Source organism: Eucalyptus grandis, chromosome 8 (assembly GCF_016545825.1).
Source record: "Eucalyptus grandis isolate ANBG69807.140 chromosome 8, ASM1654582v1, whole genome shotgun sequence".
NCBI lineage: Eukaryota > Viridiplantae > Streptophyta > Magnoliopsida > Myrtales > Myrtaceae > Eucalyptus > Eucalyptus grandis.
The window spans coordinates 33,141,684-33,213,772 of NC_052619.1; the positions used below are offsets into that span (position 1 = coordinate 33,141,684).

The 72,089-nt window shown below is 38.0% G+C and overlaps 3 protein-coding genes across 5 annotated transcripts; all 3 read right to left on the reverse strand.

Annotated features, from left to right (window-relative positions):
• Positions 1 to 6,692: 6,692 nt before the first annotated feature.
• LOC104416973 (E3 ubiquitin-protein ligase RGLG5) lies at positions 6,693 to 11,190 on the reverse strand. Of its 3 annotated transcripts, none has more exons than XM_039301150.1 (12): positions 10,599 to 11,190; positions 10,148 to 10,488; positions 9,376 to 9,460; positions 9,154 to 9,294; positions 8,952 to 9,065; positions 8,755 to 8,852; positions 8,426 to 8,505; positions 8,203 to 8,308; positions 7,963 to 8,090; positions 7,625 to 7,841; positions 7,376 to 7,432; positions 6,693 to 7,261 (listed from the first exon to the last, which is right to left on the reverse strand). In XM_039301150.1, the coding sequence occupies exons 2-12, from the start codon at positions 10,409 to 10,411 to the stop codon at positions 7,181 to 7,183; spliced, it is 1,371 nt and encodes a 456-aa protein (XP_039157084.1). In that variant the 5' UTR covers positions 10,412 to 10,488; positions 10,599 to 11,190; the 3' UTR covers positions 6,693 to 7,180. The 3 variants fall into 3 exon arrangements, with proteins under 3 accessions (XP_039157084.1, XP_039157083.1, XP_018717647.2); XM_039301149.1 differs by having other exon boundaries at positions 10,593 to 11,190; XM_018862102.2 differs by having other exon boundaries at positions 10,822 to 11,189.
• A 19,497-nt stretch (positions 11,191 to 30,687) lies between these two features.
• On the reverse strand, positions 30,688 to 45,156 carry LOC104416974 (F-box/FBD/LRR-repeat protein At1g13570). The gene is made up of 4 exons (XM_039299883.1): positions 44,347 to 45,156; positions 44,077 to 44,229; positions 43,271 to 43,537; positions 30,688 to 31,029 (listed from the first exon to the last, which is right to left on the reverse strand). Exons 1-4 carry the CDS (start codon positions 45,154 to 45,156, stop codon positions 30,688 to 30,690), a joined length of 1,572 nt encoding a protein of 523 aa, XP_039155817.1.
• Positions 45,157 to 52,681: 7,525 nt separating this feature from the next.
• On the reverse strand, positions 52,682 to 54,483 carry LOC104416976 (F-box/FBD/LRR-repeat protein At1g13570). The gene is made up of 3 exons (XM_018860347.2): positions 53,674 to 54,483; positions 53,412 to 53,567; positions 52,682 to 53,005 (listed from the first exon to the last, which is right to left on the reverse strand). The coding sequence occupies exons 1-3, from the start codon at positions 54,481 to 54,483 to the stop codon at positions 52,682 to 52,684; spliced, it is 1,290 nt and encodes a 429-aa protein (XP_018715892.2).
• Between the last annotated feature and the right edge of the window lie 17,606 nt (positions 54,484 to 72,089).

Consider the following 72,089-nt stretch of genomic DNA (forward strand, 5'->3'; position numbering starts at 1 on the left):
TATTTGCCAAAAACTATCATGATTGGTTAAAGTCCTTAGACAGGAAAATACAGAAGCATGATATATCTATGATCTTGATGGTGCAAATAAGCATGTGCAATACACCACACTGTTCATGTTGATAAAAGTAAAATGGACACATATTATACAGGAAAACGCATTATTGATGAGGCAACAATTGCACGAAAATAGGAATTCTATGGAGAATAGACTTCCAAGCTAACCTCCACGAGATGGATTTCTCCTCCTAACATAAGTTCCCATAATCTCCCAGGAGTTCCAACAACAATCTCAGGCCTTACTTCTAAAAGTCTCTCCTATTTTTCTGTTGACATCCCACCAACAATTGGAACTACTTTGATTCTAAAGTCCTTGACAAATTCCTTGAGATGGTCGGTGATCTGGAAAATAGACCATGATATGTACGATTATCAGAAGTATCAAAAAGTAAAAAGCCATCTAATCGAGAAATTCTCTTATTCGTTTTGACGCAGCCTTCATGCAACATGGAGTGTCCAGAAAAAAGAAAAAAACTCAAAATCCACAAGCAGATATTCCGTCTCAACAAATTCTAGCATGACATTTTTTGGCTAGCATGTCCTACATTTGTTTACTCTAATTCTTTGCTCCATGGATTCTCCACACACACACACACACACACACACACAGTATGCACATATTCATCTTCCACAACGACTTTGGATTAGCATGCTTCAAATTAAATATGACTTTATAACTAGAACCAGCCTGGCTGGGGGAGGCGGTGGCACATGCTCTTCCATCAATATTATTTGATCACGGATCAATAGACTGCTACTCATTTTAGTTCACACACAATACGATTACCTCTTCCCAAACTATCATTCCACAGTACGTAGTCTCTCCATTCTAAAAAATTAAGGATGTAAACTATATTATAGCAAATAAGTTTTTATTTATTATTCACTAGTAGTCTAGTTCTACTTTTTAAATTGATAAACATTCAACTATAGGGTTTGTTTCTTAAGTAAGCTTCCATTTTTCTTTTCTTTTGCTTATTGACAGAAGAGGTGAATTCCAATTCATCAATAAAGCAGATCTAACAGACTTAATAGCAGCTATGAGAGATTTGTCTGTTAGGCTTGGTTTTTTGGATACTCATAGTTGCGACATGAAAAGGTCATTCTCTATCATCTCACAGCATAAGTCTTAGAGGATGTTACCTCCATCTTAAACAAAAATTGCAGATGATGTTTTCTTGCATCATAAGGTAGAAATGTCAGTTTACTCTAAAGATGCATTTCCTAGAAACTTCCACGACATATTAGAGAAGGGTTGAAGTCAAAAACTTAAACATCCAAGGGAAGATGAGCATGGCAATGGTCCAAAAGTAAAAGTGTACATTCATCAACCTAATCGCTGTTAACTAAACTATAAAACTCCATGCTCTTGTTGTCGCATTATTCTAAGTAAGAAGAGTTATAGCCCACTATTCATTTTTTTTTTTTTGGTGACCCAAGGAACCCCGCACGGCCGGCAGCCGGAGATAAACCATTGGGGGCATTTATGTAGGGTAAGTCAAGAAACTTGTGTTGGAGGAAAACTAGAACCTCGATGGAAGTCGCACCTACTAAAGCTCACTATTCATTTATGTAGGCAAGAAAACAAAAAAGAAACGTACTAAAACTAATATGCCTCGTTGCTTCAAATGCTATGGCTTCATCTCAGGAAAAATGAATTGAGCAACACAGATGCGGCAAACTTCCGCCTGAAGTGCGAGTTCCCTAGTAGGTGTAATAATAAGGGCCCGTAAAACACCTTTTGGAGCATACTTTTCTGCTTCCTCTCCTTTTTCTTCATGCATCTTTGTTGATTTTTCTCTTCCCTCAAGAAGCCTTTGCAGAATCGGTAAGCTAAAAGCAAGTGTTTTCCCAGACCCTGTCTCTGCAGCACCTATAACATCCTACTAAATCGACAATAAAAGGAACACCTTAGGCTTAGTTTTGTGCCTAACATTTAACATAAAACTTTAAAATCTTTAAACTAACCTTTCCTCGATGAGCAGCAGCAAGAATGCAAGCTTTCTGTATTGGCGTTGGTTCCTTGAACCAAGTCTCTGTGTTGCTTTCATAATTAGAGGATGCAACCTCAAATCATTCCATGCATAGAACTCAGCATCATCAGCAAGTTCGATTTCAGCATCATCCACTTCATTGAGTAATAGTGTGATCAACATTTCAGACAATTGATCACATTTAGAAATACATCACAGCAATGAATAGATGGGCTCTCTCCTAGCTCACTAATACTGTTCAGACTAGTCTAATGGCCATTTTCATCAACCAGAAAGAATTAGACTGCCACATGCATTAATGGAAGCTAACCCCATTCAACCCAAAATGTAGAATAGAATACTAATAGAACACCAACCTGCAGGCGATTCATCAACTTTCTTGGTCCCTTTCTTTTGTTTCTTCTTCTTTTTCTAATTTCTTTCACTCATCACATTCTCCTGCTGCTGCTGCTCCTCCTCCAAATTGCTCGTAGTCTCAGCTCCAACCCCATGATCTACACTGCCTCGTTCATTACCATTCTTATTTTTCTTCAATTTGTTTGCTTTCCCCGATACTTGCTTCACAGCTTTTGGTATATCCAAACCGTACTCAGTTCATCAATCTCTTCGAGAGAAAGAAAGCCTGCAAATTTTCTTTTGCCCACACAAACCCATTATCCCACAGATGGAACCTCAGAACCCACATGCCGAAGGATGACTAAAGACTGAGAGCAATCGGAAGCCCTCAATTTCTCCTATCAGGAATTTACACACGACAACTTTGCATCGTCTCAGTGACCAAACTGACCCCCAAAACTAGGGAAAATTTCAAATAAAGACCCAAAATGCAATCATTTTTTCAAAGGAGGACCTAAAGTGAAGTTTGTCTCAAATAAGGACCCAAAGTGTCTTCATTTTCCCAAAAGAGGACCTGAAGTGAAGTATGTCTCAAATAAGAACCCAAAGTGATCATTTAGTCTCAAAGAATGACCTCATTTGCCGACCAGTGAATAGATGTATCTCCAATGCATATTCCGGTAGCCAGATCAGGGGTATTTTTGTCCAATCTTTTTTTTAATTTTCGATTGTCTTGTTTATTATTATTATTATTATTATTGGGTCAATGGTGGCACTATTCATCATCATCTTCATCCCCGTTAATCTTCTTCTCAAGAACATCATATTTAGGGAGGGTCGCGAGTGCACCATTGGTGAGAGCCGGTGAGGGTTGGATGTCCATCGCCAATTGTAGGCAAGGGCCACTAAGCCCTCGCCGGCCATGGGCGAGGGCTTGCACACCGACCCCGCCGATCCGGCGAGGGTGGCCTCGGCTACGGCCGGCGAAGGTCATTGAGCCCTCGCTGGCTACAGGCGAGGGCTTGCAGGCCCTTGCCAGCCCTTATTAGTAGTCGGTGAGGTGGGTGAGCCCTCACCCAGGGCCGGTGAGGGGCTACCTCGCTAATGGCTGTGAGGGGCGACCTCCCCCACCTCCGTCCACTGCTCCACCGACAACCTCGTCTTTTGCTAGGACTATGACTAGGACAATCGCGTTGCTTTCTTCATCCCTTCCTCCCATCACCGCTCCCAGATCGACAACTTTTTCAACTACCCCTTTTGCCCTCGAGGACCTTCTTGTAGGGCCTCGATTTAGACGGCCCCCTCCCCCATGGCCAATGAGGGCTCAATGGCCCTTGCCCGCTGTCAACGATGGGCGTCGAGCCCTCGCCGGCCCTTACCAGCGGCCAGTGCTCACTAGCCTTTCCCCAAGTCCGGTGTTCTTGATTTGGGCAAGAAGAAGTGAACATGGGACGAAGAAGACAATGAACAGGGCAACCAAAAAAGAATAAAAGAAATTAGACGAAAATACCCCAATCAAAATATACATCTAGATGCATCTATTCATCGGCCAATGAGTGAGATCCTTCGAGACTAAATGATAAGACAAACTTCACTTCATGTCCTCTTTTAAGAAAATGATGGCACTTTGGGTCCTTATTTGAGACAAATTTCACTTTATGTCCTATTTTGAGAAAATGATGGTATTTTAGGTCTTTATTTGAAATTTTCCCAAAAAAAAAAAGGGGACCCAAAAAACCAGTATCACGGATGACTAATTCCCTACAAAAAAATTCGTATCATCCTAAAACAGAACTAACACGAAGAGGAAAAAGAACCAACAGAATCATCAACTACAGCTCTTTCAAGGTCCCACAATTCTCCATCAAGCCAATAAGAACATGCCCACTTCCCAAAAAAAAAGGGCATAGCTTCTTCACCGACGGGGCATTATCCGGAGATGATGGAGCCCCCGGCGCTCATAACCGGCGACGACCTCGTAGGCCGTCCTCTGTCCCTCGGGGCTCCTCCAGCCCCCGACATGGTGCAGGGCATCATCGATCCCGACGGGGTTCTCAGCCCGGACCCTCCGGTACTCGCTGTCGTCCCCGAGCACGGCCCCGTGCATGGCGGCGGAGTCGATGACCGGGACGGTGAGGGTCCCGTCCATGTCAAGATGACGCCGCGCAGGCGGGCTTCCCGGGGGCGAGGCACATTTCAAATTCGTAGTGTAGTTACAAGGTGCTTTATACCACGAAAAATTCTACTTATATACTTAAGATAAATTTATCATAAACCATTGCAAACTAATATATTTATAATAAATTTCTCATCTATTACATTTTATTGTCACATTTTATTGTCAAATTGCTAAGTTAAATATATCAATTCAACATTTTATCCACTGTTTATGACAAGTGCATCGATTTATGATTTTCTACGATATTAATTTAACTCAACTGAAAGTAACGAAGGGTAAAATTATTACAAATATACTAATTTGGAATTTTTTGTGATTAAAAAATTAGTTTAGGCTAAATTTATCAAAAGTGTATTAGTTTTGAATTTTTTATAATCAAATAATTAAATTTGAATAAATTTGTGACAAGTGTATCAATTTGGAAAAACTTAAAATTATATCAATTTGGGAAAACTTAAAATTATTTTACTCCAACAAACACACCTTATGATCAATTCGAATCTATTTGTTCAATTAAGAGCTTATTTTGTTGTGGCTCGTGCAACATGACGGTTCATTTTAAGTATCCTCTTCATTCAACATAACAATTTTTTTTATACGTATTTTCACACGCCTTGATTGATTGCATTATGCATAAGAACGAGTGATCATGTCAACTTCATCTAAATTACTTGCCCAACTAATACCTTAGTTATCTTGGAAAAATTATGAAAATGTGTTGGACTTAGAAGAGTCCACTTGACAACGCATGATAGATTTCGATATTTTGTGTGCAGTTCGACATTATATCATGGAGATAATGCACAGCTTTTCTTCATAACTCCATGGTCTAGACTCGGATCCATCGACTTCAAAAATGTTGATTGCTCTATGATGATTAGATTGCGACATTTTGTTTCCATCTACATTGCATCTCTAGAGCTTAAAAGAGCTAGGTTTTTTGAATGTGTGCAAACTAGGAGAAGAAAGTGGGATGAGTGGTCATGAGAGGGAGATGGTAAAAAATGAATGAGTGATGATCACCTTTGTGCCTTACCTTCCACAAGAGCCATTTTGGGAAAATGAGAGGAGGATTATCGGGTTTGGAATAGGCAACACGAGAATTTAAGTATCCAGAATTGATAAAAGCATAACCAATATCATTTTTTTTTTGTTTCAGGGGTAACAACATTGGAAATTCACAAACTTAGGTGTAGCTTTTAAATCATGATTTAATATTATCATTCTGTCAATTGTCACGTGTAAATGCTAAGGCGAGCAACTTGCAATCAGTTTGCTCAAAAATCAAAATCGGTTCTTTTATTTATTGTCCAACCGAGTCTTCAAAATGTTGCGCCGGTTACCTAGTTCGTTGCATCAACCAAATTTGCTGACGTGGTGGAGTTAATGAATCAAAAATTTGAAGACCTGTTCCTTTTTTTGCCCTTTTTCATACAAAGATTGGCTCAAGTTGAAGAAGAAAAAGATGAAACCAATGAAACTAAATTGAACTAGAACCCTGATGAAGCAAAACTGAAAAAAAGGACAAGAATCCTTACTAAGCAGAATTGAAGAAGATCCCTGATAAGAAAATTTGCAATTTAGCCAGAAAAAAGAAAAGGGAAGCAAATGAAGCTCAACTTCTTCGGGCAAAAAGAAAGAAAAACAGATTCAACTTCAGGTGAAGAAAACCAGATTCGAGCGATCGAACCATCATGCGACCGCCACTCGTGGCCATGAGTTCCACATACGTACCAGCGGTACTAGTAACTTGAGCACAATCCTCTCTGCTCTTGCGTCCGGTTTTCACCGAGCGATCTTCTAAGCTACTGCTCGAAACTTGTATCAAGGTGATGAAGCTATGCAGAGGTTTCTCACGGGATGATACACGGGAGAAAGAAAGTCGCATGCAAGACACTCTGGACACCGGCTCTCGAAGCCAGGACTGATGGTCGATCGGGCTTGAGGAAAGATGGGACGTGTTATTCAAGGCATTGCTAATGAAAATCGCATGAATGATGGCTTGCTAGCAGCATCCGGACGAATTGTGGGTAAGCTGTTTGGTGGCCAAACCTGGTATGAATCGAAGACTGTCGGAAGCAGTTCAAACCAAAAAGGGAGACTGTCCCACTCCGGCACATATGCCATCTGATCCCTCCTTCCCACCCGAATTGCAGAAGTAGCAATTGCAACAAACTAGGCTTTATATGGAAAAACATCATAAGTACATGAGGCGAGGCATTAGATCTCTCTAGACAGAACAGAGCTAAGAGAAACAGAGTTTAGTATTTGGAAATGGACCTGAGAATGCGCCAAACAGGGGATGAAAAAAATGAAAGAATGATGGACCAGCATCTTCATATTTACATCTGCCTCACACGACTAATTCCCCTACGCAGGCGTTCTCAATCGCCCAAGCATTAACTTGAAGATAATCAAAAACCTAACAGCCCTTTGACGAACCTAGGTAAATAAACTGACGGTTCAAAATTTCTTCCCCCTACTGAGAAATAATCCCCTACTGAGAAATAATCAGCAGTCCCTTTCTTAATGAGGATGGGCCTGCCTTCCCTTAGGGGCACGTACTTGGACTAGAAAGTCTTGGTGACGTTGGTGAAGCTACCAAGCGCGCGTCAATAGAGCTTTATCCTGGTGTGAATAGAACTCCGGCAAATGGGGCACAGTTCAAGGCCGTCACCGCACTCACAACACGTCTGCACGATCAAGGAAATGACGGTGATCATGTAAACTACTAACCATGCCCAACCGATGCCCGATAGGGCCGAGATGGAATCACAAGGGAATCAAAAGGGGTTCCACTAAACTACCTGATGACCGCAGCCGAAAGCCATGTCCTTTGGATTAGTAAAACAAATTGGACAAGCCTGCAAAAGAAGGAGAGAAGGAACGACCATCATTTCATTTAGAGTTGACAAGTGAAAGCAAAGCGAAGCATTATCTACTTATGTTCCATTGCCAGTTATTTGCTAGAGATGACTACATGTTCTGATTTACCAAAAGCATTCCAGATTATCTTTGATATAAACGAATTCAAATAAGGGGAAAAGCTTGCTTACATGATTTTCGTTCCGATAGCTGGAAGTAGGCGCACTCGGGGTCTGGGTATAGCCACCATAAGTAGTGTCGGCACCTGGGGTCTGAATATAGCTGCCGTATGTAGTGTCTGGCTGAAAACTGCTTGAGCGGTAGTACGTCTTCGAGCTGCTCACCGGATGTGTAACATAAGCAGGTGGAGGAACAGGTATTCTCTCTGGAGCGTCCAGCATTTGGCACCTGTCGTGCCAAAGCCCAAAAAGGAAAGGGTAAATAAAAGCTTGCACAGCAAAAAGAAGGACATCACATACAAAGATATAAATAGAAGTGAAACACATGGACCACAAAAAAAAAAGTGTACCCTAGTAAGCCCAGCTCAAGAGTTGCCTTGTACTGAGAAGGTATCTCCATCAAGGCCGCTAAGGCAAACTCCGTCTGCTTTCTCCGTGGATCCACATTCTTCGACATGATCTCGGTGAAGTTGACAAACTAGCAATACATCAAGAAGTTTTTTTTCCCGTGATAAGTATGAGTTGAATGTGCGGCAATAGCTTGAACAGCGCAGATATAAAAAGCCACTTCACGATCAATGTCTCTCTACCTGGAAGTTATCGAAGGCACGGGAAGGAATGTTGTCATCGAATTCCCTCATCATATCCCATGGGCCATCTCCAACCCCGACTAGAATTATAGATAAAGGGAGCTCACTGCAAAGGATCAGCAAGCACATGCACATTACGTTCCAGGAGAGAGTCAATAAGAAGAGCGGATCAACGTATCTGAAATCAAGGACAAGCTTAAGAGCTAGGACTTCTTCTGTTTACCTTGCTCTAACTATTGCATCAACAGTCATTTGCTCTTGTGGACTGAGATGCCCATTCTGCGTGTCGACACTTCTTGTCACCTGGACAACCATGCATAAACATTAGCCAAACGCAAGCAAGAAATCTTTAGGAATCTTAAGCGATAGCTTGGTTGAAAAGCCTAAGCGGTATGCTGTCACTTGAATTCACATGATATATTTCTTAATAAACAGACAATAAAAGGATCGATAGCCATATAAGATAACCAAGCCAATCCTTCCTTCTGTCTAACATGATGTGGCTCAATTTGATCGAACCACAAAAAGCAGACGTTTGTGTGAAGCCCTTACCTGTCCATCAGCGATTATCAGCAAGACATGATATTGCCCGCCGCTTTGCTGGACAATTGTCATGGCCATCTCGATGACGGGTGCGAAAGATGTGGGTCCTATAGCAAAAACAGAAATAGAAAGCCATGAGCAAACTGGAGATCAATTGACCAATATATAAACGCATATCTGTTCTGTCATGGTAAACCAAAGAGCACCTGCAAGCTTAAGCTGGGGAACAACTTCTCTATACCGTGCCAGAACCTCTTCGAATCCATTGCAGAATCTATCATCTGGATAGAAACTGAATACGTCTTGATCGTGCGTCGACGCTGCAAGCATGGCAAGCTAAGTACATGCCAAAACATATTCAAGTACACACAGGAAAAACTAAGCACAAGCCCCGAAAAAAAAAAATACCATCTCCAAATCCATAGCAGGGGATCAAGTTGTCCTCATCGAAAGCAGATAGTGTCTGTCCAATGATCGATATCGCCTGTTCATAGGGGTTTCTACCACCTCCAATATGGTGCAAGCTCCGCCGGTGGAACGACCTGGCACCTGACGTTCGAAAGAAGGGTGTTAGCCCACCAGACTCGAAACTGATTAAAAATTTCAATTGGACTAAGCGGGAAAAAAGACCTGTCCATTCATTGCTCTTCGTGAAATCAATACCGACGATCAGATTAGAGGACTCAAGGCCAGCTTCAGAAAGGGCAGCAGTAACCTGTGATTGAACCATGATCAAATTAACATCACAACATCAGAGACTTGTAAAGCAAGGCATAGCTTGCACACGGAGTAATAAAGATTAACCAGCAGTTCAAATATCGGGCCTGAATGCTGCCACATGGATAATCCGCGAATATGAACTCCCGAATCCTCTCCACACAAAATATTAGCAAAAACATTGATGGCTGCAGTATAGTTAGCAAGAAACCTCTCATCCCATCCCGAGTTTGCAATCTCAAGTTCCTGGCAGAATACGGAAGCGACCCACTAGCCCTGTAACTTAAGGGCCTCCCTAGCAAAAAGATCTCGGAAAATATGACCTCTCTCGAAGATTTCTCTGCTATGGCCCTTTTCGTTGCTAATCAAAGTTCTTAGTTTCGTAAACTGCAAGCGTCATGCTTCCTAACACCAATTTCATCGTGAATTATATGCAGATTTTTTATTATTGACGATAGTTACGACCGAAAATAAACTGAATTTCAATGGCCGGTGTAGAAGCACCAAACAGAACATTCACCCCCAAAAAAAAAAAAAAAAAAAAAACTTTAACGCTTCACTCGACAATACAACGAGCACAGAAAACTTGTGCGCAGACCTCCACGAAAACAGAGCCCCAAAAGACGCACAAAACACAGTTCAAACGAGAGAGAGGGAGAGAATGCGGTGTGATTTAGACTCTAACCTCGTCCAAGGAGCGATAATTATCGGCGATCCTCGAATACTTCCGGTCCAGCCTCTTCTTCATCGGCTGCGGAGTCTGCGAACCATAGCCACCACCGTACGAAGGCGCTGGAGACGGCGCATAACGATGCTGAGGCGTGTAACACGGGCTCGGCTGAGCGTACGGCGGCGGCGCCTGGGAATGCCCGTACTGGCAGCACCGGGAGCTCGCCGACCCCCCGTAGTCACCGTAGTCCCTCCTCGACTTCGACCCTTTGCTTCCCATCTCTACTTTTGTCCTTGCTCAAAACTTGACCACAGCGACAGCTCTATATATCGCCGCTTCTGATGTACTTGAGGAATCTGGGGAGCAAGAAAGTTGTAATTTTGAATACGGAAGACGAAGATTCAAAAGGCTCCACTACCCAGAAACTTTAAGGGGAAAAAACAGATAGAGAGAGACACACACACACACAGCTCTATATATCACTGATTCTGAATCCAATCGAACAAGAAACGTCCAAGAAACTGCCTGAGGAATCTGGGGATCAAGGAAGTTCTAATTTTGAATACAGAATACGAAGATTCAACAGGGTAAACTACCCAGAAACTTTTAAGGGACGAAACGGGGAGGACGATAATTTCGACGAAAACGCGTATCAAGTTGGAGCTATCGAATGTGAAAGGATAATTGACCTAGCAAAGGCGCAACCCAAAAAAAACTGCGGCCTCGGGGAGGACCGAGACCGGTTCAAGAATTGATGACGAGGACGACTGGCATCGACTCCGCGAGATCGTGGACGAAGACGAAGAAGAGTAAACGGAAACCGGCCGCTCTGTTCGAGTTCCCGAAAAGGGAAGACTTGGCGAATGTCAGGAGGGCAGAGAGAGAGAGACAGGGACAGGGACAGGGACAGAGAGGGACAGAGGGACACGCTAGTGGGGGAAAATTCAAGATCCGGCAGATTCAAGAAAAGGATGGAAGAAGCAGAGAGAGCTCCGCACGTAACATGTTATAGCTAAGGCTAAGGAAGCGTTTTGCCCTACAGCGTCTCCAAAGTCAACTCCTACTCCCGAGTCTTCGCCCGTAATGCAACCCGACCTCGATAAAAATAAGGATTTTTCCTTATCGAATGAGTGGCGATTTGAATTGCAAAGAGGAGCTTAGACGATGATGAGGAGGATCATCATCACGGCCAGAGTCGCTGAAATCCACAGCGCTCTCTCTCTCTCTCTCTGGAATTAATGCTAGGTTTGTTTATTGGGTTTTCCCCAGCCCTCGAACGATAATGAACCTTAAAACCAGGGGCCAATAATCATTATCTTCTTCGTTTAATAATCCATCCCCCAAAAAATTATTTTATATTATAGGATTTGAACGAAATACGAAGACAGCTTATCTATACCTATCCAGAAGCATGCCACTAAATAATTTAAAAGGATTAAAGTAACTACACCGTCTATTCATGTGTATCTCAAGCATTCTCAAATTGAGTAAGGAGAATCTAAATTCATCTTCTAAGTTGTTAAATCACAATTTTCAATTCCGTTGTCGAATTTCATCGGATTGTCTACGAACGCATTCCGTATCATCTAGTGGTATACTATTTTTTCATGACTCTAGATAACCACTGAAGAAGATGATCATTCGGTCATGGGTATTTACTTATGAATTATATAAGACGCTTCCTATTTGATGTGAGATTTTCATTGATATGGATAGTTGCCTTATGGGAATTATATTCTATATAAATCAATAGTGATAAAAGTAGTTTATACAATAAATACCACGAGCAGGATTTTTAGATTTAGCTTGATTGAATGTATGCTTTAAGAAAAAAAAAGCAAATTTCTTTTTCTATGTAACCTTCGTAAATAGTAACTTTCACATAGCCATATGTTTAAAAAATATTTAATGTTCATGCGAGTGCGTGATTAGAACTTTTTCAAACTCATATATAGTTTCGAGAACTTTGACAATAAGATTGTGCAACTGCTGTGGTTGGACAAATGACATATTCTTTGGAGCCGAATACATTCTTTTGATCATAGATCTATTGCTTGGCACTGAAAAAAAAAATTCTTGTCAAATAATGAAATAAAAGAGAAGAAGAAGACGCGTCTAGTACTATAGCAATGATAAGCCTAGTTGACGCGTCCTTTCAGAGAGACGGCTCGGTTGAGGAAAGATTCAACCGGGATCTTGAATCATATTTTGACAATAAAAGCAATATAATTTACATTTTTTGGTGAAAAATAGGTAATTTAGAAAATAATTCCTTAAATATAATCACTCGAGATAATTAATCAATAAACTATGTTTTCATTATTGAAAAATAATTTATGTTTATTCATTTTCATAGATTATGAAAATATTTCCTTTTCATTCTTTTTTTATGTAAATGATATAATGAATCATTTTTAGGAAAGTATTTTCTAAATTAATTATTTTTCACGAAAAAAACAAATGCCAAGTTAGATATATATATTTCCATTAATGTTGTCGAGGAAGATGTTGTCGAAGGAAAGAAAAAAGAGCAATGTTGTCGAGGAAGATTATGCAATACACCAAAACAAGAATCTAAGGAAAGAAAAAAGAGCAATGTTGTCAAGGAAGATGATTTCCGTGTAAAAGGGGACAAATCAGGCAGTCATTTACTGAAGAGATCAGAGACTTTTTGAGTCTCCCATGTGATTGTTCCCTGCTCAATAGAAGTTTCGAAATTTAGATGTAACGTTTGAAAAAGGAAAAACCGAGTCTTTGATATATAGAAGATAGGCCGTGGTCCCCAAGAAAATAAGCTGGTGAAAGTCTTTTCAATTAAAAATTAGATAAAATAGAATAATAATCTAAGAGGGTGAGATTCCAAAAGTGATCTCTCCCTTGATGGTAGTTGTAGGTAATATGCACAGCCTACGTAACCTTTTTGACCCCTATTTTCAAACGTAACCCCTACAATTTTTAGGCCTAATTTCGTAAAAAGACCTTTAAAAATTTAATTTTAATTTTACTCCGGATTTTTTCTCTAAAATATTGCAAACTTGTATCTAATCCCAAATATGTCTAAGCATCCAAAAATTATCATCAATTTCTTCAAAGTTATCAACATAAAAACTGTAACTATTAGACATGAATGTAAGGTTTAGATGAAGATGCGCCTAATTTTGACAATTTTGGTAAAATTAATAACGATTTTTGGATATCTAAACATGTTCTTGATTAGAATAAAAGTTGAGGTTCTTTTTAGATTTGAAGAAAGTTTCGGATAAAATTTTAGAGTCGAATTTAAAGATAGGGTTCTTTTAGGGTATTCTACACTAAGGGCGCGTTTGGTTGTGTTTTCTGTTTAAAAATTGTTCCGAACAGAAATAGAAAAAGTGTTTCTGTTCCGAGGAACAATTTTGAACAAAATACGCGTTTGGTAAACTTGTTCCGGGAATAAAAAATAAACAGAAACATGTTTGGTAAATTTGGATAATTTTTTTATTTCTTTTATTTTTTATATTTTTTCTTATTTTTCCTTTTTTTTCTTTTTTTCTTTTTCATTTTTTTCTTCTTTTGGCCGGTCGCCGGCCAAGGCCTTGGCCGGCGACCGGCCGGCGAGGGCCGAGCTCGCCCGGCGGCGGGCGGCGCGGCCTCGCCGGCCACCGCCCGGCGAGGCCGAGGCTCGCCGGGCCACCGCCGGCCCGAGGCCGAGGCTCGCGGCCACCGCCCGGCCCGAGGCCGAGGCTCGCCGGCCGTTGGGCGAGCTCGGCCTCGCCGGCCCGGGCGAGCTCGAGGCCGGATCCGGGCGAGATCGAGCTCGCCCGGCCGGCGCAAGGTCGGCCTCGCCTTGATCCGGCGAGGCCGAGCTCGCCCGGCGGCGGGCGAGGCCCGGCCTCGCCGGATCGGGGCGAGCTCGAGCTCGCCCGGGCGGCGCGAGGTCGGCCTCGCCATGGCCGGGCGAGCTCGAGCTCGCCAGATCCGGCGAGGCCGACCTCGCCCGCGGCGGCGAGCCTCGGCCTCGCCGAGCCACCGCACGTCGCCCGGCGGTGGCTCGGCGAGGCCGAGGCTCGCCGGCCGCCGGGCGAGGTCGGCCTCGCTGGATCCGGGCGAGCTCGAGCTCGCCCAGCCACAGCGAGGCCGACCCTCGCCCGGCCTACGGCGAGCGTCGGCCTCGCCGGGGGCCGCGAGCCTCGCCGTGGCCGGGCGAGGCCGCCCGGCCCTCGTCGGCCGGTCGCCGGCCATGGCCGAGGCCGCGACCGGCCAAAAGAAAGAAGAACAAGAAAATAAGAGAAAAAAGAAAAAGAAAAAAAAAAAGTATTTCTCATTTGTGTTAGAAACGAGAAACACAAAATTGGTGTTTCTCGTTTCTTTTTTTTTGTTCCAGGAACAAAAGAACAAAAAGGAACGAAACGCACAAACGCGTTTTCTTGCCTTTTTGTTCTCGAGGAACAAAAAAGAAATTTCTCATTTCTGGGAACAGAAATAGGGTGCAACCATGCGGGCCCTAAAAGGCTTTTTCTCTTCAATCACTAAACACCGACAAAAAAGTCAGAAGTCAGGGGTTATCTCGTCTCCGTCAGACGAAAAGTTGCGTCCCTTTGACAACATTAATGCTCAGTCGTGCCAGCCGGGTTGCCTTGTTTCTGGGTACGACAAACATAGTGGTTGGCGCGTGGAATTTGAAGGTGTGAATGCAGCTTTTTTATATTTGTCCTCGGGAGCGAGTGCGAGGATGTAACGTGTGTAACACATGCAAAGATTTAAGGATTTTTGGTTAGGTGTGGAAGGGATTCCTATCTCCATCGTCCTTGTCACATCATGCATGACTGACTATTCATCTAGACAGATGACCGGACAATGGTTAATGAATAAATAATTAGAGGAAAAGAGAGATTTGATCATGTATGTCAATTGACCTGGGGCTCGACCTTGCCCCTCAAGCATGGCCAAAGAAATAGGTCTTCCTTTAGGCATGATATTTGGTGAATATTTGTGCATGGAATATTGCAAATTCGGTCGTGAATCTGTTACAAAGAGTGAATCTGTTACAAAGACTTAAATTTAGTTTGAAACCTTTTTGGTGGATCGAAGTAGCCTTAGATATTTTAGTGAAAATGCAATTTTTACAAAGAGTCAACTATTTCGTGTGAGCCAAAGGAAAGAAAGAAAAGAAAGGTAAGCGGAAAAAAAGGTTTGGTGGTAGTCCACTAACATTATCGCCAATTCACCCAAACATGTAGAATGGTTTGCTCACTAGGAAGATTCAATTACAACTCAAAGATTTAGAATTAAATTGATTTAATTAAAAGGTTTATGAGTGAATTTAAATCTATAAAATAAGTTTAGGGTTAAGAATGCATCCTCGATTTGTTTGGTATGTTTGGTCTAGAAATCTTAGATGGCTTATCTAAAAAGAGTTTAGGTACTCCCAACCTATATCAACCCACTTTACATAAACCGTCAAATTATATGACATCGTGATAATGAGTCATCAAATATAACATGAGTCTAGCTAGTTTATGATTGAATTATTTTGTTATTGTCGAAGTATTGTATGTTCACTCGATACCATAATAAAATGGGGTTCTGCACATTTAATGCATTTAGATTTCATGAGAGGAGCCTTCCTTTTCGAATGAAAATTTAACAGTTTCGTAATTTAACAGACTTTTGCACATTTAATGCATTTAATTTTCATGATAGTAGCCTCTTTTGTCGAATTATAATTCAAGAATTTTGTAATTTAAGATAGGTTGATTTGTTTACATAATTCTTGTAGAAAAAGATAATTTAAACTCAGAAGAAAATTTTTCAAAATATAAATTTAAATAAAAATAACTAATTATAATTTTTATATGTAGTACACTTGATTGCAGCAGGAGGGAATATTCAAAATTTTGAAACGTGTCGTGATTCATAATATATATATATATATATATAGTAAATTTAACTTAGGTATAATACCAATTATTATTTTTATACAAGTTGAACGTGTGAGAATATAAATTCGTAATTAAACAATATCTTGAAAAACATTTTATTTTTATGAAGAATATGAAATATGAGTAATCGCATTAATTATATATGTATAAACTTGATCATCCTCATTAAATAGGTTAGTTAATTGTGAATTCTAAAGTCTATCATAGTATTATCTAGTTCTTTACAAGGATCCAAATCTATTCAAATCTAATCTAATCAAATCTGATATTATGTATATGAACTTGACTCCTTTTCAATTAATTACGTGTTCTAAAATCTATTTGTGCTACCATTTGTTTCTCTTACAAATATCCAAAATGTAATATGTTATAATTATAAAGTACACTCCCAACATTAAATTATCCGTTTCCAAAATAGCTTGCTCTGAATTCCGAGGGGACCCGTGCCGGCTCAAGAAACAAGGAATGGAAATAATATTAAATGTGCTACAAAGTACAGAAATTGTCTTTTTTTTTTCGACAAAAAAAAAACATCCAAAAAGCTCTTACTGCATGAAAATTCATTAGACATCAGATGAAGTGCGAAGTTCCTGAGGAGGGTCTGATATTCTATTATTTATTCCATACATGTTCAAACATCAAATGAATGTCCCTGCGCACTCCGCTTTTGACTTTTGCACATCTTCAATCATCATCATGGTGACGTGTCGATAGACTCGATACATTCTAAAGGGTTTTGAATAAAATCCCCAATACCATTTAATTTACCATCTTAAATACGTTTGGTAGATTTAAATAATCATTTATAACATCTATAAAAATAAATAAATGAAAAATATATTATTGTCCCTAAAAAAAAAAAAAATTAGATATAAACCGTTATTGGTAATGATAACATTTTTATTGACAAATTATTTTAAATGATTTTTAGAGAAATAATTTTCAAGTCATTTATTTTTTGCAAAACAAACAAAATAAAGAAAAAATGATGCTAACTGTGCAACTTAGTAATTGATTGGACATTTAACTAGAAAAAAATATCAATTTTTTTCATGCTACACGTAAGGTAAAGTTTAAAAAGAAAAAAAGAACTAAAAGCCATTTGAAACCAATTTTTTTATGCTGGACACGGGTTGGTTTGCCAAACTTTCCACAAGCTCTCAATGGACTCCAAAGTGACGTATTAAATAAATCCACGTTCACACTTGCGATTTCATGTGCTGACCACTCTCCTATCTTTCCCAGAAACAAACAACAAACTGGCATAAATAAATGTTTATGTGAGCAACTTTTCCTCTGGGGGGACGGTGAAAACATCAGGGTTGGACCTTTTGTTTATTGAATGAATTATACTCTTATCACGCCAATGGCTCTAGGTTCCTCGAGTGTTGAAAGGTTGCTTGGTTTTCTTTGACAATAAAAGGAGTAAAAAAGGTGTTTTTAGAGAGAGAGAGAGAGAGAGAGAGAGAGAGAGAAAGAGTGCTAATTTAAGAGTTGTTAATCTTCATAATTTATTGAGGGATATGAAAGAGTGCTTCTATCTCCAATTCACTGTTTTCTATATATATATATATGAGGAAGACAAAGATATTATCTCCATCCTGATTTTTGCTAAACTCTTGATGATGCATAAGCTGAGCAAAGGAGTGGGGGGTTCTTGCTCTGTGTTCAATTTGGAGAGATTAGGTTTGTTTCAGGGAAAATCCATATGGTTTCTTAATGACAAAACATTCTAAATGTACTAACATATGCAGTTGAGTGTGTAGAAGATGTCACCTCTACATACGAAGTCTCATATGTGATTGTTGTTAGAAAGGGGACGTCTAGAGTGTTGAACGACCTTTGCTCTATAAGAGGTGAACAAGCTATTGGACATGAGTTTTATTGATGATTGGATGGACCTTACAAAAGGTGGATAAGTTTTAGAACAAGGAATATGTCGAGACTGGAAGGACCTTGTGGATGTTAAACTAGAATATATGTAATTGTTAACAAGGTCGGGATAGACTAATAGAAGGGGAATGAACTGGAGGACATGAAGACACCAATAAGCTTGGATGGACCTTGTGGATGACGAACAATCTGGAGCACTTGTACTCATCAAAGAGTTTGGATGGACTGAACAATCAACAAAATACAAGGTCATCAACATGCTTAGAGGTACCTAAATGTAGAGGGAGAACAAGCTCGGGTGTGTACAAGCTTAAATGGACCTAACTGCATATGGTGTTCTCACTACTACAAGCCTCTACGATTTTGGAGGGAAGACCCACACTCTTTATGAATTTGATTTGAATTCAAATGGGTGTTTTATAGCTAGTCTTTGGCATTGGAATCACAAAAAGCAAATTGGAGAAGATCATAACAGTTTACCAGATCATACAAGCAACAGAGGATGATACACCAATGCATAGTCATTTGAGACTGCATGGCTAATTCAACCCAAGCGAAGTAGTAGAGTTGGGGGGAAACGAAAAAAAAAATAGTCTATACTCTAGGCATTCATCTTCCAATTGTTCTTGTAAGCAATATGTAAATCATATTGTATTTCTTCGTAGAATTCTAAGTGTTTGCAATCAAAAGAGAGTGTCGAGTGTAATAAATAGCAGAGTTATGAGTAGAAAGAAGTATCATCAAACACTGTAACATCTCGAAAATTATTTAATCAATTCTAGCTTTGATTTGAGATGTTGAAGCTAGGAGAGTGGAATAGGCTCAATGAATAAGATAATTACTGTTAATATGCTTCATATTTCTTCTATCCCTTAAGATATTTTATGTTCTGTTGATAACTAACTTTGTAGACGCATGATTGTTTCACAAAACCAGTGCCGCTCCACGTGCTATCCAACACTTTATGTGCAAAAGATTCAAGTTCCACATTCAAGTGAAGCTCATAATACAATTTATTTTTATGCTCTTTTTTTTCATAATACTAGCCATACTGTCAATATATCTCCTATATTTTAGTGACAATAGTGCATGGTCATCTTTTACCTTTGGTAGGAATTAATAAAATTGGATGGACCTTTGGTTCGACCCTTGGCACCCCCGAGGACCCCTGAACAGTTTTCTCACGGATGCGTACATCTATCGTTCGGGACTTTCCAGGCAGGCTACCGTTGTGGACCTTTTCTTTCTTCCGGACCAAGCCACTAAGGCCATCCTGGAGTCGTGAACGCATACTCTTCCGGTACTCTCGCATTACCCGAACCATTTTTATTGTCTGGAGCACCCCTCTAGGTCCTTTTTGATTGCCTCTGCTTGGGAAGCAATTAGACCGAAGAGAAGCATCATCCCATGGTTCTCCTTCGTCTGGAACACTACGCACTCCCCTAGGTACCGATTTCACCTATGGCTCATCACCAGAAATCAGTTACCCACTCAAGTTTTTTAACTATCCTATGGTAGGATTGCAGATGGGTCTTGTGCTTTTTGCAATTTAAGACTTGATTCTATTGATCATCTATTTTTTGGATGCAATATTACTATTGGCCTGGCTTTGTCTTGGGCTACGAAATGCAACCTCCCTTGGCAAAATAGATCATGGATGGAAAACCTGCTTTGGGCCATCAAATTTCTTTCCAGCAATGAATTCTCTTAGTGCATTGCTCGGTTTGCATTTGGAGCCCTTACAAGGAATAACATTCTCTTCCAGAGCCAGGTCATGTTTGTGCATGCTTTGAAAAAACACCTACTCAAAGTCGTCAAGTACTAGGCTACAACTTTCAGCAATGCTGCGTACACGCCAAGGAATAGGAGGATTCAATGTAGTTGGGGACTTGATCCCTCTATATTCTCTTCCTAGGTGTTTGGTTTTCTCTGTACTGTTTGCTCGAGGGTTGCCGTTGTTTTGGCTTCCCCTCTTTTTCCTTTTACTCTCGGCACCCTTCCACTCGTATTGACATTGTTGTTTCTATGAGTGAAAGTTTTGTTGGTGCCGAGACTTAATTGCTGTAGAGCTCTTTTGGTTAAAAGTCAATACATACCTTACCTTACCAAAAAAAAAAAAATAAATAAATAAATAAAATTGTTAGTTATTAAAAATCAAGAAGCAGAAGAAGAAGAAGAAGAAGAAGCAGGCGTTAAGATAAACCATTTGTCATTTCTTCTGTTAATGTTGGCTGAGGACAGAAACTTGGGCCTTGAGTGATTTTAGGGCTTACTACCCAGTGCAACGAGAAACGATCCTCCACAGGCATCATGCATATAACTTGTCACACGTGCCAATAGAACGCAAGTTTGAAGCAAATTGCTAAACAATGTGCGATTAAATGTGTCAGTCAAATAGCACTTTTAGGCAATACGAGAAAAGACTGCCTCAGTGGCAATACGAGAAAAGACTGCCTTAGTAATGGACCCTGATTCGATCTGAAATACGTGATGATGGATGGGTTAGGGAAAGGAATTAAGCCTGGGATCAAGGCCTAAATTGATGCCGGTTGAGGTTCAGCCTTTAACTCTATGGTTATGGGTTCTTCACAAAAAGAAGCACCAACTTTCGTATGGGGGCCTATAGTTACCTTAATCTGTATGTGATGCATGAAAAGGGACTAACTTTCACAGAGGAAATATCTCGACTCAACTTTTCATCTAGGATGCAATTTCCACTCAAATTTTCAAGGGTCTCGTGAGAAGGCACGAACTTTTATGCGAGAGACAACTTTGGCCAGCATTGGAATTTCTATCAAAAGGTGCAGACGTGGCATATGAGGCGATGAAGGGATATTGACATGGCGAGTTGAGTGCCACTGTGCCATGTTAGTCGAGTGGCTTCAATAAAGAATTAAAAGGATGTTGTCTTTCGCATGTTATAGAAAACAACATAGTTTTCAACTAAATTGAGGATAACTTGGAGTCGTATGAAAAGATATTATTCTCACAAAACAAGATAAAATGATGTTGTTTTGAGCCAATTAATGGAATTTCAAATGGAAGGGAGGGAGGTAGCGCACAAATTAGGGTTTAGGGTTAGTGTTCTTCACAAAATAAGATTGTAGGTGGGAAATTGGGGTACATTTGATGAATGTGCACTTGTGAAAAATACCAAGCCCCAACTCGAGTATCTCATTCTCTTTCTCAATCAATCTATTTTTAAGCCCAAACATTCGACTCAGAAAATACAGCGTTTCAATTTACTATGGAAGCAATATTTGATGACATGGCATTCGTCATTCGCTAAGTCATTGTTCCTTTTCCATTAAAGAAGTGGCTAAAATGGTCTCTCGGGTAATGGTACAATTTATGTACTCATGAAAGTTTGAGCCACATTTGCCCCAAAGGTGAAAATTAGGATATTCTATGACAGTTGAAGGTTTGAACCAAATTTGTCCATCAAGTGCAAGCCGGTGCCTTTTTTTTTAGAAAACTCCCTCTAGTTAGTAGCCAATGATCGCCTCTAGATTAAGTTGGGATGAAATCGAATTGAACTGGACAAAATTAGCTAAAAAGACCATGAAAGTATATCCTTTTGATTTATATAGGTCAAGCCTAGCATGTTATTGGAACTTGAACCTAATCGAGTTGAGGGGACTAGCTCAAGCCCAATCAGACCTCTAGACGAGCTTTGGGCAAATCGAATTCGATTCCCTAGAAAATCATTTCCAAAAGTCCCCGGGCCTCCCTCAACTATCTGTTGGATCAGACTACTAAATCTCAACCTATGATGAGATAAAATCAAACTGTCCATCGATATAAACTTCAGTACACTAGCCATCACACAATCATTATTTCTAAAATTTCTTAATTCTACACACAGCACGATTCAGTGTTTCTCGCAAGAAATTTCCAATCTTGCCATGATCACATGGTGGAATTCATTCGAATCGCCAGTTTATCTAGCAATTTGAAACGCTAGGTCTTTAGAGGTAGTCGCAAATCGTGTTGATGTAACTTTTGTCCAAAATTGAAAATTGTCATCCACATTTTTTTAGTAAAATTGGTAATGTGATTTTAAAAATGGTTCATTGCTTGTCCCTAGGTTGTCCCAGTGGCAGAATTCGTTGATAAGAACTTAACCACGTCATAAAGTTGTAAACTAAGTTTTTCATCTCAAGCAACCCCCTCTCTCCCTTCCTCTAGATGTCCCGATTTTCTAATATTCCTGATATAACACAAAGTTGTTATCCAAGTCAGCATTTTGACCGGCACATAAGAAATTTAATCGAATCACAACTTGACATGTGTCTTCCCACATCTAACTCATCATTCCAGCTTACCAAAATAACAAAAGGGACTACGATGGACTATTTAAAAAACTATAGAGGCCATTATGCAGAAAAGCAGAAGTAGAGAGATCGATTTTCAATTTTTGAAAGGATTACAGAGCCATCGATGGCATTTTCCCTCGAAAAAATATTGCAGAGAAGTTTTTGTTGGATACAAATTGCGTAATCCCAAGATCTCCATAACCAGAACAAGAACATGCATAATTGAGTAGAAAGATTAACGCACATGTTTTGGGATCTATCGAACATAAAGCGGAAGCAGAAAAAGGATTACCCACATATATTAAGGGGATCCACGCATCAAGTCATTCTCCTTTATTGCCCTCCGTATCACTAGCTCAATGAGGCGGCCCCCCTCACGTTTAACGTTAGGTAAACGCCCCTTAGGTGAGGATACATGTGAGAATTTGGGTTAGAGGAGAGACTTGAGCACTATTTATAGAGTTTCCAGCCAGTCCCACTCATTACGGGCCAGGCTCAACTTGGCCCACACTAGCCAGCCCATATTAGACTAATTAAGAAACCTTCTATCTCTCTTAAGACCAACCATGTTTTACGATAAACGTAAAAACAATAAATTACAATATCAATTAATTTAGTCAACATTAGGAAAACTCTTACATTCTCCCACTTGGACTATATTAATTGAAATCGTACTGTATGTGTGTACATTTGGTCTAGAGATAATTCTTAATAGTCAATCTTATCCCATAAAGTCTTAAACACCAAATCATGGCGGTAACTGCATGTATACACACAAAGCCTTCCATGGTCACAAATGTTCTCAACTTTATTGATATGGATTCAATATGGTAGTGTGTCAAATGGATAATATCTCTCATAGAGAGATCCAATTTGTCAGTCACCATTCTCTTACATTAGGTGTCACAAAACTTGTGCTACTAAAGAATGTTTTATGGTTCCAATGAACCCACATATGTCTTGTCCTTATGGTTAACATTTCTTTATGTATCACAAGACATATGCACAAGGCTAATAACCGGATGCCCGGATGCCTCTAGCCTTCACTCAAGGTTTATACAATCCCTTGAGACTTTATCAATATGTATTCAACATAATAACAATACATTCAAAATATTTTATTGAATGCAAAAGTTGATACATATCAAACCGTTACAAAGTGTAACGAATACAGATGAAATCTTTATCAGAGTAAAGCCAAAATAGCTTTCACTAAACAACAATATCCGAAGATACTCCTAGGCCCATGCTAATGACATGTCACTCAAATACACATAGGCGTAGGCCTTTAGTTAGTGGATCTGTAACCACATCATCTGTGAAAATATGTTATATTATAAGTCACATTTTTGTACAATTTCTTTATGGTAAAAAATATTTGACCATCATATATTTAGACCTCTTGAGACATCTGTAGTAAATAAATAATACTACAAATTTGTTATCTCAATACAACCGTATGGGTCTATCCATAAAGTTAAAACAATCAACTCCTTTCATGAGGTTCTGGAGCCTAAAAGCCCAAGTAACAGCCTAAAAGAATGTTACTAACACTGCTTACATAGTAGAAGATGACATAAAGCTTTATTTACTGCACTTACTGCTAACATAAATATGTATTCTGTTATTGATTGCATGTCAACAGAACATCTAGCAAAGTTTACATCTAAATACCCTACTAACTGCAAGAATTGAACATGTCTATAAATTAACATATAATCTCTTGTCTTCTTTAAGTACCTTTAAATCTTCTTGGCAGCAACCTAGTGATCATGTCCTGGATTTGACCGATATCTACCTAAAAGTCCCATCGCAAAGGTGATATTTAATCTAGTGCAAAATCAAAGCATATATTAACACAAGGTACATTTAATTAGATTTTCTCAATATCTAAATAAGGACAATGTGATAGATTCAATCAATCACCCTTAACAACAGGAGCAATTCCTGGCTTGCAATGATGTATATTGAATATTTCCAATATACAATCAGCAAATGTCCTCCGAGAAAATCTAATATAATATGGCAAAAACAATTCTTACAGACCTTAGTGCAAAAGATGCCTCAAGGTCACTTCTTGTAAACAAAAAATCATGTACATAGAGTATGAGAAAAAATAAATTTCCTCCCACTGACTTTGCAGTATATTGAATTACTTTGTTCCCAATTGAACAAAATAACAACACTATGAAACTTTAATAATATTGTCTGGAAACTTGCTTAAGACTATAAATAAGACTTTTCAGTCTACACACAAGTTTACTTGAAACGTCTATTGCAAAATCATTCAGTTGCACTTATAGATTTTGTATCTATTTAACGTAACTCCAAATAAAAAAGAGTTATTAATGCCACATTCACTCTGAAAGAATCTTTTAAAGAAATAATTATTTCTTCACTATAAACTATACACCCTTCTTTCAGAGTGAAAACTTTAGCTACAAGTTTAATTTTAAACTTCACAATTTTCCTTTGAAGTCCTTTTAGTTTTGTATGCCAATTTGCAACTAATGAACTTATGATCTTTAGACAAGTCAGTAAGTTTCCAAACATGTTTCATAGATTGTATATAGCCTTTTATGGCATCTAATCACATACTTAATTGAGGATAAGAAACAACATTTATTTATATCGATAAATCAACCATGTAGTGGATATTGTGATCATGCTCTCAGGAATAGACTATATAGTCTAATGGAATAACTGATCGTCTTTTCCTAACAAATCTCCTGAGTAAAGCTATAACCACTGCATTCTATACTTGAGAGGTTTGAAAAAAATTTCATCATAAACTATATCAAGAAGTACCTTGAACCTCATCAAGTTTAGTCTATGGTACATGAGATTACAATTATCTATTTAGGCAAAGACAAAGACACAATAATTTTCCATCGTACTATTATCCTTAATAGTCTGAGAGCAGCTATCCTCGTCAAACTGTAGAAACTTTACAGTATGTGATACCATAATTCTTGTATCTTCTTTAGTGTCATAAAATCAAACCCTTTTGAACAATTTAGGTAATATACAAAATAATTTCGAATGAATCTTTTGTCAAGATTTTCAGGCATAGTAATTAAGTTACCACCCCAGAATCTACCAAGTATTTGACAAATGACCCTTTAAGCTATTTCGCATTGTCATACTTGCCAAAATACTCACGGCCACTGTTAAACCTGACAACATTTTAAGACTAATTGTAATTGTTTTATTCTTTATCTCAATCATTTTCCTTAAATAGAAAACTTTCGGAAACAACCTTTTAATCATATACGAGATGTATATGTCATTAGGATTTAAACACAATCTTTGCAGATGTGTCCTAATTTCAATATCAGACAAGACATAATTTCAAGCAATTAAGGCTTCCATCATCTTATAGCAGTGCAGTCCGCAGGCAAACCTCTTTTCAAGTGTTCCAGAATTGAACGCTTCATGGACAGTAAGCAAATTCAATTGCTCTTTTCTCAAGCAACAAATTATATGTCCACAACTTAAAATTTGAAGCAGTAAAAAACCTCAATAATAATGAAATTATTAATTACAGAAAAAATGATTGAAAACCAAGCAATATATATAATTAGCATCATGTGAGCACTGTGTAACTTGACGTACAAGTACACATCCAGAGAGTTACACGCATAATCATATAATCACATTTGGGCAGAATACATGACATGCAGTTGTACACTTCCCACATGATAGCGGTTATGAGAATATATTCCAATTCTTCGTGAATTCATCACTTTTGGGCATATGAATCACTAGAATCAGTTACTCCTCCACCACACTATCATGTATCCCTCCATGAATTAATACACAATCACCTCCTTTGGGAGTATGATTACGCATTAGACCATGAGACATCCCAATCATCATATGAGACCGAAATTTCTCAAACCCAATCAAGCGTGCCACTTTGGCGGTCACTACTCAATTGAATCATTGAAATTTTCTCATACTAGGGATATAAACTTTACTCCTCACATACATCATATATATGTGATTTTAACTTTAGTGATAGGGGCAACATATCACCAAAATCACATATCATGCTAATTACTTTGCTTTATAAAAAATTAATCATATATATATAGCGAATCTGAAAGACAGATTCCAATGAGATCATTGATCACAGTAACACAAGAAACTTCTCATAACAGAAAATAAAACATCTCTTATGCACCCCAATTACATATTACCAGAATAACGTAAAAAGAATGATGATCTATAATATCTCTCACAAATTAATATCAATAGTAATACAGGGTACACCAAATCAACAAGCTTGATAACTAATCAACTATTGCTCATGAGTTTCATACGGCAAAACATGACTCCAAGGCCAACATCTGATTTATTAGCCAATTTTAAGCAACAAATTATCATTGTAATCAACCAAAGGCCTATTAATTGAGTCAAACCAGAGAACCAAATATCTAAAATTTAACAGTAGATATTATTGCTCTGTGTAAATATTGCCATACTCATTTACCATAAAAATATTCAACTTAATAGACATTAACAAGTGACCAGATGAGTTCATGTACAATATGCAGTAATTTAATTGATATGCATTACCCACATACAGTAGATATGTTAATTAGTACAATCAGTTTGGTCACGAGTTCTTAAGACGTCTATCATTCAAAGATTACCAGCGTCTAAAAGAGTATGCATAAGCAATAAAAATTTCATGACTTTTACTGTTTCTCATTATCTCAAGATATATTCAATTATTATCTCATAAAGATTGAATCCCATTAAGCCAGCTTCAGTTCACAATAAAGTTTGATTTTTATTGATGAAGCACACCTTTATAATGAATATGTGATAATATACCTATAACCCAACACTTATATTTCCAAAATTACAGAAAATATAAGAAAAATACGCAAAAATACACGTATTTAGGGTTCCGTATGTATTTTCACATCCATAAAATCATCAAACATATAAAATAAATATACCACGAGATAGGAAATCACCATACGAGTCCAACGCCGCCAGCCACGCGCCGAACGGAGCCTCCACGCGCCGCCTGAGTGCGAGGCGCGTGGCCGCGCGTGGGGGCGCGTGCGGCCTCCTCCGGTGACGCGCCGCCCACGATTTTCTTCGTCTCGTCGAGCCCAGTCCGAATATATAATTTAATTTAATTTTTATTGAACGAAAAGTCTCGAAAATCGCAAATTAGGCAAGATCCGCACTAATTAGAGCTAATCCATACAAATTAAGGCAAAATCAATTGCGTTCAAGTTCTAAGGTTATGGAGGCTCGATACCACATGTTGGATGCAAATTGCGTAATCCCAAGATCTCCATAACCAGAGCAAGAACATGCATAATTGAGTAGAAAGATTAACGCACCTGTTTTGGGATCTATCGAACATAAAGCGGAAGTAGAAAAATGATTACCATCCAGGCAATCCCCCTCAATATGGGTCAGGCTCAACTCGGCCCACACTAGCTAGCCCATATTAGACTAATTAAGAAACATTCTATCTCTCTTAAGACCAACCATGTTTTACGATAACCATAAAAATAGTAAATTACAATATCAATTAATTTAGTCCACATTAGGAAAACTCTTACAGTCTTCAGATGACCCAAAAAAGAAAACTGCTTTTAATGTCTCATCTTTCTCTCCAACTTCAATTTTCATATCTGAGAATGCGAAAGATGTGGTAGATGGTTATGTTTTGACCCAGCCCTATGCATTACATTCCTCAGACCGGAAGACTCATACGATGAAGGTCCCTGCAAACGCCAGAGGGCCAATCATGGCCATTAGAAAAGCAACCATTTTGCTTCCAAATGATGATGGAAGTTGGAAACTGTTAGAACATATTTATAATGAGAAACTCCTTACAAGAGACTAGCACAAGATGAACGAAAGAGTTTCTTTGAGAAGTACGTAAACCGTGTGACGGTTTCTTCAAGTTCCACGCACCGTAGTAAAACAATTGCAGTGACTTCTAAAGCCACGTGATCCGATTTTTGTGGGTTGGGTTCCAGATCGACGGGTCAGAGAATGATCGCTCGCTCAAGCTCGACAGAAGGGTAGCAACTCCTTGCGCAACTTGTCTTTGACTTCTGCACTCTTAACGCCGACCCGGATCTTCATCTTTTGTAGGTTCCGCAAACTAGTGAGCAGAAACTTCATGAGTTCCAACTCTAGCTCAGTGCCATTGATGTTGCCCATCGACAAAACTTGTACTCGTTCCAAGCAACACGAGTGGTAGTCTTTCCAGGAAGTCAGCCATTGTCCAGATCCAGGTAGTCTCTTGATTCTTTGGACGATTCTGTTTTTTAACAATCAAAGAACCTGCTTGCGATGGGACGGATACGACTTCCCGTTCTTGCTTTGGGTGGCGTAGCATAAGTTCCCCCTTTTATTAATCCATTTCTTTAGTCTTTAGGGAGCTTGACTTTACTAAAAAAAATCAGGCTTGCGCGGGGGCCGTATTTTGGCTGAGCCATATCTTGCGGGGTGGGACCGAGAGAAAGAAAGGACGGAGGGCAACCATGCATGGTGCTTCTTGACCGTGTCTCTGAGGGGCGGTTCAACGAACGACTCATGAATGCTGCCAGGTTGGACGAGCCAATAACTCGAATGCGTTCGGTCTTTTATTTTTGAGGAAGAATCACAGCGTTACCTTACCTTCACCATGATACGGACTCCAAGTTCTTATGCCAGAGCGCGAGGAGATTTATGTCAACATGACGATGGGAATGGAAACCAGATCTGATCGAGATTGGCAGAGAGATTGATTTGTCTCTTCCCTTCACAAATTATGATCCCGGAATTATAATATATTTTTTCTTTGGCTAAAAATGATTACTATACCCTTTGTTCATTGCGTAATCCAATCACTATAAAGTACAAATTAGCTTTGTTGTTCATCAAATTCAATGATTAAAAGCACCAAGGTAACATGGTAATCACCGAAAATCAAATCAAATTATATTATATCGGCCATGCATTCCAGTACTTGATATAGAGGAAGCATCACTTTTCAAATACTTCTTTATCTTTCTTTAAATGATGAAAAATTTTGCTCAGTAGAACAGGTTACTCAATTTGTTTTGTTTTATAATGATATGTTGTAGAATACAACTTACTAAGTAAAATCCACATACACTGCATTGATAAATTTTAGTTCATCATGTTTGTTGCAATGTGGGGAAAATCACACCATTAATAAGATCTTTTTATCATACTTTCGAAAAAAAACTAAATTAGTCCACTAATCTCGGTAATCATACTCACCACACACTCTTAACTTTTTCAACTGAGGAGAGCTTCTCGTCAGGCACATAACAGTGAAAATCTGCTCCTTCCTATTAAAGTCTATGCAAGTGGAGAGGTATTTGAGATTAACAAGTGCATGAGACAGTGTGTGTGGAACATTTCCCAGTGCCAAATACTGCACAAAGAAGCCAAAATCAAATATCAAAGACAAAAGAAAAAAGTGTCGATAGATTCCCCCGATTTAGAAGTAGAAAGACATATTTTCATCCAAGAATATTAGTCAACAAAATCCTAACAAATTTCATAATCTATGTGCTTAACATGTACCCTCAATGAGTAATTTTTGACATCAAGAATCTGAATACTGTGAATATTTTGGAAGAACTTGTTGCGATGGGGCGAGCGATCGAACAATATATAGACGGAAGAAGAAAATAAATCGGACACCAGATTTACATGGTTCAATCGTAAAGATCTATATCCACGGGGAGAGCAGCAGCGAATTTCACTATAGATCAAGCGATACAAGGAGATTACACACTCGAGTCACTCAAACACTCTCTCGGTGTTTCCCAAACCCCAATTACACCCAATACACCAATCTTGCTTGGATGTAAATCACGAATAAACTTTGTTGCACGAGAAACACGAAGACCTGCTATCAAGCACCCAGCACCTACGGATGTTTCTCACAAATAGAGAACACCCGCGGCACTCAGAGTAAACGGCGCTTCAATATGTGGCTTCGCTCAACGATCGTGTACAGCTACGTAGGATGTGCGGCAGCAACTCACCGAAAAGAAGAAACCCTCTAGCAACCACACCCACTCTTACGGCAAAAAGAGAACATATATATATGATATAATATGCATGGCAGCCAACTTCAAATCAGAATAGGAAAGTTGGACGCATCGGTCAACAAGTCCAACTTGGACTTTCCTCTTTTTCTTGTTATCTTGAACGTGTAGTATATACGAAATTTGATTTCCGTAATATATAAATTCATGGCTTGGTCTCTACAAATCAGCAACTTGAAGTCCAAATATCAACTTACATTTAATTTATCTTGGGTTCGGTTTCGTTCACGGACTCAAACTCGAGACATATTATAACAGAACTTGTGCACATTGCTCGAGTTGGCATTGCCGGACCCCCTGTGGAAATCTATTACGACCTACTTCAAACGGTTCACAACAACGAAGGCGACATCCAGAAAAGCTCCTCCAATGTCAAGCGACTCAAGCTTGCGAGCTGCTTCGAGGTTAACTCGTGTGATCCCCTTTAAATCCTTCAAAGTCAAACATTTTAGCGGCGGACAGCGACATACCAGAACCTCTGGTCCGCAAGGGGACACCTCAACACGGTGAAGATACGAAGTATACAATTTCTTGAATCCTTCGAACGAAGGTGGCATTTTCACCGAGCATCCGCAGAGTTTCAAAATGGTCAAGTCCTGGCAATTGAAGAAGTAGATAGGAATCTTGTAGTTCTGCCTCTTATGGGTGTAGAGTGCAATCTGTTCGATGGAGACTCACGATAGATGAAGAATCCAGCGGTCAATGTTGCGCGTGGCGAAAAATCCCTTGTGGTTGAGCACGAACGCCTGTATTGGGCCAGTATGAAGCAAGAGGACCTCGTCAACTATTGTTGGTTAACTTGGATTCCCAAAAACCGGATTCGACACTAAATCAAACCCCTAAAACGAATGCGGAAGACAAGCCCGGGAAATTCACATGTATCACTGATCCTAAAGCACACCACGGAATCAAGCGTACCTTGTTAGCCACAGATTAAACAACGACGCCGATATGAGGAAGAGAAACCGATCCCGTTCGATCCGATGACGTCAATTGGTCTTGAAGGGAAGATGGCGTCGCCTTATTGCGTTTGTTTTTTTTCTTTTGGAGGGAGAGAAGAAGGAGGAACGTACGTAAATGCCAAAAGGTGTGTTCCTCTCTCTCTCTTTCTCCTTTTATACGTCCCTCCAACAGAAAGGAACGTACCCCTTCATCCATGGGCCCTAATATTGTGGGCCGGGCTTTTAGGCCCAACATGGGCGGACGGGCCAACTTAGGCATATTACCTAAAACCATCATCTCCCACTCGTACATGGTGGGCTGGACATGATTCTCTTTACCTCTCTTCAACATTCATACTGGTGAATAATTCGTGCGACCAGCATACTTTGAGAGCTCGTTGACATACATCTGTTAGGAATATATAGCAGCTCATAATGGATATCACACTCTGAGTAGATTTAGTATGCAGTACCCTAGATCGATCGATCGCATTTATATCTCTCTTGATCTCTTTTAAACAATAATATATATATATATATATATATATATTGTATTCACAATTATGATTATCCCAAAGATAGTCATAATTGGTTAAACAGTGAATACAAAACTATAATGTGATTCTCCAAATTCGATCTTCCTCTTCCCTTCAAACTCTCAATTTCAATTCAGTTTGCTTTTCTAGAAATGTCCTAATAGATCGAATCAACTCATGACCATTGTCAACATCCTAAAATAGCAAACACTAAATAGAAATCTTGAGAATAAGTCAAAGTCATGAGGGCACTAAAATTGAGGAACTCTTTTCCTCAAGAGTCTCACACGGCATAAAAGTTGAGATCAAACTTTTGCTACTCTTATTGGTCGTCTCATGCATACGTAATATGAAATACGTATTATGGTATTAACTCATTTCTCATGGAGTGTATGTCTTTTCCTTCAATACCGTATAGATAATAGTTCAGACATATCCAATGTCTAACTTGAGTTCATGTATCTACCCATTCACAAAATTCATCAGAACTCACATCTGGCATCATAAACAGATAAAGTAAAATATGTTGGTTATTTTACTTTCGGACATAGTAAATATTATGTCATCATCTTAACACTTAGTTTAAGCGACATATATATTTTAAGCTTGAGCTCTCAATTATCACCTAGATAACAAGTTTAAAAATAGTCTCATCTCTATTTATCACACAGTAAATAGAGGCGATTACCCGTGTGAGTGGGCTAATCTTTTATCTGTCCGACATACTTTCTCAACTTAAAATAATGCACTAAGTACTAAGATGCATAAAGATCAAACAAAGATTCATAGGCATTAATGATGAAAAACACAAATTCATCAAATGTGAACACTCAGGGAAATTACAATCCAATACATCAAACTCTACGCAATCCTAGAGATTTCATATGGCCACAAAACACATCTCTAGGTATTGGCTTTGTCATAGGATCTGCTACCATTCTATGCGTAATATGTACTGTAAGTTCACATCTTTTTGTGCAATCATATCTTTGACAAATTATACTTGGTATCTATATGTTTGGTCTTGTCATGATATTTTGGATCTTTGGTGTACGCTTTTGCTGCTTGGCTATCACAGTTAACCAACAATGAATCTGCAGCACTTCCAATAACACCTAAATGATCCAATAATCTCTTAAGCCAAACATCTTCTTATATTGCTGTTGATAATGCCACGAACTCAGTTTCCATCGTGGACAAGGCTATACACTTTTGTTTCTTACTGCTCCAACATATGGTGCCATTATTCGATAAGAAAACAAACCCAGAGGTAGATTTTCTTTCATCTAAATCTCCTCCCCAATCAACATCAGAATAGCCTTAGAGTCGCAGATCCTTTCCTTAATAACTCAGCGTATAATCAGCAGTCCCCTTTAGATACCTCAGTATTCTCTTAACGGCCTTCCAATGTGCTGGACCTGGGTTGGATTGGTATCTACTCACCATTCCAACTGCAAAACATATGTCAAGTCTTGTACATATCATAACGTACATCAAGCTCCCAACAGCACTATCATAAGGAACATGTTTCATTTGTTCATTCTCTTGTGGAGTCCTTGGACACAATCTGTGACTCAATCCTTCACCTTTTGCAATAGGAGTATCAATGGGTTTACAATCTTGCATACGAAATCGTTCAAAAACCTTATTTATATATGTTTCTTACGAAAGAGATAACGATCTCTTCGAACGATCTCTTGAAATCTTAACTCCAAGAATGTATGCAGCCTCACTCATATCCTTCATCTCAAAATTGGAAGACAACAAACTCTTGACAGTATTAACAAACTCCATATTGCTTCCGGCAATTTATATCATCAACATATAATGATATGATCACAAATTGATCTTTTGATTTTTTGATATATACACAATGATACTCATCTATCATTGTAAAATCATATGTCATTATGGCATTATGAAAACGTATATACCATTGTCTTTGACGACTGCTTAAGGCCACATATCGACCTTAAAAGTCGACATACCTTTTCTTCTTGGCCTTCTTTAATGAAACCAGTAGGTTGTTCCATATATATTTCTTCCTCTAATTCTCCATTGAGGAAAGCAGTCTTTTAATTTTATTTGATGTAACTCAAGATCCCTACTAGCTACTATTGCCAGAATTATGCGAATCGAGGTAAATCTCACTACATGAGAAAATGTTTCTTCATAATCAATTCATTCCTGTTGATTATACCCATTCGCCACAAGGCGAGCCTTATGCCTTTATATCGAGCCATCAGCTTTACGCTTTATTTTGAGAACCCACTTGTTCCCAATAGCTTTGCGTCCTTTTGGAAGATCAACCAGTTCCAAACTTGGTTTGACTTCATTGACTCAATCTCCTTTTTCATTGCATAAATCCATTTTTCCTTACTAGGGCAATTTAGAGCCTCATTAATATTTCTTGGCTCATCCTCATCTTACAGAGCAATCATAAAAGTTTCCCCTTCAATGTCAAAACGTCAACGGGGAATACTTTAGCGACTTGTTTGCCGTATGGGAGATTGTACACTTTACACATCATTCCCCATTATGCTCCCACTAGGATTAGATAATGATAACGTTGTCTCATCATGTGGTTGCAATTGAGAATGAGTTGAATTCAATTCATCTCTTCTCATATTACTCCCACTTGAACGAACTCCACTAATATCATTATCTTGATCCAAGATTTCAAATAGGGGTAATCTTCCCCTATTTCGCCATTCTTAGGAAATTCATCCTCTAAGAATGTGACATCCTGTGATTCAAATTAAGTTATATTCCCATTTTCCTGCTCACCTATGAACACATACCATTTCGAGTGTTCGGAGTATCTCATTAAAATACTCTTCTTTCCTTTAGGACCCAATTTCCCAAACTTATGAGAAGACTCATAAGTATAGGCAGCACAAACCCATGGCTTAAGAAAACTTAAGTCCGATTTTCTACCTGTCCATAACTCATATGGAGTGGAAGTAACTGATTTGGAAGGTACCTGGTTAAGTATACAGGCAGCAGTTAACAACACATCACTCCAAAAAGTGATAGGTAAGTTAGCTTGTGCCATCATGGACCTAACTATTTCCAGTAGGGTTTTGTTTCTTCTTTCCGCAACACCATTTTGTTGAGGAGTATATGGAATAGACAATTGTATTTCTATTCCTTTTTCATCACATAATTTTCTGAACTCATCAGATAAATATTCTCGACCTCGATCGGATCTTAATACTTTTATTTTCTTGTCTAATTGATTTTCTTCCAAGTTCATAAACCTTTTGAAACAACTTAATGCTTCAGATTTATGAGAAATCAAATAGATATATCCGAATCGAGTATAATCATCTATAAAAGTGATGAAATAAACAGCCCAATACCTTCCTTTCACATTCATTACACCACAGACGTCGGAATGGATTAAATACAGAGGAAATTCAACTCTTTTACATTTTTCAAATGGTTTCCTTATCGTTTTCCCTACTATGCAATGCTCACATATTGGCAAATCGCCTTTTTCAATGTTGCCCAACAAGCCCTCTTGGGCCAGTCTATTCATACGTTGTTGGCCAATATGACCAAGTCTAGCATGCCACACATTCACATCATTATCAAATGAATTAGGAGATGTGAGAAGGGAATAACAAACATTTGCATTAACATAGTCAATAACTAATACAATGAAACCATCCAAAAAATAACCACAAGCATAGTAGTTTGTATCCAAATATAAATCTACACCTCTATTATGGAAGTTCATATTAAAATCAAGCTTAACCAACACCAAAACAGTCACTTAATTTCGACGAATCTCCGGAGCATATAGAACATCATGTAGGAGCAAGGTGCGTCCACCACGCATGTTCAATTGGCAGGTGCCAATCCCTTTAACTTCAGCTTTGGAGTTATTTCCCACATAGATCCACTTAGTTCCAATTGGTACTCGTCGGAATTCCACGAAGGATTCTCTATCTTTCGCTACATGGTCTGTCGCTCTTGAATCTACAGTCCACAGAGGATTGGATTCAGCCAATAATGCAGAACTTGACACATAAGCAAAGTTCTAAAATGTACAAGAGGTGTTTACCTTTTTCGGCTCACAACAGTTGCGAGCATAGTGACATTTCTTGTCACAATTGTAACACCTCACCCTTGACATTTTCTTCATTTGAGGACGTTTTCCTCTCTTGTGTTGGTTAACTCTTGATTTCTTGCAATAAAGACTTGATCATTTGCATTCCCACATATTGAACGAATCAATACACTTGCGCTTAGAGCTCAAAGCCCTTTTTGAGCTAGAATCAGCATTGCAAATATCTATTTTCGGCTCAAATGCCGTTAGGCGGTCCTCTACTAGCTCAAGGTGGCGCATGGCATTCTCAAGATCTTCCATAACATGGTCAAGAGCTTCTAATGCTTCTTGCTTTTCCAGCACATATTGAATCTTGATATTCAATATTTCACAATTGTTGCTTTGTTCATCTCAGCAATTACGTTTTTAGTTGCTTTGAAACCATCGATCCAACACATCGGACATATATGCATGAATAATTAATGCCTATCATTTATGCATCCACTTTGCACAGACCCATCATATCAATGAACAATTTCAAGTAAAGTTTCAGAATCAAAAGGTCACTATGTTTCCAATCATCCTCCAAAATCATAACTTAAAACTATTATTAATATAATTGTCTTATGCAAAATAAATTTTATGAAGTTACAAAAACTTCTATGAACTACCCACAACGGTCAATAATAACATAAAGCAAATAATATTTGACATCCAATAGAATAATAATGCTTTCACATAATACATTTATCCACTACACTAAGTAATATACACAGAGGAAAATATCAACATAGAAAGAAATATTTACACACAAAACATCTCAAACTAATCTAAGAAATAAATAGGGAATGTCCCTTCTAATCTATCAGTCAAAATATCTAAGAAATTTGAAGGCACATTTGCCAACCATGGAAAAACTTTTGGAGAGCTTTCATGTCGCCTCTAAGGCGCATTCACTCTGCGCCATGTGGCGCTCCACTAAGGGTTGAAGTTTTGGTTAACTCAATCCTATAGTACTCTCTTACAAAAGCTACCACTAGCCTCCTATAACCCGGGACCACGTTGACCTCCCATAGGCGATCTAACACTACTTGTCATTCAGATGGAAGAGTGTTCATCAAAGCCGGCACATTCTCAAAATTCGGTATAAGATAACCATTCCAAATGATTTCCTGTATCATCTGATTGACCCTGATCACGTGTAATACTAAATCACCGTCATGCCACTGATAATCAGCTAACTTTGTCATCAGCCTTTTAAGTCTTACTCTTCCTTCGTCTGTTCTCGGGAATGCAGGTATCCGTGCATAACGCATCATAGTTCCTGCAACAAATGCAAAACTAAAATCACTTATAATCCATAATAAACATAATGGAAAATACATAATTTTCCATAATTCATGCAACAAATGCAAAATAAAAAATGGATTACCTATAACCCACACAGACATAATTGAAAAAGAAACAAATTTTTTTTTTGTCAAGGTCAACAGTCAACGGTGGTCAACGGTCAACAGTCGTCGGTCAACGGTGGTCAACAGTCCACGGTCAACGGTCAACGGTGGTAAACAGTCAACGGTCGACGAGTCGAACCGGGTCGGACGAACCGACCCGGCATGTGCCTCACACGCGCGAGCAACCGACCCGGAACGTGCCTCGCACGCGCGAGCGACCAGTCACATCTCAGGTCACATCTCGAGTCGGGTCGATTCGCCGGTTGGGTCGGGTCGCCGACGATAACATCATCGATGACGTCATCCTAGCGGTTACCGACCGTTGGGTGACGTCATCACGCGTCAGTTCGCCGACCGGCGTCGTCGCGCACGTGCCGGTTCACCGACTGGCGTGTGTGGTGCACGCGCTGGCTGTGCCAGCACTTCAGGCGCGTGGCGTCCACGCGCAACGGCTTCTGGCCATGCGTGTGGGCGCGTCCGGCGTCTCCCGGCGACGTTCGACCCATCAACAGACTCGTCTCGATGAGCTCTTTCACCCTATGCCATCAGAAATTGATTTCAACTTACAGAAACTCGAAAAAATGGATGAACAGTGCTCGGGTGTCAGGATTTTTCGCCCTGATCCATGTCGGCCGATTATTTTCATGAAAAATCAATCAAAAATCATTCATAAACATGAAAGGGGTCAGGAAAACATGAACTAGGGTTCTGATACCAATATTCGTTAACTCAGATTCCCAAAAACCGGATTCGACACTAAATCGAACCCCTAAAACGAATGCGGAAGACGAGCCCGGGAAATTCACATGTATCACCGATCCTAAAGCACACCGCGGAATCGAGCGTACCTTGTTAGCCACAGATTAAACACCGACGCTGATATGAGGAAGAGAAACCGATCCCGTTCGATCCGATGACATCAATTGGCCTTAAAGGGAAGATGACGTCGCCTTATTGCATTTGTTTTTTCTTTTGGAGGGAGAGAGGATGGAGGAACGTAAGTAAATTCCAAAAGGTGTGTTCCTCCCTCTCTCTGTCTCCTTTTATACATCCCTCCAACAGAAAGGAACGTACCCCTTCATCCATGGGCCCTAATCTTGTGGGCTGAGCTTTTAGGCCCAACGTGGGCGGACAGGCCAACTTAGGCCTATCACCTAAAACCATCAACTATCTTCACCAAGTTCTGGGAAGGTAGTCTCGGAACATTGGTACTGATACACCGGTCATCAAACGCGAGCTGTGGAAGCAGGGAACATTGGTACCGCCATTGTCTCGACAAAATACTAGTCCTCACTGCCTCCCCGATAGGCAACCGTGATAGGATTTTGTCTGTTATATGCCGCAGTAACCGGCTGATCCTGTCCGGCTCTTGGATCATTCTCTTCTCCAACAATGGCGACACGGGAGAAACGGGCGAACTCGAGCAAGTAGAAAGAACACTAAAGAGAATATAAAGTTAAAAATTGGAAATATATAAACTGGTAAGGAAATCTAACCTAGTGAATCTCAAATATTTTTATGTATAACTACTCATAACCGAAATAAATCATCTTTAAAATAAAAAAGATTAGGGAACAAATAAAAATTGAAATCTTCGAAAATGTTCTTTCCTCATCAAATAGTATTGAATCAAAGTTTCTTTCTTTTTGGGCAACTGGAATTCCCCAAAATCTCCGGTATGGCAACAATCGAGATTTTAGATAGCGAGGATCATGTACCGTCCAATTTAAAATATCTAACAAGAAAATCTAACGTACTAAATAGAATATCTAAATGGATAACAACTCAAAATCAAAACATATCAATTAATATCCTAATATAATTTCTAAATATAAAAGCTAAGGAATAAATAAAATTGTGATCTTTGAAAATGTATGCTTCGCATGTCAAATAGTGTGAGAAATCAATTTTTCTCTCTTTCGGCCATCAACGGCAATTCCCTAAAATGCCTGTTGGGGAGAAGGGAGGAGGGAGGGAGGGAAAGTTATAAGATTTTTGTCCATTCCAATTGAACTTTTAGGTGGTTTTATAGTCTGACTTAAGATTTTTGAAAATTTGACCATATCTGAAAGGTCAGAGTATATCTAAGCGAAGTGGTAGAGTTGAGAGGAAACAAAGAAAACTAGTCTATGCTCTGAGCGTTCATCTTCTTGTTGTTTTTATGTGTAGAAGTTGTATAAATCATATTGTATATCTCTGTAGAATTGTAATTGTTTGTAATCAGAAAAGAGAGAAGGATTACATAATAAATTCCAACCTTGATTTGAGCTGTCAGAGCTTAGGTGGAATAGGCTAAGTGAATAAGCCAACCACTGTTAGTATGCTTCACATTTCTTCTATCCCTTAAGATCCTTTATATTTTGTCGACAACTGTTTCTATATACGGGCGTTTGTTTCACAAAATCCGTGCACGTTCCTCACACTATCCAGCACTTCATGCGAAAAAGGTCAAGTTTCCTTTGGACAACAAATTTATCCTTTAAGTTTTTATAACTAATCCATTTATCCATATGTAAATGTATGGATTACTCTACATGTTATTTTTCTTTTGGAAAATTTGGTAAGCTAAAGGTTGTAGTCTATTTTAAAGTTCCACATTCAAGTGAAGCTCATAATCCTATTCATTTTCACACTTTTTTCATAATACTAGCCATACAGTCAATATAACTCCAATATTTTAGTGATGATGATGCATGCTCATTTTTCTGTCTTTGGTAGGAAATTGATAAAATTTTTTGTTAAATAAATTTCAATTAATATCAAGCAAATTTTTGTTTCTTCTTAGGACGCTTAAATTGTTAAATTTCAGTGCTCAAACTTTCGGCACTTACTTTTGAGTTTTATAAAACAAACCATAAGTAAATTTTTAACTCACTTGAGCCTATCAACTAGATGCTGGTTAAGATTGTTAAACAAGCTGAATATCATTAAATTTTCATTTTTCGACACTTGATTAGATGTAACCATTTGTCATTCGTTGTGTTTATGGTGGTTAGGGACAGAAACTTGGGCCTTGAGTGGCATTTGGGCTTGCAACCCAGTGCAACGAGGAAGGATCCTTCATAGGCATCATACGTGTAACTTGTCCCATGTGCGAAGAGAAACGCAAGTATCAAGCAAAATTGGTAAACACTATGTGATTAAATGTGTCATTTGGACCCGCTCTGGTCAAATGGGTTGAAAGAGCACTTTTGGCAAATATGAGAAAAGACTACCTTAGTTATGGAGCCTGATTCGATTCAAATATTTGATGATGGACGAGTCAGGGAAACGAATTAAGCTTGGGATCAAGGCCACCATTGATGCCAGCTGAGGTTCGACCTTTAACTATGTGATCTATTGTTACCCTAATATGTATGTGACGCATGAAAAGGGACCAACTTTCATTGGGAGACAAATTGGACCTAAACTTTCTTTAGGGATACAAATCTAATTTAAACTTTCAAGAATCGCGTGAAAAGTCACAAATTTGATGTGAAGGACAATTTTGGCCACCATTGGAAATTTCTATCAAAATGTGTAGACGTGGCATGTGAGCTGACAAAGGGATACTGCCATGGCAAGGTGAGCCATGTCGGTCGAGTGGCTTTCGGAAACAATTAAAAGGGCGGTGTCTTTCGCATATGATAGAACGCAACATTGTTTCCAACTGAAATGAGGATAACCGAGCCGTATGAAATAATATTATTCTCACTAAACAAAGTAAGACGATGTCATTTTGAATCAATTAATGGTGTTTCAAATGAGAGGAGAGAGGGAGCACAGGCTACGTGAATTAGGATTTGGGGTCAGTGTTCTTCACAAAATAAGATTGTAAGTGGGAAATTGGGATACAATTGGTCAATGTGCACCAACTTTGTGAAAAATCCCAAACCCCAGTTCCCATATCCCCCTCTTATCTTTCTCAGTCAATCTAATTTAAAGCCCCAACATTTGGCTAGAAAAAGATGTCATTTTGATTGGTTATGGAAGCAATATTTGATGACATGGCACTCTTCATTTGCCAAGTCAGTGCTCGTTTTCCATTTAAGTAGTTGCCAAAATGGTCCCCCGAGTATAGATTTTATGTGCTCTTGAAAGTTGGAGTCTCTTGAAAGTTAGTGCATTCTATGACACTTGAAAGTTAGAACCAAATTCATCTATCAAGTGAAACTCAGTGCCTTTTTTTTTTTTTTTTTTGGTAGAAAAACTCTATAGTTAGTAGCCAAAGATCATCTCTAGATTAAGTTGAGATGAAATCGAATTGAATTGGATAGAATTAGCTAAAAAGACCATGCACGTATATCCTTTTGAACTATATAATCGACCAAAAAAAAAAAAAGAACTATATAGGTCGAGCCTTATGTGTTATCAAAGTCCGAACCTAATCGAGTTGGGGGGATTGGCTCAAGCCCAATTGGGCCTTCGAATGAGATTTGGGCAAATCAGATTTGATTCCCATAGTTCCAAAAGCTCCTAGGACCTCCTCCCACCTATCAGTTGGATCATACTACTAAACCTAACCAATGACGTGGCAAAATCAGATGGTCTATCCAATGAACTTCAATACATTAGCCATCACACGATCATTATTTTTTCTATTTCTTAATTCCACACAACACATAAATGAGTATGACCATTTGTTAGGCTTGCTTCTTCCTTCTTCACAACACTATTCAACGTCTCTTGCAAGAAATTTCCAATTCTGCCGTGAGCACTTGATGAAATTCACTCAAATCGCTAATTTATCTCATAGTTCGAAAGCCTAGGTCTTCGGAGAGATTTGCATTGATCTGGTTGAGTAATTATTGTCCGAAATTGAAAATTGTCCATCCACATTTTTTTTCCAAAATTGTTCATGTGCTTATTAAAATGGTTCATTATTTGTCCTTAGGTTGTGCCAATGGCAGAATTTTTTTGATAAGGATTTAAAAAAAAAATCTATCATACTTTAACTTTTAACTCACTTTTAGACTTTTGTATCACTTTTTTTTGTAGAGTGTGGGAGTCAAACCTTCTACAAAAAAAAAAATGATACAAAAGTTTGAAAATGAGTTAAAAATAAATCCCTGTTTCTAAAACTAAATGTCCCCACCTCAACTGTTTTGAAAATGTGTGAAATTGAACTCTCCACCTCTCCCTTCCCATGGAAAGGTAGCCGCTAAGACATCCCCAATGATTTTTTTTATAAAGACTTGATTACATCAAAAAGTTGAAAACTAAGTTTTTTCTTTACTCTCTCCCTCCATCTTGACGTTCCGATTTTCTAATTCGTTTTATATTCCTAATGCACCGCATGCTTGTCCTCCAGCTTGGCATTTCGGCCCGCACGTAAGAAATTTGAGCAAATCATAACTCGACACGGTGTGTTGCCACATCTAACTCATCATTCCAGCCGACCAAAATAACAAAAGGGACTAACCGTGGACTATTTTAAAAAAAAAAAACTATAGAGACCGTTATGCAGAAAAGCAAAATAGACGGTGTCATTTTCGAATAAGTAATGCAGAGAAGTCATCAAATGAAGGGAAAAAAAAAACTACTTTTCATGGCTCATCTTTCTCTCCAAATTCATTTTTCAAATTTGTGAATGCGAAAGATGTAGTACGCGAATACGTTCCGACCCAACCCAGAATAAATTCTCTGAATAACATTACTCAGTGCGAAGACTCATACAATGAAGGTCCCTGCAAATGCCAGAGGGCCTATCAGGGCGCCCATTTTGCTTCCAAATGATGATGAAAGTTGCAAACCGCTAAAAAAAAACATGTAGAATGAGAAACTCCTTACAAGAGACTAACTCAAGATGAACGAAAGAGTATTCTCATTTCTCTGAGTAATGCACGAACTATATAACGATTGCAGGGACCGGTAAATCCCATGCGTGATCCGATTTTCATGGGTTGGCTTCTGGGCCGGGGTCAAAGAATGGTCACCTGCGCTTGCGCTGACACTCGCCGGGACTGCAGCAACTCCCTGAGCAACTTGCCTTCTGCAATCCCCGCGCTAGGCTGGATCACCATCTTTTGCAGGTTCGGTGAACTAGTAAGTAGAAACTTCATGAATTCCAGTTCTGGTTCAATGCCAAAAATATTTCTCATCGATACGACTTGTACTTGTTCCAGGCAACACGAGTGGCAGGGGAGTTTCCAAAACTCGGCCACTGTCGTTCTTGCAGTCGGTTGATTCTTGGGATCCTGCGCCTTCAACGATCAAAGAGCGATTTTACTATAAAGATGCGTAGAGAGTGAGCTTAATCTGGTGATTTGAACAAGATTGGCTGAAAGCCTGATTTGTCCCTTCCCTTTATGAATTATGATCCCTACATTATTACAATTTCTTTTTTTTTTTCTTTTTTTGGCTAAAACAGGACGGACGTTCATTCCGAAAATGCATAATTTAGTCACTATAAAGTATAGATTAGCCCTCTTTTTCATCAAATTCAATGATTAAAAGCTAGTAATCACCGAATATCAAATCGAATCAAATTATATCAAACATATATTCTAAAACTTGATCCAAAAAAGCATCACTCTTCTTATACCCATTTATCTTTCTTTAGAAAAAAAATTCTCTAGATAGAAAAGGATACTCAATTTGTTTCATTATGACATGTTATAAAATACAACTTAGTAAGTAAAATCCATATCTAATAATAATAAAAAAAGGTGAGAAAAATCACACCAGTTAATAAATAAGACTTGTGATAATAGTTTTAAAAAATTCTAAATTTCATACTCACCTGAAACTCTATTTTTTTCAATTGAGGAGAGCTTTTGATCAGGCATATAACAGTCGCAATCTGCTTCACACTAGTGAAGTCTACGCATGCGGAGAGATGCTTCAAATGAACAAGCGCATGAGGCAATGTCCAAGGAATTCCTTGAGCCAAATACTGCACAAGTAAGCCAAAAACAGTTGTCAATAGATTCCGACTTAGAGATAGAAAGACTTATTTTCATCCGAAAGTAATAATCAATAAGCTCCTACAAATTTCAGAATCTATAAGCACCTTCAATGAGTAGTTCTCGATCTTGAGAATCTGAATATTATGAACATTTCGGAAGAATTTGTGAAAATTGCCTGAGTTAGCATTGCCTGATGCTTGTCTGTTTTCAATAATATCAATCGTGACAGACCTCAAACGGTTTGTAACACCGAAGACGTCCTGAAAAGCACCTCTTACATCGAGCTCCATGAGGTTGCGAGCTGCTTCAAGGTTAAGTCGCGTAATCCCCGGTAAATACTTCAAAACCAAATGAGTTAGCAGGGGACAGCGAGATATGAGAACCTCAAGTTCGTAGGGAGACAACTCAACATGCTGAAGATACAAACTCTGCAAGTTCTTGAATCCTTCAAAGGAAATTGGAATTTTTATTGAACATCCGTAGAGCTTCAAACGAATCAAGTGCTGGCAATTGAAGAAGAAAGTGGGCATCTTGTATTTCTCCAGGGTGCAGACACAGAGATAGATCCCTTTGACAGGGACTTTGGATAGATGAAGCATCCAGTGGTCGATGTCGCGGATGTTGGAAAATTCCGTGTGAGCGAGTATGAACGACTGTATTGGGCCACTATGAAGCATAAGGACCCTGTCGATTATCTTCACCAGGTTTTGCGAAGTTTGTCCATGACCATTGCTCCAGGTACATCGGTTATCAAACCAGAGGTGTGGAAGAGAGCGCCATCTGTACCTCCACTTTGTCGACAAAACACTAGTTCTCCCAGCCTCCTTTATTGGCAAGCGCCACAGGATTTCGTCCAATATATGCCCTGGCAACAGGCTGATCCTGTCCGACTCTTGCGCCATTCTCTTCTCCATCTGCAATGCTCAGGAATTTCAGGGAACGGCGATGCGGTAGAAACGGGTAAAACTCAAGCGAATAGAAAGAACGCTAAAGAAATTCTAAAGTTAAAACGGGATATATATGAACTAACGAGGAAATCTAACCTAGTGAATCTTGTTATGGATAACTACTCAAAACTGAGAGAAACCATCTTTAAAATAGCAAGATAAGGGAACAAATAAAATTTGAAATCTTCGACAATGCTTTCTTCTCATTTGGATTTCTAAGCTAGGACTGGACATGATATAAAATCCAAGGATTTTGCTATATCCTATTGATTGTTTCATGATTATAGTAATAAAAACGGATATATTCATATCATATCATGTGCATTGTTTGATATATAACATATTAATATAAATGAACAAAAAAAAAACTATTGTGACACTCTTGTCTACTTTATTTTTATTTGCTTTTTTTTTATTCCTCTCTTTTTTCGTTAATTTCTTTTTTATTTATTTTTCCCCTTCCATCATTATAAATAGTAAACAATACCTAAAATACTAAAATGCCTAAAATATGTAATTAATATATTTTTATTCATATATTGAAATTGTACTATAAAATAGAATTAAATTCGAATACATAAATAAAATAAGATTAAATTAAGATAACTAAATAGTTATTTTTTATTTTGAATTTTTATATTAGAATTCAAATATTATTTATATTGAATATAATTTTAATATTGTTAATTTAAGAAGTTTATTATTCTAGAAAAATAATTTTCCTATTATAAACGTTATAAAGTCTATCCACATTTATTCCACCTCAATTGGGATAATTTTATCCAATATATATTCTTTTCATATCCAACTTTATCCTATCTTAAACCGGCATCAATACAAGATAGAAATTTTTTTATTCCAATCTAAATTTTATCCAGATTGTCAAATGTAAACTAAAATTTGCGGCAACAACTAAGATTCTAGACTACAACTATCATGTACCATCCAATTTGAAGTATCCATAAGAAAATCTGACCTACTAAATCTAAAATATCTAAATGGATAACAACTTAAAATTGAAACATATCAACTAATATCCTAACATAATTTCTAAGATAAAACAGATAAGGAAATAAACAAAATTGTAATCTTTGAAGATGTATGCTCCGCAGTCCGCATGTCAAATATTGTGAGACATCAATTTTTCTCTCTTTCGGCCATCGATTGGAATTTCCCTAAAACTGCATGTTGACTTACTAAAGAATTAGCGTCATGATTGCCGGGGATGCATGTTCACCCCAAAATCTCAGTCCAAGGGTCTAAATTTTGCGAGTGCACATGCACGGAGTCCATTAGTTCGTGCGCTAAAAAACCCTTCACTACTACTTTCTAATTTTCTTGCCCTAGACCCGAGATGTTAAGAGTCTATATATATTACCTTTGCATTAATACCATGTAAACTTCGGCTCCAATCGTAAAAAGTGGGGGAAAAAGAAAACGTAAAGATATGCTGCCTTGATTACCGGTGGAATTGTTGAAGTGAATGTACTATTCTTGGCTTAACGATTTCAACTCACCTCTGCAACAAACTGCGTTTCTTTAACCTGAGAGAGAGATCTTGTCGATCACCATCACCCAGTTGAAGATGTTAGCTTACGAGGCAGAGGGACAAGCATTTACAAGAGATGAATGTTGCGGAACTGAGCATTGAACAATAAAATAGACAAAACAAAGAAAATAAATTAGACATTAGATTTAAGACCTATATCCACGGGAAGAGCGGTCACGAATTCACTATAGATCAAGTGATATAACATGGATTACACACTCGAGAGTCATTAAAAGTGTTTCCCAATTCACAATTACACCCAAAGTACGCAGTGTTTAATCTCAAAAATAATCTTTCAATCTCGTGAAGGAATCATACATGCAAATCTTACCACAAGATTTAATTGACTACAAACACAAATTTTTCTTGGTGTAATTGTACGAACGAAACCAACGAGATAACCCGGTCAAAACTCACTTAAAAACGATGCTTTAAGAAGCCTTCACATCAACAACGGAGGAACACCAAGCCCCACGCTGCGCTTCAAGACCTCTTCGTGATCAACTCATCTCCCAATCACAAGTCTAAGTGAGGCCCTTATTATTCTTTTCCCGACTTCTTATACGATTCTATTTCCTACCTTTCCTGACACACGATTCTATTTCCTACCTTGCCTGACACACGTTAATCCCAATCAAGGTGCAGGTCAAAGTCAACACTATACTTTCCCATTTGGTTGTTATCTTGAACGAACAATATACGGGAATTGATTTCCGCAATCTACAAATCCTCGACTTTCATTGGACTTATCATATCGGCAATTTAGGGTCCAAATATTCACTTTGGAACTCAACACCAAATAGGAAATCTTGTGCACATCCACAAATATTAAGCTTTCATATTTTTCCTTTAATTTATCCTGGATAGGATTTGACTCACGTGTTCAAACTCGAGAGATAAACAGTGTGATCTTGAAAAACACAAGGAAAGCAGAAGAGGAGTTTGGCTTCATAACACCAAAAAAAAAAAAAAAAAAAAAAAAAGAGCCAAGAGCCAATCAGATCTTTTGATCCTCTCGACAACTTAAAACTCCTCTGCCTAGAAACGTGTAAAAGCGGGTGCTCAACCCTTTTCTCAGCTCTATTGCCTTTTGAAATGCGTTACGATCAGTCGGGTGAATGGAGAACTTTTGAAACAGTGGAGACGGTTTTCATGTTCGAGAGAAAAACCCAAAAAAAGGAAAGGCATCACGATTGACATTATCTCTAAAGAAATTTTTCCTATCGTGTTTGCTCAGTCACATCAAGCTCAAGCGGCATTACGCTTCAATAAGATTATTGTATCTCTCAAAAAGCAGTTGACGTGATACCACATGCTACCTAAAATACCCAATTGACGCAAGGATTCTTATCTTGTAAAATATCGGTGTAATGTTTCGTTTACACAGGCAATTTCACATGTGTCAAGTGTAATTTGAAATTTATCTGTGATGTCAATGATATTGTTGGTATCTTTTTAAAATTTTGGAGCTAATCTCTTGCCATCGAGTTTCTTCAGAAATATATTCGTCTAGATTAGGAATTTGATTATATTTTTGTCCGTTTGAATTGATCTTCTAAGTAATTTTGTAGTCTAAATTAGGATTTCTGAAAATTTGATTGTATCTGACCAGATACCGTAATCTCGTTGAGATTCAATTAGAGGATACAATTGGAAATAGTATTTATCGATATTCTTTTGGAAAAAAAAAAAAAAATCCCAACTGGAGTAATAGAGTTGAGGGGAAAAAAGCTAGTCTATACTCCATTCAACTGGAGTAATAGAGTTGAGGGGGAAAAAGCTAGTCTATACTCCAAGCGTTCATCTTCTTATTGTTCTTACGTGTAGAAGTTGGTGTAAATTATATTGTATATCTTTGTAGAATTCTAACTGTTTGTAATCTAAAAAAAGAGAGTGTTAAGTGACATACCAAAAACGACGTTTTGAGTAGCCGCGTTGGTATTTAATTTATTTAAAACTTTTACTTAAAATATTTAAAAATACAAAATTTAAAAAAAAAAAAAGTTTGAATCCCCATGTTACTATCACGATTTACGTGGAGGGCCCTAGCGGTCAGTTGCTGGGCAGCTTCCCCCAAGGTATAGTCGTTTGCTAATGCCACCGAAGCCCCCAAGGTATAGTCGTCCGCTAATGCCACTGAAGAGAGAGAGAATTTTTTAATATTTTAATATTTAAAAATTTTATTTTTAAATGTTTTAAATTAAATTAATTTAAATAATTTTTATATTATTTTTTTTTTTTTGTGAGCACCAAAACAAGAGAGTTTCGCCGGAGAGAGAGAGAGTGACACTTAAGTGATCAATTTTACTGTGTGTGTGTGTGTGTTAAGTGTAGTGAGGATTGTTTGTATCTTTACAAAGAGTTACAAGTAGAAAGAAGTATAGAAGACATTGTAACATCTCAAGGATCACATAATGAAATTCCACCCTTGATTTGAGCTGCTATAGCTAGGAAAGTGGAATAGGCCAAGTCTATAAGCCAACCTCCGTTAGTATGCTTCTTATTTCTTTTACCCCTTAAGATCCTTTATATTATGTTGGTAACTGATTCTGTATAGGCATGATTGTTTCACAAAATCAATGCACGTTCTACACACTATCCAACACTTCCATGCGAAAAAGGTCAAGTTTCTTTGGACAACAAATTCATCCTTTGAGTTGTTTGTCTCTAATCCATTTAACAATACGCAGATTTATGAGCTACTCCGCATCTTATTTCGATTTTGGAGAAATTGGTGACCTAAACGTTTTTGTCCATTTTACAATTCCACAATCAAGGGAAGCTTACAATCCTATTCATATTTTCACTTTTTTTTTCACATAATACTAGCCATACTGTCAATATATCTCCAACATCTTGGCGATGATAATGCATGGTCTTTTTCTATCTTTGGTAGGAAATTGAAAAAAAAAATTAGTTATTAAGTTTCAATTATCATTGAGCAACTTTTTGTTTCTTCTTAGGACGCTTAAAAGAATCGGTACTTAAACTTCGGCGCTTACGCTTGCAGCACTTAATTTTTAAGTTTTATCAAACAAATCCTAAGTAAATTTTGAAGTTAATTGAGTCTATCAAGTAGATGCAAATTAAGATTGTCAAACAAGGTCAATCTCATTAAATTTTGAATTTTCAGTTTTCAACACCTAAATAGATGTAGCCATTTGTCATTTCTTGTGTTTGTGGTGGTTAGGGACAGAAACTTGAGCCTTAAGTGGTATTTGGTATTACAACCTACAACGAGAAAGGATCCTTCACAGGCATTACACATGGAACTTGTCACACGTGCAAAAAGAAACGCAACTATGAAGCAAGATTGCTAAACAGTATGTCATTAAATGTGCCATTTGCATCTGCTCTGGTCAAATGGGTTCAAAGAGCACTTTTTGACAAATATGAGAAGAGACTACCTTAGTTATGGGGCCTGATTCGATCCAAATATTTGATGATGGACGGGTTGGGGAAACAAATTAAGTTTGGGATCAAGACTTGGATTGATGTTGATTGAGGTTTGACCTTTAACTATGTGGTCTATCGTTACCCTAATTTGTATGTGATGCATGAAAAGGTACCACCTTTCACTAGTGAGACAAATTGAACCCAAATTTTCGTCGAGGATATAATTTCAACACAAACATTCAAGGGCCTCATGAGACAGCACAAATTTTTATGTGAGGGACAATTTTTGCCACCATTACAATTTCTATTAAAACGTGTAGACGTGGCATATCAGGTGACAAGGGATACTGACATAGCAAGGTGAGTCGGGTCAATTGACGAAGGACAGCGTCTTTTGCATATGAAAGAAAACATCATCCTTTCCAATTGAATTGAGGATGAACCAGAGTCATTGAAATGATATTATAGTCACTAAACAAAGTAACACGATGTCGTTTTGAGCCAATTAATGGAGTTTCAAATGAGAGGAGGGAGGGAACACGGGCTACGCGAATTAGGGTTTAGGGTTAGTTTTCTTCACGATATGAAAGTGTAGGTGGGAAATTGGGGTGCATTTGGTGAATGTGCACTTTGTGAAAAATCCCCAACCCAATTTGGATATCCCCTCTATTTCTTATTGACATTCAACTCAAAAAAGACGTCATTTCAATTGGTTATGGAAGCGATATCTGTTGACATGGCACTTGTCATTCGACAAGTCAATGTTGGTTGTCTATTTAAGCAATGGCTAAAATGGTCTCCTAGGTAAAAGTTAATACAATTTATGTGCTCTCGAAAGTTTGAGCCACATTTGTCCCCTAGGTAAAAGTTAGTGCATTCTATGACACTTGAAATTTAGAATCAAATTCGTCCATCAAGTGAAAACCAGTGCCTTTTTTTGGGTAGAAAAACCCATCTAGTTAGTAGCCGATGATCATCTCTAGATTAAATAGGGATGAAATCGAATTGAATTGGACAAAATTAGGACTATGTAAGTATATCCTAATGAACTATATAGTGTTGGGCCTAACATGTTGTCGAAGTCTGAACCTAATTAAGTTGGGGGATTGCCTCAAGCCCAACTAGTCCTCCAAATGAGCTTTGGGCGGATCAAATTTGATTCCCTAAAACATCATTTGCCATGGTTCCAAAAGTCCCTGAGGCCTCCTCCCACTTATCCGTTGGATCAGACTACCAAATCCCAACCTATGACGTGGCGAAATTAGACGGTCTGTTCATATAACTTCGATACACTAGCCATCTCATGATCATTATTTTTTCTATATCTTAATTCGACAAAACACATAGACGAGTATGACCATTTGGTAGCCTTGCTTCTTCCTTCTTCGCAGCACTATTCATCATCTCTCACAAAAAAAATTCGATACCACCATGGCCATACAGTGAAATTCGCTCAAATTGCTAGTTTATCTCGCAATTTGAAACCCTAGGTCTTCGAAGGGAGTCGCCCAGATTGCATTGAGTATTTTTTGTTTGAAATTCAAAGTTGTCCATCCACATTTTTTTTTCAAAATTGTTCACATGCTTTTTAAAATGGTTCATTGTTTGTCCTTAGGTTGTGCTAGTGACAGAATTTTTTTGCTAAGAATTATCTTTTTTTTTTATTTTATTAATCCTACTATACTCTTATGCTAATTTTCACTCTCAAACTTTTGCCATGTCTCCTTGTAGAGGATGAGAGTCGAAATCTACACGTCCCACCCTAATCTTCCCAAGAAAATGGGGATTTAACCCCTTACCTGCCCCTTCTTATGTGAAAAAGGTGGTCGGTCACTGAAATAAACCCCAATGATTTACTAAGAACCTAATTACACCAGAAAGTTGCAAACTATTTTTTTCTTCTTTCATTGCATGTGACCCCCTCTCCACCTCCCTCTTGACGTCCCAATTTTCTAATTCCTTTTATATTCCTAAAGCAACAGATCTCCTTCTCCAGCTCATCATTTCAGCCAGCACATAAGAAATTTGAACGAATCATAACTCGACATGTGTCTTCCCACATCCAACTCATCATTCCAGCCGACCAAAATAACAAAAGGGGCTAACGGTGGACTATTCAAAATAACTATAGAGGCCGTTGTGCAGGAAAGTAGCATATATCTTCGAATAAGTAATGGAGTGAAGTCTTATAAAATCAAAAGACTACTTTTCATGGCCCAACTTTCTCCCTAATTTTATTTATTATTATTTTCTTTTAATTTGAGAATGTGGAAAATGTAGTGCATGGATACGTTCTGGCCCAACCCAGAAGAAAATCTATGAAGACTCATACGATGAAGGTCCCCGCAAAATGCCAGAGGGCCGATCAGGGCCATAAGCAAAGCAACCATTTTGCTTCCAAATGATAATGAAAGTCGCAAACCGTTTAAAAAAAAAAAAAAGCATATGTGGAATGAGAAACTCCTTACAAGAGACTAACTCAAGATGAACGAGAGAGTATTCTCATTTCTATGAGTGACACAAATTATGTGACGATTGCAAGGACTGTTAATAACACGATTTGCAATGCGATTTTGGTGGGTTGAGAATGATCACCTCCGCTTGTGCCGAGACTCGCCGGAACCGCACCAACTCCCTGAGTAACTTGACTTCTATAGTCCTGTCGTTAGGCCTGATGATCATTTTTTGTAGGTTCAGCAAACTAGTGAGCAAAAACTTCATGAATTCCAGCTCTGGCTCGGTGCCAAAAATAGTCCTCATTGATACGACTTGTAATTGTTCCAGGCAGCACGATTGGTGGTGGTGGTCTTTCCAAAAGTCGGCCATTGTCGCGATCCCTGTAGTCTGCTGTTTCTTGGGACTATTCTGTGTCTTTAATGATCAAAGAGCAGCTTTAATATAGAGTCGTGTAGGGAGGGAACTTAATTTGGTCATTTGATCATTTGATCACTAAGTATAGATCATCAAATTCAATGATTAAAAGCATAACATCGTAATCACCGAAGATCGAATTGAATCAAATTATATCTGACATATATTCTATAAAAAAATTGATAGAAGTAAAAATCATTATAATACCCATTTATCTTTCTTTAGACGTTGAAATAATTCTCAAGATAAAAAAGATATTCAATTGTTTCGTTATGATATGTTATAGAATACAACTTACCAAGTGAGTACAACGAAGATTGAAGATTGGTTGTTGCTGAGTAATAAAAAATATGTGGGAAAAGATTTTTGACAATAGTTTCAAAAAAACAAAATCTAAATTACTCACCTGAAACACTGCATTTCTCAATTGAGGAGAACTTCTGATCAAGCAAATAACAGTCAAAATCTGCTCTTTACTATTGAAGTCTATGCATGTGGAGAGGTAGTTCAGATGAACAAGTGCACGAGGGAGTGTCGGTGGAACATTTTCAAAAGCCCAGCACTGCAAGCCAAAATCAAGTGTATTCAGAAATAGAACGACATATTTTCATCCCAAAAGTAAGTAGTCAAAAAGTCCTAACAAATTTCAGGATGCGCTTAAAATGTACCTTCAATGAGTAATTCCCGATCTTGAGAATCTGAATATTGGGAACATGTTGGAAGAATTTGTGCAAATTGCTTGAGTTGGCATTGTCAGATCCAATAATATCATCGAATCCTATCGTGACCGACTCCAAATGGTTCCTAACACCGAATGCGACATCCAGAAAAGCTCCTCCAACGTTAAGTGACTCGAGGTTGTGAGCTGCTTCGACGCTAACTCGCGTGATCCCCTCTAGATTTTTCAAAGTCAAATGTTTCAAAAGGGGGCAGCGAGATATCAGAAACTCAATTCCATTGGGAGGCAGCCCAACACGCTCAAGATACAAAGTGTCCAAGTTCTTGAAACCTTCAAACGAGGGTGGGATAGTCGCCGAACATCCGTAGAGCTTCAAACGAGTCAAGTCCCGACAATTGAACAAGCAGCTGGGAAGCTTGTATTTCCGCGGGGCATAGATGCAGAGTTCGATCTGTTTGATGGAGACTTCGGACAGACGAAGAATCCAGTGGTCAATGTCACGGGTGGCCGAAAGCCCCTTGTCAGAGAGCACGAACGTTTGTATCGGGCCAGTATGAAGCAAGAGGACCCTGTCAATTATCTTCGCCAGGTTTTGCAAAGGTTGTCCATAGACATTCTTCCTGGTACATTGATCATCAAACACGAGACGTGGAATAGAGCGCCATTTGTGCCTCCACTTTCTCGACAAAACACTAGTCCTCCCAGCCTGCTTAATTGGCAGGCGCGACAGGATTTCTTCCGCTATGTGCTTCGGTAACTCGCTGATCCTGTCCGACTCTTGGGTCATTCTCTTCTCCATCTGCAATACTGCGGAACTCCCTGACAGTGGCGACGCAGCAGAAATGGGGAGACACGAGCAAACGGAAAGAGCCTAGAGAAATTCGAATTTTAAAATGGGAAAAGATAAATAAACTAATAAGGATCTTACCTAGTAGATTTTAAATATTCACATGAGTAACTACTCAAAACCGCAAGAAATCATTTTCAAAATAGAAAGATAAGGGAAAAAATGAAAATTGAAATTTTCAAAAAAGTTCTCTCCGGGTCAGAATCAAATTTTTTTTTTTTTTTTTTTTGGCCAACTGAAATTCCCTAAAATCCGTGATGGTACGGCAACAATCGAGATTCTAGATATTAACTATCATGTACAGTCCATTTTGAAGTATCCACTAAACCTAAAATCAAATTTCAAAAAAGAAATCATTTTCAAAAAAGAAAGATAAGGGAAAAAATGAAAATTGAAATTTTAAAAAATGTTCTCTCCGGGTCAGAATCAATTTTTTCTTTTTTGGCCAACTGAAATTCCCTAAAATCCGTGATGGTACGGCAGCAATCGAGATTCTAGATATTAACTATCATGTACAGTCCATTTTGAAGTATCCACTAAAAAATTCTAACCTACTAAATCTGAAATATCAAAATGGACAACAACTCAAATCACGTATCACCTAATTCCTAACATAATTTCTAAAATAAAAAAGATAACAAATAAATAAAGATTGTATAATCTTTGAAAATGTATGCTGCTCGGCATGTCAAATAGTGTGAGAAATCATTTTTTCTCTCTTGCGGCCATCAATTGGAATTCCCTAAAATGCATGTTGACTTACTAAAGAACCCAGGGAGAGCAGAAGAGTAGTTTGGCTTTATACTAAAGTGAACACAGTATACAATGTATGGCATTTTTAATCTCTTTCTCCCCGAAAAAGGACGAGCCAATCAAGTGTTTTTTACCCTCTCAACAACTTCATAAGACATTGCTGCTTAGGAACGACTAAAAGTGAGTGTTCAACCCTTTTCTCAGCTCTATCTCTAAAGAAATTTGCCTGTCGCTTAGTCACTTCAAGCTTAAGTGGCATTACAGGCTTCAATAGATTATTGCATCTCTAAGAGAAAGCAGGTAAGGTGGTACCACATGGCACCTAAAAATACCCACTTGAAACAAGGCTTCTTATATTGTATGCAATCCACATATTGTTTCGCTTACACGAGCAAGTTCGCATGTGTCGGGTGTAATTTGAAATTGACCAAATCATGCAAATAATATTGTCGGTTTTTTTTTTTTTTTTTTTTCCGATTCTGGAGCTTATCTCTTGCCAGTTTCCTTAGAGTTATATTCATCCAGATTAGGAATTTGACCATATTTTTGCCCATTTGAATTGACCTTTTAGGTAGTTTTGTACTCTTACTTAAGATTTTTGAAAATTTGATTGTATATCCAATTCCAAAATCTCGATGAGATTCAATTTGAAGATATGATGGAAAATAATATTTATCAAGATTTTTTTGAAAAATATCCGACTTTTTTCTAATCCAATGGTTAGTTCTCAAGATATCATGTTTTTTATTCAAAATTGTCCGATCTTATCAAGTGATGATATCATAAAGATGCCGTCACAAGATTTTCGTACTACTAAAAATCATGTCAATTATATATATGACGGAACAGATTGCAACTTTTTAGTGTAAAATGTTCGTTTGGCTCCTTCCTAGAAAGGCGACGACCAACTCTAGATAATTTCTTCCAGATTTTTCATTAAAGTAAAATTAGGTTGATGAAGTTTCCTAGAAAAACATATATACCGTCAAATGTTGGTAAAATTTTCTAAAGAATAAAAATGTGGCACACGGATTGGTGAGGCCAGTGGCAGCAAGGCGTCGGGCAAATGCTACACCGTCAAGACCTACACATTGATTGTGACTTTGACACAATCTCAAGCAATTTCATACAAAATTTATTTGTCGACACCTGGACTTTGACTAATAAAATTATGAGTTCTAACCAAAAGATTAAGTCAGGACTTTAACCAATTGTTAGATAGAGTGGCCAAAGACAATGTAATCGATTAAGCCCTCCGTCAACCCAAGCGAGCCGACTCTTAGTTCAAAGAAAGCACATCTTTATGCAAAGAGTATGCACCCAACCGATAGGTGCGTGCCCTTCAGCCAAAAGGGCATGCCCTCGTGCCGTAAGAGGCATTCCCTTTATCCAAACAGGCATGCCCCTTTATCTTGAAGGGAAGTGTGCTTCACAGTAAGGGTGACGTGCCCTTTATCCTATGGGTCGTGCCCTTCAATTTAGGAGGAGTACGCTCTAGGTCTTGCAAGTTTGGCTGTTCTAAAAAAAGCTGATTTCAAAGAGTCGGCAGTTATAAGAAAAGCTGATTTCAAAGAGTCGGACACACTAAAGAAAGGAGTACCCCGAAACTTCTAGCTTTTATTTGTTTTGATGGTTTTATGTGATGGGCTTAAGTTGGCCCGTCCGCCCATGTTGGGCCTGAAAGCCCGAGCCACAGGATTTGGGCCCATGGATGGAGGGATACGATGAAGGGGTACGTTTCTATTTTGGAGGAGACGTATATAAGGGAGGAGAGAGAGGGAGAACACACCTTTTGGCATTTTAACGTACGTACATCCATCTCCCTCTCTCTCTCTCTCCAAAAAGGAAAAACAGTAAGCACAAGGTAACGTTTTTCTTCCCTTCAAGGCGAATTGGCATCATCGGATCGAACAGGGCCAAATTCTCTTCCTCATATTGGCGTTGGTGTTTAATCTGTGGCTAACAAGGTACGCTCGATTCCGTGGTGTGCTTTAGGATCCATGATACGTGTTTTTCCCGGGCTCGTCTTCCGCATTCGTTTTAGGGGTTCGATTTAGTGTCGAATCCGGTTTTTGGAAATCCGATAAACCCAACATTGGTATCAGAGCCCTAGTTCATGTTTTCCCGACCCCTTTCATGTTTTTTGATTGATTTTTCGCGAAAATAATCGGCCGACATGGATCGGGGCGCAAAATCCCGACACCCAAGCACTGTTCATCCATTTTTTCGAGTTTCTGTAAGTTGAAATCGATTTCTAAAAGTATAGGGTGAAAGGGCTCGTCGAGACGAGTCCGTCAACGGGTCATGCGCTGCCGGGAGACGCCAGACGCGCCCACACACGCGGCCAGAAGCCGCTGCGCGTGGGCGCCACGCGCCGGTCGGGAACGTGCGCGCCGCCGCCGGTGAACCGGCACGCGCCGGTCGGGAACCGTGCGACGTCACGGTAACCGTCGGGATGACGTCATCGCCGACAACCGTTGGACGGCCAGTCACCGACCGGCGACCCGCATGGAAGCCTGGCGCATGCCGCGCACGTGCCTGCTGACATCTGCGTGACGTCATCCCGCGCACGCGCGCGGCACGTGCCGGTCGGTTCGCCCGACTCGGCCCGACCGATTCGACCACCGGCGACTTGACCGTTGACCCGTTGACCGTTGACCAACGACCGTTGACCCGTTGACCGACGACCGTTAACCGTTGACCGAAAAAAAAATGTGTTTTTTTTCAATTAAGTTTATGTGGATTATATGTGATCCCTTATTTGTTCTGCATTTGTTGCAGAAACAGTTCTGCATTTGTTGCAGGAACTATGCCTCCCCTTAGGTTGCGCACACCTATTCGCGCAATTACCGATGAACAAAAGGAAATGCTTTTTAAGTTGATAGCCGAACTTACTGATCATCGATGGGAGAGTGGTGACTTAATTGATCACGTCCTTGAAGTCAACGGGAAAATTCAAAAGGTCATATGGAATGGTCGTCCTATGCCACAGTCAGAGATTGTGCGATTTTTCATGAACACCCTTCCACATGAATGGCAAGGAGTGTTGAATCGCATATGGGATGTCAACAGAGCTGTTTCATATAAGAAAATTGTGATGGATTTTGTAGATGAATATTATTGGATTGTTACAAGGGAAAAGATCAAGAAATTGAACAAAAAAGGATCTTTCCCAGTTCGTGTGCTGACTTAGTGTTAGATGTATTGGCTGATCTTTGTTAAGTGTGCTTTGTGGACATCTTATGTAATGTTTACTACATGATTGTTGTTGATGTAGCAATCGATATGTTAGCTGTATTATGTGAAAGCATTATTGTTTTATTGGATGTCAATTATTATTTGCTTTATGTTATTGCTGGTTGTTGTGGGTAGTTATAGAAGTTTTTTGTAGCTTCATAGAATTTATTTTGCATAAGACAATTATATTAATGATAGTTTTAAGTTAGGATTTTTGGAGGATGATTGGAAACTTAGTGACCTTTTGATTCTGAAACCTTACTTGAAATTGTTCATTAATATGATGGGTCTGTGCAAAAGAGATGCATAAATGATAGGCATTAATAATTCGTGCATATATGTCTGATGTGTTCAGATCAATGGCTTCAGCCACAAAAAGCATAGTTGCCGAGCTGAACAAAGGTGAAAAGCTCAATGGTGACAATTATGAAATATGGCACATGAAAATCCAATATGTGCTTGAAGAGCAAGAGGTGCTAGAAGCTCTTAACCTGACCATGGTAGAACCTAAAGAAGGAAACATTGCGCAGCACAAGAGAAATAAGGAAGCATTTGCTGCATGGAAAAGAAAGAACTCTCTTGCTCGCATTACATTGCTGAGCAGTATGAAAAATGATGTCATGCGAGAGTTTAGGCGTTTTGAAAATGCCAAGGAATTGTGGGAAACATTGGCAGCTAGATTTGGTCATACTTCAGTGACCAGATTGAGACAGCTCACTATTAGGTTTGACTCTTATAAGAAGCCTCATGGTCAAACCATGAAGCAACATCTTAGAAAGATGTCAAACATGATTAATGAGCTGAAAGATGCTGGCCATGTCCTCACTGATGAGCAGCAAGTGCAAGTAGTGATTCGTTCATTGCCTCAGAGTTGGGAGCATATGAATGTGCACCTGACCCGTAATGAAAATATCAAAACCTTTGAGGATGCAGTGCGCCATCTTAAGCTTGAAGAGGACCACCTCTTGGCGGCTAAGCCGGATGCTGAATTCTATCATGCTAGTTCTAGCTCACATTGAGCTTCGAGCTCCAAGCGCAAACGCCCTAACTGGTTTGATAAAGAGAAAGGCAAGAAAGCAGGTCCTTCAGGGAAGAAACCCAAGTTTAACCAACATGAAAGAGGAAAGCGTCCTCACATGAAGAAGCTTACAAGGGTGAAATGCTACAACTGTGACAAGAAGGGTCACTATGCTCGCGACTGTCGTGAGCCAAAGAAGGTATACACCCCTTGTACTTTTCAGAACTTTGCTTTTGTGTTGAGTTATGTATTCTTGACTGAGTCTAATCTTTTGTGGACTGTAGATTCATGAGCGACAGACCATGTAGCGAAGGATAGAGAATCCTTCGTGGAATTCCGACGAGTACCAACTAGAACTAAGTGGATCTATGTGGGAAACAACTCCAAAGCTAAAGTGAAAGGAATTGGCACATGCCAACTGAATATGCGTGGTGGACGCACTTTGTTCCTACATGATGTGTTGTATGCTCCGGAGATTCATCGGAATTTAGTATCTGTTTTAGTGTTGGTTACACTAGGTTTTAATATGAACTTCTATAATAGAGGTGTGGATTTTTTTTTGGATACAAATTACTATGGTTGTGGTTATTTTCTGGATGGTTTCATTATATTAGATATTGACTATGTTAATGCAAATGTTTGTTATTCCCTTCTCACGTCTCCTAATATATATGATAATGATGTGAATGTGTGGCATGCTAGACTTGGTCACATTGACCAACAACGTATGAATAGACTAGCCAAAGAGGGCTTGTTGGGCAACATTGAAAAAGTCGATTTGCCCATATGTAAGCATTGCCTAGAAGGGAAAACGATAAGGAAACCATTTAGAAAAGGTAAAAGAGCTGAATTTCTTCTGCATTTAATCCATTCTGATGCTGTGGTCCAATGAATGTGAGAGGAAGGCATGGGGCTGTTTATTTCATCACTTTTATAGATGATTATACTCGATTCGAATATGTCTATTTGATTTCTCATAGATCTGAAGCAATAAGTTGTTTCAAAAGGTTTATAAACCTGATAGAAAATCAATTAGACAAGAAAATAAAAGCATTGAGATCCGATCGAGGTCGAGAATATTTATCTGATGAGTTCAGAAAATTATGTGATGAAAAAGGAATAGAAAGACAATTGTCTATTCCATATACTCCTCAACAAAATGGTGTTGAGGAGAGAAGAAACAGAACCCTACTGAAAATGGTTAGGTCCATGATGGCGCATGCTAACTTGCCTATCACTTTTTGGAGTGATGCGTTGTTAACTGCTGTCTATATACTTAACCGAGTGTCTTCCAAATCAGTTACTTCCACTCCATATGAGTTATGGACAGGTAGAAAACCGAACTTAAGTTTTCTTAAGCCATGGGGTTGTACTGCCTATACACATGAGTCCTCTCACAAGTTTGGGAAATTGGGTTCCAGAGGAAAGAATAGTATTTTCATAAGATACTCGGAACACTCGAAATTGTATGTGTTCATAGGTGAGCAGGAAAGTGGGAGTATAAATGAATTTGAATCACAAGATGTCACATTCTTAAAGGATGAATTTCCTAAGAAGGGCAAAATAGGGGAATATTACTCTTTATTTGAAACCTTAGATCAAGATAATGATATTAGTGGAGTTCGTCCAAGTGGGAGTAATATGAGAAGTGATGAATTGAATTCAACTCATTCTCAATTACACCCACATGATGAGACGACATCATCATTATCTAATCCAAGTGGGAGCATAATGGAGAATGATGTGCAAAGTGTACAATCTCCCATACGGCGAACAAGTCGCCAAAGTATTCCCCATCGACGTTTTGACATTGAAGGGGAAACTTTTATGGTTGCTCCACAAGATGAGGATGAGCCAAGAAATATTAATGAGGCTCTGAATTGCCCTAGTAAGGAAAAATGGATTTATGCAATGGAAGAGGAAATTAAGTCAATGAAATCAAACCAAGTCTGGGAATTGATTGATCTTCCAAAAGGACGCAGAGCTATTGGGAACAAGTGGGTTCTCAAAATAAAGTGAAAGGCTGATGGCTCGATAGAAAGGCATAAGGCTCGCCTTGTGACAAAGGGGTATAATCAACAGGAATGAATTGATTATGAAGATACGTTTTCTCCTGTAGTGAGATTTACCTCGATTCGCATTATTCTGGCAATAGTAGCTAGTATGGATCTTGAGTTACATCATATGGATGTAAAGACTGCTTTCTTCAATGGAGAATTAGAGGAAGAAATATATATGGAACAACCTGCTGGTTTTATAGTGAAATGCCAAGAAGAAAATGTATGTCGACTTTTGAGATCGATATATGGCCTCAAGCAGTCATCGAAACAATGGTATATACGTTTTCATAATGCCATAATGGCATATGATTTTACAATGATTGATGAGGATCATTGTGTATATATCAAAAGATCCAATGATCAATTTATGATCATATCATTATATGTTGATAATATACTGATTGCCGGAAGCAATATGGAGTTTGTTAATATTGTCAAGAGTTGGTTGTCTTCCAACTTTGAGATGAAGGATATGGGTGAGGCTGCATACATTTTTGGAGTTAAGATTTCAAGAGATTGTTCGAAGAGATCGTTGTCTCTTTCGCAAGAAACATATACAAATAAAGTTCTTGAACGATTTCGTATGCAAGATTGTAAACCCATAAACACTCCTATTGCAAAAGGTGAAGGATTGAGCCATAGAATGTGTCCAAGGACTCCACAAGAGAAGGAACAAATGAAACATGTCCCTTATGTTAGTGCTGTTGGGAGCTTGATGTACGCTATGATGCGTACAAGACCCGACATATGTTTTGCAGTTGGAATTGTGAGTAGATACCAATTCAATCTAGGCCCAGCACATTGGAAAGCCGTTAAGAGAATACTGAGGTATCTGAAGGGAACTGCTGATTACAAGTTGAATTACCAAAGAAATGATCTGTGACTTGAAGGCTATTCAAATGCCTATTAGGGAGGAGATTTAGATGAAAGAAAATCTACCTTAGGATTTGCTTTCTTACTGAACAATGGTGCCATATCATGGAGTAGTAAGAAGCAAACGTGTATAACCTTATCCACGATGAAAGCTGAGTTCGTGGCATTATTAGCAGCAGTACAAAAGGAGTTTAGCTTAAGAGATTTTTGGATCATTTAGGTGTTATTGAGAAAGCTGCAAATCCATTATTGGTTAACTGTGATAGCCAAGCAGCTATAGCGTACAAAAAAGATCCAAAATATCATGGCAAGACCAAACATATAGATACCAAGTATAACTTTGTCAAAGATATGGTTGCACGAAAGGATGTGAATTTACAGTACATATCTACGCATAGAATGGTAGCAGATCCTATGACAAAGCCAATACCTAGAGATGTGTTTTGTGGTCATGTAAAATCTCTAAGATTGCGTAGAGTCTGATGTACTGAATTGTAATTTCCCTGATTTTTTCACATTTATGAACTTGTGTTTTTTCATTGTTAATGCCTATGAATCTTCAATGAATCTTTGTTTGATTATTATGCATCTTAATGCTCAATGCATTGCTTTAAGTTGAGAAAGTATGTCGGACAGATATAATATTAGCCCACTCACACGGGTAATCGCCTCTATTTACTATGTGATAAATAGAGATGAGACTGTTTTTAAGCTTATTATCTATGTGATAATCGAGAGCTCAAACTTAAAATACGTATGTCGCCTTAATTAAGTGTTAAGATGAGGACATAATACTTACTATGTCCGAAAGTAAAATAACCACATATTTTACTTTATCTGTCTATGATGCCATATGTGAGTTCTGATGAATTTTGTGAATGAGTAGATACGTGAACTCAAGTTAGACATTGGGTATGTCTGAACTATCATTTGTACAGTATTGAATGTGTAGACATACGCTCCATGGGAAAGGAGTTAATACCGTAATACGTATTTCATACTACGTATGCATGAAACGACCAATAAGAGTGGCAAAAGTTTTGATCTCAACTTTTATGTCGTGTGAGACTCTTGAGGAAAAGAGTTCCTCAATTTTAGTGCCCTCATGACTTTTACTTATTCTCAAGGTTTCTATTTAGTGTTTGTTATCTTAGGATGTTGCCAATGGTCATGAGTTGATTCGATCTAATAAGACATTTCTAGAAAAGCAAGCTAAACTGAAATTGAGAGCTTGAAGGAAAGAGGAAAATCGAATATGGAGAATCACATTCTAAGTTTTGTGTTCACTGGTCGACCAATTATGACTGTCTTTGGGATAATCATAATTGTGAATACAATATATATATATCATTGTTTAAAATAGATCAAGAGAGATATAAATGTGATTGATTGATCTAGGGTACTACATACTAAATCTACTCAGAGTGTGATGCCCATTATGAGCTATTATATATTCCTAACAGATGTATCGCAACAAGCTCTCAAAGTATGCTGGTCGCATGGATTATTCACCGGTATGAATGTTGTAGAGAGGTAAAGAGAATTCTGTTCGGCCCACCATGTGCGAGTGGGAGATGATGGTTTTATGTGATGGGCCTAAGTTGGCTCGTCCGCCCATGTTGGGCCTAAAAGCCTGGCCCACAGGATTAGGGCCCATGGATGGAGGGATACGATGAAGGGGTACGTTTCTATTTTGGATGGGACGTATATAAGGGAGGAGAGAGAGGGAGAACGCACCTTTTGGCATTTTAACGTACATATGTCCCTCTCCCTCTCTCTCTCTCTCTCCAAAAAGGAAAAATAGTAAGCACAAGGTAACGTTTTTCTTCCCTTCAAGGCGAATGGCGTCATCGGATCGAACAGGGCCAAATTCTCTTCCTCATATTAGCGTCGGTGTTTAATCTGTGGCTAACAAGGTACGCTCGGTTCCGTGGTGTGCTTTAGGATCCGTGATACGTGTTTTTATCGGGCTCGTCTTCCGCATTCATTTTAGGGGTTTGATTTAGTGTCAAATCTGGTTTTTGGGAATCCGATAAACCCAACAGTTTTCTTAGGTGGGAGGCACGCACCATGAGGCTTGAGGACCACCCCCCCCCAAAAAAGCCTCGAAACTCTCTTAGAAATCCTATAAATTATATGTTTACCGATTGTTTCTGGCCACAGTAAGTAGACCTATCAAAATGGGTCTTAAACATAAATTGGTCATATGTGAGTCACTTCAATTTTGAAGAGCCTTCTTTAAATAGGTTCGAAAATTTAAAGCCTAAAATAAATAGGTTTAAATGGGGTGAGTTTAGAATCAATTTACAACCCAAGGCTCACACACACACTCTCCCTCTTTAGCCCTATTTCTTTCTTCTTCCCTCTTCCTTCTTCCATCTTCCTCTGCCTGTGGTCGGCTAGGCGAGGGACGAGTCACTAGCCTTGAGTGAGGTCAAGGTCGCCGATCGGGCGAGGCCGAGGCCTCACCAATGTCTAGCGCTAGAAAGCCTTAAGCGCGTTAGCCTCAAGCAAGCTTGACCTCGCCAAATCTAGCGAGGTGGAGCCAGCTCGCCTGTAGCTGGTAGCTAGCTATAGTTGACCTTCGCCATGGCCGACAACTGGCAGAAGAAAAATGGAAAAGAAAATTAAAAAATTGAATTCAATTAATTTTCCGATTTCAGGCAAACATTAGAAAACATTATTTTTTTTCTTGAAAAATATCCAAGAAACAAATAGAGTGTTAATTTAAAATATATATATATATATATATATATATATATAATTAAATTGTCTAATGAATTTGAATTACATGAAATTATTTTAGCAATATAATTTTAAAAAAATCATAAGAAATAAGATTTTCTAGATTCGTTAAATTGGTCAAATCGGATTGGGTATGAGTGAAGAAATTTACATTACAATAAATGGGTTAGAAACGAACTAAACGGACAATCTGCATTAGACCAATTATGACTTGATCCAACCAACCCACCCATTTAACAGGTTTACATTCGCTCCCATTTTCTCTATTTCATGTTTACTTTTCTTGAAGAAAATATTCTATCTTAAGCATCACTTGCGAAGGTTTCCCAAGATTATATGCCCTTCTCGTCTTTTAACTTCTTCAAGGATTCCATGGTATGCCATCCTAATGCCCTATTCCTCCGATAAGCACTAATGCCAATATCAAACTAGAAACTTCATATTTGCATAGGTGGTTATAATGCATAAGATTTCATATGCTCTCTTTTATAATATCATAAATGATACTTTACTCACCGCCATATTATTTGTAGAAAAGGGTCAACATGTTCTAAAATTCATATTTGATAATATTCAAGATTCAAATTTATAGAACTAAGATTTTTCCTAATTTGTAATATCTTTCATTGACGATTTTGGTGGATTCAAAATATTTTTAGATGCACCAATGTTGAAAATCAAATGTTCAGAATGAATATAGATTTCCTAAATTCCTATATCTCTTTATTTGGCACGCTATGTCTCTTTTCTTTACCAAAAATTTATACTCATGCTTTATTTTGAGACATTGAAACTGGTAGCTTTGACATCATTCATGATATCATCAATTTTCACTTTAGTTCATTAATATATTGGTAATTCATGCACATACTCGGCAGAATGAAAGGGGCTCATTTTTCATATCCATCAAGATATTTTCTTGTGATGAATTTCATTGGGCCATTTGTGTTCTAGCTAGCCTTATAGGGGTTACTTGAAGCACATTCATTGGAACGCTTAGCATTTTTCAACCCAAGCTTATTATAACTTTAACCATGGATAATACATTTCACCTCTTATAACTTTTTGGCCGTGTAGAGGAATCCTTGAAAATACTCGAGATCCAAGGATAAAAATACTTACCGTAACTAACTCCTTTCTCCATTTTTTTGTTTTCAAAACTGAAGTGTAGAAAATGAGATCCCACACTTGAAATATCAAGATTATATCTAGTTTGAACATGGCAAATCATGTTTTTACACTACTTTCTAACAACATATTGTCGTTTTAAAATCAAATTTTGTTAGTTTCAATTGTGTTTATTCCGTTGAAGGTGACTTAAATTCTGAATCTGAAGTCATTTTCAAGATAGGTGAAAACCTTAGGCTATAAGTTGAGTTGATCTATTTAGTGCTTTTATCTTGGTCAGTTATTTTGTGTGGTCTCGGCATGCAATAATAGTGTCGATGTGTTGTGATTGTTAGATTTATCATATTGATTTCATTCATACTTAAAATGTATTCGATCGGTTTTCTAAGATGTGGTGACATGTTGTAAGTGAAAATGATGAATTTGAACTTGTATATGTTATATCTATAACTTCAAACTAAATTATTGTTGGCAATATACACCTTATACTTGCTGGTCATTTTCATTTGACTTCTTCAAACTCAAATTTGGGGCATTTTCATTTGTTTGTTCATATCTTTGTTCAAACTCAATTCCTGAGTATATTCATTTGTATGTTTGATTTACATTCAGACTCACTTCCCGAGTATATTCATTTAGTAGTTTTGATTCACCGTTTAGAATTACTACCCACTTTTTATATTCATCCGTTGAGTATTATCACTTACTATTCATACTCACATTCAAACTTACTAATCAAGTATCACAATTTGCTATTTAGACTCACCTATCGAGTATCAGCATTTACTATTTAGATTCACCTTTGATACTTATTATCCAAATTTACCTTCCAATTCACTTATAGAGTTTCATCATTCTACCCATTAAGCATTATCACTATGTGCATGTAATCATTTATAGCTTGCATAAGAAATGCATAGAAGTAAGCATGTGATTATCATCACTCACACATGTAATTATGAGAAATAAGAGGTAATGATAAGTATGAAAAGAAGTAATGTATGAAATGTGGATAATGTAAATGAGTGTTGAATGTGTAATTGATGCATAGGAAATTATGTGATATTAATGTGGTATGCATGATACCATATGAATAAATTTATAAAGTCTTATGATTTGTAAATAGCGTCACCCATATAATAGGAGTGACGATGCTTTGCGTAAGTCAAGATGCCTCTACTGTATGATATGGATGCTCCGCATGTGTCGGAATGTCTTGAGAGTTAAAATACCCCATAGGTTGGGATACCCTAGAAAATGTATTGGAATGCATCGGGAGCCAAGATGCCTTGCTATGAGATACCTTACGAGTCCGGCTGCATTTGGTTCAACATTTGTAAAGGGCTTTACATCTAATGCAAATGCTAATAGTCCAAAGCTACTTGGAGGAAATGTAAATACTGTTTGGTAAATTTTGCTTTGAAAATCAACTTTGAGAGAAATATTGTTTGGTAGAAAACGCATTTGCAAAACTCCTTTGATGATTAATCTAAATATTTTAAATTTTATTTGTTTAAAATTTAAAAATAATGTTTGCGACATTTTTAATTTATATTTGACAACAATGTTAAAGATGTTATGTAAATAATTTTATTAAAATTAAAATTTCTTTTTTTGCTAAAAAACATCAAATGAAAAAAATTTACATGCTCTCTTTCTCAATTACAAGAAAAATACTTTCATTGCAATAAAAATATGATAGCATATACTTTGAGGAAAGAAACGCATTATCATTAAAAATTACAAATATCTTTAATTGTTTCATAAATTCATAGTTATTTGATCACATAAACATGTTATATCAGATGCTACATCATCATTCGAAGCATTACCCTCCTCACTAACATCATCAAAATCTGTTGTATATAAATTGGAATCCAAATCCACTCTAGTAATATGTGTATCATTCATGGCATTTCTTCGTATATAATTGTGCAAAACTATTGTTGCTATCACAATTTTCACTTGTTTTGTATATAGATAACTTAGCATACTCTTTAAAATCTTCCACTTCTTTTTCAATACGCCAAAAGCTCACTCAATTTATGATCGTAGTTGGGAGTGAGCACGGTTGCATATTTCTTTATAACCCGTCGGTCGAGGACTTCATTGAAACTTAGGTAAATGATATCTAATTTATTTATATGGCCCCAAATAACTCGCGGAATTTGAATATTTAGCATCAACCAAATAATATTTACCTACACAAAAAAAAAAAAATTGTAAATTTAATCAACATATAACACATACATATATTAATGCATAAAAACCATTAATTAACGAACCTTTCGGAGGATGAGAAAATTGTAAATCATGTCTCCTAGTAGCTTCATAAAAGATACGAGTATCATGAGCTATTCCTTCCCAATCGACCCAAATATAAGTAAATTTCATGTTAAAATTACACACGGCAATCACATTTTGTGTCGGTGTTCATTTTCGACCAATACAATGAAGCTGCTCACTTGTAGGTACCACCGCTGGAATATAAGTACTATCTATAGCTCCAATGCAATCCTAAAACAAAAACAAAAATATTATTTGATTTATATTTAATTCATATTTTCTATTGTATAATTGTAATTTACCTTAAAATGTGGAAAAAAAAATCTTGTATTATTCTTGATCTTCTTTGGAACTTTCTTAAATTGCCAATCAAATGATTGGATCAAATCTGCTCTCATTTCACATATTTTATCCAACACTAAGCTAAATAGCCTGCATATGATTTCCCTAGAATGCTGAAATCGCTCTTACGCTAACCGATTACCTATATTATGTCCTAAAATATGAATAAACAATCCTAACATTTCTACAAAATCAATATTTCTAGTTCCTTACAAACCATATAATGTCACTAAATCATTCATTAAATTCCTAAATACAGTTCTATTTATTCTAAACATTTGATAAAATCTTTCAGGATTAGCATCAACGTCCATCAACTCTCTTAACCATGCATTTCCCGTATATGACGATGTCATGCATGGTATTTTTTGACCATATATTATCTAATAAACACCGTAGGTATATGCAGCTGCACAAAGTTGCCAATATCATTTTTCATCTTTTTCATAGTTTTCCTTTTAGGAGAATCATTCATAACTAATTAAAGTAACAAATAAAATTAGAATAAGAGATATAATAAATTATTTAGATCATTCATCAACAAAAAAACACTTATCATATATATATGCAAACTCCATCCAATAAAAAGAACACCAATTGGAAACGAGTTTGATAATATAGCATAAATATGTCTCGCTAACTAATACAAATAAGTAGTACAAATATGTATTACATTACAATAACATTACACATGAAAAATATAAATAGCAAATATCCTAGTGAGCCCTACGTTGTGCAAACTTATACTTGAGCCATGTGACTTTTCATGATCACCATCCAAGTTCATAAACATTTGTCTATTATCTTTCTTTTCTGAAAAATAATTTAGTGCAATAAATTATAACTCATAGTTTTGCTTAATCTCGAGTATAGCTTTCAACGTCTCTATGAGTTCTTTATAAGGATCAAACTCTTTGGCATAGCTTTTACTTTCAATAGCTAAACAAATTCTCTCCATTTACGTTGCTAGCTTATCAGTCGTATTCAATTTTTTTTTTTTCTTTCCTTGAGATTGCCTCACCGAACTCTACGACATTCTTTTATCACTTCGATATCGTTCACTAGTCTTTCCACCCACATCGTCCTCTATATTATCATCAATAAATCCTGCCAAACCACCAATGTTAAATTGTGTAGCCACAACATTCTCATCAATACATACGCATTGTGCAAAATTCCATGTAATACTTCCAGTGGCAACAGTATCTCCAAACATTCGATCCAATAAAACTTGAAGATTCGGATGTATGCCTTTTATTCTAAACGCTCTAACCTTCGGATTTTCCTATTGTAATAAACCTTTTCGTGAGTTTTATAGAAAAAGATAAAATTAAAAAAATTAATAAAAGAAGGGAAAAAACCCTGAATTTTCCGCTCCCACCAATCATCACTTGCATCAATGGTATTCTTTTTTTGGATCTCATTCTAATCTAGTTTCCTTTAGGATCAATGTCCTCCATCTTTCCAATCTTCTTTAAGATTATCCAACTTACTCTTCATTTGACCTTTATCATATTTTTGCCCCTTAGGTTCTCAAACTTCTTAATTATAACTGTCCATCCATCATTTTAGTTGTTTGCAAGATGATTGCCATTGTTAATTTGTTCAACGCACAACCTACAAAAGGTTTCAACATCTTCAGGGCTCCAAAATGTCTTTTTCCTTTGATGAACTTGTCATCTACTAATAAATGCAACATAAATAAATGCAGGTGAGATGTGGTGTGGACTTCATACTTAGTTCACCAATTAAGTTAGCTTTCTCTCACTAATACCAACAGTCCATGACGGTTTGTGGTGTCAGTGAAAACAAATGGTATAGTTCAATCACCAAACAATAAGTAAAACCAACACTAACAGTAAGCAACATATATGCGCAGCGTAGATATTGATCATGTGGCTACAGCACCCCGCATCAAACGAAATACGATAAAGAAATTTACTGATAAATGTTGGTTTTAAATAAACATAAGTGAAGTGCATATATCAAAACTTTAAGTTGAAAATATGCAACAAGCATGGTGGATGATGATAAAGTGCAAACAGTCCAAACAATTTTTAATCTATCATGTTGCAAGAAGCATTGCAAAAACTTTGACTGTCAAAGATTGCTAGAAATATTAAGAAATGACTAGTTTATCAGTCCAACTCCAACAAACTGACACATCCACCATAGCATCTTCAGAGTACTAGATTTGAGCATCACCGACAACAGACATTCCACATTTGAGGAAATATAGAAAAATGTAGGCGTGAGATGCGTGGTTATATATAATTGACATGGAACCAGCGATGCATACGCCAGAAACTAAGGATATATTTCATTGACCAAAAGCACATTCGTGATTTCCCAACAGCTAGAGCATCTCTAACAAAGGCAACATCAATCAGAGTTTCACTTCCAGGATCACATCGACTAGATTGTCGACCTACAAGACTACCATTATCTCTCAGAGCCACATTGAGCAATTAGCATCACGACGATCTCACGCCACACTAAAACAAACGTGATCTCCGCTCCAGCATAATAGCTCTCACATGGCATTGAAACATAAGACTCCAAGCAAACAATGAACCTAGAAACGGAATGAAACTATACGCTAACATGATTTGGCCATTTCAACGAACACATGGTGAGCAGCGAGTTGGGGAGCAAACATTGATCTGTTGGGAACTCGGGTTAAGGGAGGTTTGAACCAACACATGTAAATATAAAGAGCTGCTACATTCCCATATCACATAATGAATGACATCAAAATAATACTTCCAAGCTAACTGAGACCCAAACTAGGGAATCGACTAATCCTAACTCGTTCATCATGCTTTCTAACCAATTGGCCTACCACATTCTAATTCCCATGCTGTGACCTGTATCTAAACTTGGTCTAGATAACTCCCATTTACGTGATCTTCCTATATGTCCCCAAACAGGCAAAAGAAGTTCGGTTCACGATCAATGGGCTCAACAATCGCATCCTCAGAAAACAACAGATAACAAATCAATACGACCAACCGATAGAAGCCACCACTCATGTGTTGCTTTGGTTCTACCCAATTGCACGCACAAGCCCCAGTTGAGTAGAAACACAATGCACCAATCAGGCTCTAAAAGACTAG

What these genes read in the sequence shown, in the direction of transcription:
- LOC104416974 (XM_039299883.1), bottom strand. Translation starts at nt 45,156, where the DNA reads ATGGAGAAGAGAATGGCGCAAGAGTCGGACAGGATCAGCCTGTTGCCA. An exon ending in TGAAAAAAATAGAGTTTCAG is followed by an intron (nt 43,538 to 44,076) that starts GTGAGTATGAAA and finishes TGATCGTTGAAG; the next exon opens with GCGCAGGATCCCAAGAATCA. An exon ending in GAGTGTCAGCGCAAGCGCAG is followed by an intron (nt 31,030 to 43,270) that starts GTGACCATTCTT and finishes TCCATCGAACAG; the next exon opens with ATTGCACTCTACACCCATAA.
- LOC104416973 (XM_039301150.1), bottom strand. Translation starts at nt 10,411, where the DNA reads ATGGGAAGCAAAGGGTCGAAGTCGAGGAGGGACTACGGTGACTACGGG. An exon ending in ATTATCGCTCCTTGGACGAG is followed by an intron (nt 9,461 to 10,147) that starts GTTAGAGTCTAA and finishes GTTCAATCACAG; the next exon opens with GTTACTGCTGCCCTTTCTGA. An exon ending in TCCCCAGCTTAAGCTTGCAG is followed by an intron (nt 8,853 to 8,951) that starts GTGCTCTTTGGT and finishes TTTTTGCTATAG; the next exon opens with GACCCACATCTTTCGCACCC.
- LOC104416976 (XM_018860347.2), bottom strand. Translation starts at nt 54,483, where the DNA reads ATGGAGAAGAGAATGACCCAAGAGTCGGACAGGATCAGCGAGTTACCG. An exon ending in TCGGGAATTACTCATTGAAG is followed by an intron (nt 53,568 to 53,673) that starts GTACATTTTAAG and finishes TTTGGCTTGCAG; the next exon opens with TGCTGGGCTTTTGAAAATGT. An exon ending in TGAGAAATGCAGTGTTTCAG is followed by an intron (nt 53,006 to 53,411) that starts GTGAGTAATTTA and finishes TGATCATTAAAG; the next exon opens with ACACAGAATAGTCCCAAGAA.